The 63,113-nt window shown below is 32.2% G+C and overlaps 1 protein-coding gene across 1 annotated transcript; it reads right to left on the reverse strand.

Moving 5' to 3' along the window:
• Positions 1 to 3: 3 nt before the first annotated feature.
• LOC108564848 (microtubule-associated protein futsch-like) lies at positions 4 to 48,888 on the reverse strand (the record flags this gene model as incomplete). The annotated part of the gene is made up of 6 exons (XM_017924018.1): positions 48,664 to 48,888; positions 48,403 to 48,599; positions 11,228 to 11,326; positions 5,517 to 5,689; positions 4,883 to 5,446; positions 4 to 4,815 (listed from the first exon to the last, which is right to left on the reverse strand). Coding segments are annotated over exons 2-6 (5,784 nt in total), but the record flags the coding sequence as incomplete, so codon positions are not given.
• Positions 48,889 to 63,113: the final 14,225 nt, after the last annotated feature.

Below are 63,113 nucleotides of genomic sequence, written 5' to 3' on the forward strand. Positions count from 1 at the left end.
CAATTCTGGCTTAGAATCTTTCTTCTCTACGACTTCTTCTTTAGTTTCCATTTCTGGCTTAGTGTCTTTCTTTTCTACGACTTCTTCTTTAGCTTTCAATTCTGGTTTAGTATCTTTCTTCTCTGTGACTTCTTCTTTAGTTTCCAATTCTGGTTTAGTATCTTTCTTCTCTACGACTTCTTTAGTTTCCAATTCTGGTTTAATTTCTTTCTTCTCAACGATTTCTTCTTTAGTTTCCAATTCTGGTTTAGTGTCTTTCTTCTCCATAACTTCTTCTGTACTTTCCAATTCTGGTTTTACATCTTTCTCTTCCATTATTTCTTTTTTAGTTTCTAATTCTTCTTTAATTTGTTTTTCGCCAATGTCTTCTGCTTTTGTTTCCAATTCTGGTTTAGTATCTTTCTTCTCCATGACATCTACTTTGATTTCCATTTCTGGTTTCTCTTCTTTCTTTTCCATTACTTCTTCTTTAGTTTCCAATTCTTGTTTCATATCTTTCAACTCGCAGACTTTTTCTTTTGTTTCCAATTCTGCTTTAATTTCTTCCTTTTCCGGAAGATACTCTTTAGTATCAACATCAGATTTTTTACCTTCAGAAATATCTTTAGTTTCTAGTTGTGGCTTAGTTTCTTCCTTCTCTGAAGTAACTTCTTTAGATTTCAATAATATCTTAGTGTCTTGCTCATCGTCTTTCAATCCTTTAACATCTAATTCCGATGTCTTTGATTCAACTACTGATTCAGCTTTTACTTCGACAACTTCTTTTGTCACTTTCTTTTCTGGAATATCTTCTTCTATTTCCATTTCTGGTTTTACTTCTTTAGTTTCCAATTCTGATTTTAAATCTTTAGTTTCAACGACTTGTTCTTTAGTTTCCAATTTACAAATGGAAATGTCCTCTTTAACATCTTTCTCTTTCATGTCGGGTTTAGTCTCAACTTCTTTGGTTTCTGGTTCAGCCAATTCTGGTTTAGTTTCTTTAGATTCTAAAACATCTTCCTTGACTTCCATCTGTTTCATATCTGCTTTATCATCGACAACTACAGATGGTTTTAAATCCTGGATATCTTCGGGTTTAGTTTTTTCATCTTTAACTTCTGATTCAACTTGTTTGATTTCATCTTCTTTCATTTTATCTTCAATTTTCGAATCGACTTTGGCAAATACATATTCTTTAATATCAGGTTTGTCTTCATCTTTAGTTTCTTCAACTACATATTCCTTAGGCTTGGAAATATCCATTTTTTCTGGAAGATCTTTCTCTTTAACTATTTCACATACGACTTTTTCTGTTTCAGCAGGTTTAACAATTTCTTCTTGTTTTTCTGATTCCTTTTCAAGACCTTCAGAAGCATCTTTAGCTGGTTGAATATCAGCTTTTTTCATTTCTTCCTTGTCTTCTTTGTGTTCAGGAACAACATCAACTTTTTCAAGTTGTTCTAATTGAGTTTCAATTTGCTTTTCATCATCATGAATAACAGCACTCTTAACATCAGACTCATCTTTCAGATCTTTAATATCTGATGCAGCTTCTTTTTCTAAAGATTCCTCAACTTCTTCTTTAGTTTTCTTTACTTCCACTGTCATGGTGCTGTCTTTAAGCAGAACACCTTCGATCTCTTTTGGTTCAACTTTAATTGGTTTGATTTCCAATTCACATACAGTTTCAGAAACTAAATCTTCTGATTTAGTTTCTTTAATGTCAGTATCCTTAGATTCTTGTAATTCTGCTGGCTTTTCTTGATCTTTTACTTCATGCAGATCTTTGTCTTTAGTCTCTTTCACATCCGAGTCATCTTTCTCCTCTTTGTCTTGTTGTACAGAAACTGCCTTTTCTATATCTTTGGATTCTTGCAGTTGAAACTCCTTATCTTTGGTATCCTCAATATCTTTAGCATCTTCAATTGATTTTGTATCCTTTACCTCAGAGGGTAGTTCTTCGTCTTTGGATTCTTTATCATCCAGTTCTTTTTCTTCCTTTTGTAATTTCTTCTCAGATGTAAACTCTTTGTCTGTTGTAACCGAAGAAACAATTTCTTGATCTTTCTGGTCTTCTCCTTTAATCTCTTCCACCACTTCCTTGTCCTTAATATCGGAAACAGGTTCTTTATCTAAGTCTTGTTTTTCTTTCTCTTCATCGTCTTTCTCAGGTTTTGTGATTTCCTCTTTAACTTCTTCAATTTTATCAGTATCTACGACTTTTAAGTCTGCAGATTCCTTTGTTATTTCATGTTCATCTTGTTTCTCAGCTTCTGTTGTATCTACTGAATCTTCATCTGGTTGTGTGTCTTCAGCTTTTTCTTTAATTTCTATATCTTTAGATTCTTTTTCAACTTCATGTTTGTCAGTTTCTTTAATGTCAACTTCTTCTTTCTCTTCTGTAGAAGCTTTGACTGTATCATCTATTTTTGGTTTAATTTCTTCAGCAATGTCTTTCACCTCTACTTTACTAATAATCTCATCGACTTCTTTGATGTCGTCCTGAGTTTTTAGTTCATCTTTGGCTTCTTCAATTTCTGGTTTTGTTTCAGTTTTTGACTCTGCTGGTTCATCCTTCATCTTTAATGCATCCTTTTCTAATTCCAATTTTGCAGCGTTAGTCTCATCAATTAACTGTTGCACGTTTTCCTTGGATTCTTCAATAATTTCGTCGACAATTCCCTTGATTTCCTCCTTAGTTTCTTCGACGGTTTTCACTATGTCTTTTTGGAATGGTTCAGTAGCAGTCTTTTCTTCAGTCTTCTTTAATGTTTCAGCAAGTTCCTTCGTAGTTTCGGTAACGACTTCATGCAGCGCTTCCTTAACTACGGCTGTCGTTTGCGCTTGAATATCGTCCAATTTCTTTTGCGAATCTTTGGGAGATTTCATATCATCTTGATGATAATCATAGTGGTCAGCAACTTCATGCATCGGCAAATCAGCTACTTCGTCCGGGGTCTTGACAATGTCTCGAATGTGAGTCTGCTTATCTAGACGAATGCCGACGACCGGAGTTAACTTGGGGATAGGTTCGAAGGTTTTCGCTGGCAATTGAATGATAGGAACTTCCTTTTCTTTGGTTTCCTCTTTAACGTATTTCTCCTCAATTACGTGCTCGACTTCCTTGATCTCGTCCAGTGGAATCCTTTCGTCTTCGGGAAGAGTGGGTGCAGTTGTCGCTCCAGATTCAACGGTCGCCGAGAATTTTTCATCGGGTTGCGATTCAAGCACTTCCGCTTTCTTGTCGCTATCAAATTTATCATCGGGGCTGGTGATCTGCGCTTCCTTGATTGCTTCAATCTTCTCTTCAGGTTTCGCGATTTCAGCGCTCAACTTCCTCTGCTTTTCTGATTCTTCGCTGTCTCTCGCGTGTTTCTGCATTTCGTCTTCTTTGATTTCCGCTTCTACTGGAGCTGGTTCAGGTTCGGTAACTTCTTTTTCAACGATGAGATATTCTTCTGGATCGGTTTTCTCCTCGATGGAAATGTTCTTGATTTTCCTGAGTTCGGTATCATCGGTGTCGCGTTCCTCGCCTTTACGGAAAACGGCTTCGATTTCCTGCACCACTTCCTGTTCCTCCTTAAGATCGGCCAATTCCTGAGCCTTGAGTTGCTCAATATCCTCCGGACTGAGTTTTGATATGTCTTTCTTATTTTCTTGATCGGCTGAAGGGGTACTTACAGTACTAGAGTCAGTTGTGCCTTCTTTGTCGAGTTTAGTCTTTTTGGCGATGCTATCTGGTTTCTGGACGCGCTTGATCGGGCTTCCGGTCGAAGCTTTGGTAGCTGGTGGAGCGGGCTTTGGTCTCCGCGAAATTGGCTTCCTCTCAGGTTTAGCTTCTTTCTTCTCCGGTGCCGGTTTCGGCGGAGTTTCCTTCTTAAGTTTCTTGGATTCCAAGACCTTGCGGTTGTTTGCTTCTTTGGCGCTCTTAGCGGGAGTAGAGCTTGGGGATATTTTCGGTTTTTGCTTGAGCGGTTCTTTGGCGTCACCGTTTAAAGTTTTCTTGGGTGTAGTTGGCGATGGTTTCTTATCAGCAAGCGGTTTAGCTTTGCGTTCCGCCATTTTATTAGCGTCCAACTTCTTGATAGGTTTGGATTCTTTCACTTTCGGCTTAGGTTTGTCTTCGGACTTTCCGTTGATCACTTTGTCTTCGGTCTTATGCTGCACACTCCTTTCGCTGTCCGTGGAGTCAGTCTTCTTCACGATTCTCTCGGAGATCTCGATCTTGTTATCCAGTTTCGGTTTGTTCTCTTGGACCTTGGCGGGTCGCTCTTTCTTGTCGGGGATTATCTTTTGTTGCATGGGAATAATCTTATCTAAAATATTATCTTTGCTTTTCTTAATGGTGGGCGGCTGTAAGGACTTTTCAGTGCAGACGGGATATTTAATGCAGTCTAATTGGCGTAGGCGGTCTAGACCCTCGAAGATTTTGGCCTGTGGAGTGCTTCCAGGGAATAGGATTCTGGTTATGTTGTCATCCGGATTGGACGGTTGCCAGACGAGTAAAGCGCATATTGACACAAGATTTGGAAGCGGGAATGTGAACTCTTTGCCGCTCTTCACATTCGAGAAAAGTTTCTGATCGTTGCTGTTCCATTTCTGGAGGAACTCTCGCACCTCTTTGCTCTCTTTAGCAGGACTCAGCACGTACATGTCGAGGGTGCCGTGGCCGACCTTGTGATACAAGTTGATCGGCTCCGAGTCACGGTAGCAAGCTTGCGGAGACAGATTCAGGTGCTTCAAGTTGGAGACGATGTCGTGACCTTCATCCAGAAGATTGATCAGCAGCGGATCCTTGTCCTTGTCGCCGTCCGGGCTAAGAATCGCTTTACGTTCCTGAAAATTAATAATATTAATATTCTGGCCGTAATTGGAAATTAATTCGTAGTTGTGATGTAATTACTTGAATGTTGGAAAAGAAGTGGCCAACTTGCGGATAGACGGCGTTCTGACGTTTCCGTTTGAGGACGGAGCTGATGCCGCAAACGTTGCTGTTGTTGAATCTGGTTAGCAGCACGGCGTCCAATCGATCCAAGTGCCGCACGAAGTCCCAGAAGCAGGCTTTCCTCGAGAATCCGCCATCTAACAGCATATTGAAGCCGTTGATGCCGAAAAGCGCCGCGTCTCCTTGACCTCCCGGGAAAACGTAGAGCGTGGGGTGCGAGAATCTGATATTGCCAACGACCTCGGAACTCTCGAGCGCCGTTTCAATATCCATTGGGATTAGGAAAGGAGAAATATAATTTAGGAAGTTCCCGATGGATGGGCTGCCCGAGGCAAGCACATCGACGGGATTCAGGCGCACCTTGCAGTTCTTCGCGAAACTCTCCTTCGGCAACCTGGACCAATCCCCCTCGGGGGCGCAATGCAGATCGACGGTGATGCTGTTCTCGTACGCTCTGATGACGCGCTGTACCTCGAGCTCTTGGAAAGCCTCTGAGAAGTCGGCGAGCGAGAACGTTCCATCCTGCAAATCGATTTCACATTACAAATTATTACAAATCTATTTGAAGCGCTGTTCTCTTGAGATAGGATACCTGCAATGCCCACGAGCCATTCGCTCCAAACGTGTATCCGGTATGAATGATGTGCCTGTGGCGAGTGAAGCTGCTCAGCAAATTCCTCACGCACTGCGACAACGTGCTCACTGCAGGATGGATCAGGATCTCAGTCACCAAATTTTCCGATGCATACTGTATCAATCTTTCACCTAAAAAAAAGACAGAAAATAAATACAGAATTATTTATACAATACAATTAATCGTTTATAAATTGTACTTTTTCTACGTATTCACTACTTTTTTTAGTTTCAATAAAATAGATACATTTAATTCGTTTGATTGTTCTTTATGAAGACATTCATGTCTCTGGTAAATAAACCGTTCGCTCGGAACTGCGAATTCGATCCAATAGTTTCTCTTTATGCCGAAATCACGTTCGAATTAAATCCAATTAGTCAATCGTATACCAGAGACGTACTCGCAATACAGAACCATAATATTTCACCCTTCCAGACGCCACCTAAATCCGGCACTGGTTGTTCTGTAGTGCCGTATAATAAAAGTGGTCTCTCACGAGAGGCCCCGCCATCTCTGCAAGATTTAAGAGGATCCCCTCGAACCACCACACACAATACATTTTCGCTGACACGCTGCAAAATCTTAACGGAGAAATATAGGTGGTGCTACTACTACAACTACTTTTTTTTTCTTCATCACCCTCATTTTTTTTTTGTTCCCTTTCATCGTGGTTTTATTGTTTCACCCTCGTACGCCTATAACAAGATTAGGTTCTCTAAGCCTATCCCAATGCCGCGCAAATATTGATTCGATGGACGATCGACGTGGAACGAGACGGATTCATTAATTTAGATGACCCCTGACCTAAGCGATTATAATTCCTCGGGATTACGAACGTGAATGGATGAATTGACCGTGCGAATTCGAATCTATTTTTCTCCCCTACGGCTTTTGTATGTGGATATATCAGAGTGTGTGTATGCACGTGAGCACCAGACCGTGCTGTTATTAAATATGCATAAGACTCGTAATGAATACCTCACTACAAACCTATATATAGCCGTACCACAAAAACGCAAACTGTACACGACATTCGCAATTATCTGTCAGCCGGATAACGCGATGACTAAGAGTTTTCGGGTCCAACCTGAAACTCCATGCTGAGGCATTGAATTGACGTCGAACAACGTGCCGAGTTGATACCATAATCTTGCCTATGCAAGTTTGGACCCAAATTTAATGGCATCACATTATCACATCCCCTTCCTAAGTTACGTATTCCAATTAGATTTCAACGTATTAGAAAAATAGAAATTTACTGCTTTGTTCAATATGCACACATAAATAGAATTAATTTCATAATCCTATTGAAAGGAAACTTTTAACAGTGAGGTAATAATTATAACTTTTGTATTGAAATTAGTTCATTATCTAAAGTGTTTTGCAATTTATATACTTTACGTAATATAATAATAATAATCTATAACAAACAATTATATTTATGAAATTATGTAAATTTAATGAAAGAAATGAATAAATTTATAAATTTGTGGTTGAATTTGTTGTTTATTATATAATAATTGACCTCAGAAATATTAATTCAATTAAAGTGAACGTTGATGGTTTTAATGGGAAGACGGACGCCGTTCGTGGTAATATAAATGAAGAGGGAAACGTGCAATATTTCGCACTTTAAGTATCCGCAGGAGCAGAAAGGAACAACAGGAACAACGGTAAATTTAAAGCAATGCAAAGCGGCTGACATTTACAAGCAATTTCGAGTCAAAAGGCTGAAAGGCTTTCCAGTTTTACGGCTGGGCAATTTCGGGAAGAGCGACTACATTTCTGCATTCAAATCTCGGAGACACTGATGCAAAAACGACTCGGAATCCTTGAATGCAACCTCATCAATGCTTTGAACTGTCTTGTCTTCAGAAACAGGATCACTTCTACGTTGACTCGAGCCTCATAAATATCATTCTATTCTATTCGAACAATCTCAAAGACAATTTCCATTTATTTCACACAAAGATTTTGAACTATCAAATTTAAACTAAATCTTAACTGAGGTATCAGCGTTATGTCTTTTTATAAATTTATTAATTACTTGATTTAACTTCTAACATAGTCTAACATGGTCTTCATCTTATTATATAAATTCGGATTTGTTAATCTTAATCTTATTAACATATTGAATTGCAGCATATTGTTCTTATAATCTAGAACAGATTATGTTGTTGGTAATGAAGATTATTTTTCGAGATATTCAAATACGTTCGTACAGCATGCAATTAATGTTAATGGGTTCCAGTTTATAGCCATAAAGTACAAATGCGGATGCGTTACAGATGCCGCTAGAACATTAAATGCATTCTCGTTGGAAGCTGCAGATGTTTTAAAACTATTACTTTCTGGACAGTAACTATCTCCTAAATTTTGGCTAAAAGCTCCATTTGATCAGAGGAGGAATGCGGTGAATTGAAATATACATTTGGCTCTAGTCTACGTGCACGAAAGTTCAACATACACAGAATAAAAAAAAACGTAGAAGAAGAAACAAAATAATGTATTATCTCATGTGGCAAAGATCCAGACGAATTGAAACGAGTTTAGCGAAGAAAGTATAAAAAAAGGTGAAGAGGATGAGAAGACGTGGAGTGAGAAAAGTGGACGCGCCAGTATAAAATGCAAATATCTCTTCCCTGTTGAGCATAATGGAATATGTACATCGTATGGGAGGATAGTGATCTTAATGGCAAGTGTCCAATTTTAGTAGCCGTAAAAGTAATAAAGTTCTTTGACATTACGGAATTAGAAATGCACTTGGGACATTGGCATTTGAAAGAACGCGAGCCGCAATATCTCGTCGTTTTCACTTGATTTATTTTCGTGGATGATGAAGATATACCTACGAAGGATCCGGTTGCAGCGTCGAAATTCGAGTTGTATTACAACGTGGTATTATTTGCGTCTGCAACGTCTCATCTGCACTCATTTAAAACATTAATCCGAGAGCTGCAAAGCGTGAATAATAATAATAATACGTTGCTCGTTTTCACTTCTTGCAGTTATTGTTATGTTGTAGAGGTTTTTTTTATTGCCGCCCCGGAATGCATTACTCATACCGTTGATGGAACAATGGGATGTTAAGCGCATGCAAATTGCACCACGTCCACACCCATGGGTCTTCCCTTTGCGAAGTATAATTAAATCTTACGTTCTCTGTCCCTTTCTCCTTCTGCTCTGCAGTTTGGGAAGAGCATCGATCTTCACCTCCGAAACTTCTTGTTTTTCTTTCTTTATTTTTGTTCAATTTTATTTTCTGTGGGCGCATGAAAAGTTTGCGCTGAATAACTGAGCTGCAAAGCGATTTGGGAAAACTTCTTCGAGCGGAGTTTAAATAATAAACGAGCGGAGAGCTTCTGCTGTTGCATCCATGCATTATCCACGGAATTTTCGACTCGGGCTATATCTCGTCGATAATTCTTGTTAACGTGCGGAGCTCCGCTCTCAATTGGATAACTACTGTTTAACCAATTAGTTTTCACTCGCAATCCCATCGATTTATTTATACTAAACCAACTTTAAACGTTATTTTTCCATCCACGCTTCGTTTCATTATGCTTTAATGGAATTACGCAGCTGCAATCAATTAAGCCTCTCCAGCTGATTTCTTCCACTGACTTTGGTTTCATTAGCAACTTGCGGTACTGATTCTTTATGTTTTTCTTTTCAATTACCTTTATTCCATTTTACTCAGTAATTATACTTTTTTTTCTCATTTACATTTTATATTTTTTCATAAATGCAAAAATAAATTAGTATAGTTTTTATTTCAATTCCTATAAGTAATTATGATGAATTGATTTATAAATTTAAAAAAAAATCTTTATTTTAAAATTTTGATCGAATGATCAACTAAAAACTGGAATTGTGATGGATTTCAAATGTTTAATTCCAAAAACTTAAATCCCTTTTGATTGTTAAGTTTGGTTGAGATACATGTCAACTAAAGCTTATCCGTATACATCAACATATAAACTACGATGAAACATGAAAGACAAAGTTGCAATCTTCGAAGTTAGCGAGATTAATCCGAGAGAAGCCTTAAAGTGATGCAGGGATTATTTCTCGAAGATTGCGGTGAAAGCGCGGAAAAAGCTTTATCCGAATCAATACTCAATCAGATGTTGTTGTCTTCTTGTTTCGTTAGAAGATTAATTCTGATTTGCCTCTTTCATCATTTTTTTTTAATTATTATTTTCTCTCATTTAATATCCAATTTTCCACAATACAACAAGAAATACCAATTTGTGTCGTAATTATTCCAACTTTACTACTTTTGGTTATTTTCCACTATAAAGATTATAATTTTTCATTTTCAGATTGCAATTTTGATTATTAAATTATGTAGTTATGAAAATCATAAATTTGTGTTTGAGAAATCCATTAATTTCAGTAAAATAATAGACGGTTTATGATAATTACATGTGTGCCTATTTTGAGAACTATGCTGGTGTACATCAAGGTTAAAAACAGAAATAGGTTCAGTTTTTAAGCATGTTATTGATTAGTGGCATGAAGCAATGAATACAGAAGTATATACATACTATAAAACAATAAATTCATTCATCATAAATTAAGTATTATGAAATATTTACAGTCAAGTCTTATAAAATACAATAGTATATATACAGCTTGGTTTGAACTGTGGTATAAAAAATGTAGGGCAACTCATAAAGTAGTTTTCGCTTAAATTTGTAAACGTTCTTGCCGCAGTCTCTTCCTCGGCACAAGGCTCTCAAAATATATGAGCTCCTTTGAGGATTTGTGTTGTCTCAGACCAAGAGCATTTATTGTACAACTTATAAAGAAGCAAGTAACAATTCCTACAATAAAATTTACTTTGTTTCAAATTTGATATTTTGTCAGTTTTTTAATACAATTTGAATATGTTGAATATTACGTTTAAATTAGAATGCTATATCAATAAAATGTTGAAGTTGGGATCAATGTGGGTTATTCGTAGGCATTGAAGGATCTATTGTATTCCCTTTTGCTAGATGCAAAACACGCTTTTCTGCCATTGGATTATAGCGCCATTAGATTTTTATCGTTTTGGTATGAGGCAAAGAATGGGAGTAGCAGGCTGTAATCGAGGAAGATAAAAGTAGGAAAAACGCTAGTTGCTTTGAGGAGGAATATTTTCGTGCAGAAAGTAGAAAGAAAGAGCAGGAAGCACAAAGGAACTGCGAGGTATGCAGGAAATAGGCGACGGCGACGCGAATTCGTACATAAAATGGAAGAGATAGGCACATACACACATATATATGTGTACAGAGACAGAGAAATACAAGGGATGAAACAAACATTTCAACTGAAACATTTATTCACCCTCGAGGCACATCGCCGGGATCGATCCCAATAATTTAAATTTTGTACGAAATAATTGAAAACCCATCCGCAGGGGATGAAATGATGTACGCGCAGTTCGGATATTTAAATATTTCATGGATGTTCGCACCGTGAATAGCGAATAAATAAATAAAAAAAAAGAAGAGAAGAAGAGGAACCGTGACATCCCTTTAAAGGCTGATATATATATATATTCCAGCTTTCAGCGCGTCTTTCATCCCTTATTCGGGGGCGTCAAAAGAGCAGCAAATAAAAAAAAACGTTGGGTAAAAAGGAGCAGCTTAATCAAGGCTGGAATGAATGGAGCGACTTACCATATCTCGCCTCCTCTCCATCGAGCGCTAAATCTGTGATAATCTTCAACTCCTTCTCCAGATCGACCAAGCAACTGTTCACATCCCAGGACAATAATCCTGAAAAAAAAAGAAACAAATTTATGAAAACATGAACAAATTATTTCTGAAAATCTCAAAGCAGATTTGAAATGCAGATTCAGTTATGCGATTAATTATGCGACGGACGCTATTGACAAATTGCGACGTGAGTTTGAAGGAAACAATTGCATTGAAATTTTCCTATTAGAATTTCGGACGTATTTGTTGTTACAATTCCCCGAGTTTAATTGGAAAAGTTTTCGATGTGTTGCGTGGAGAAATCAAAGGGGAAAAACGAAATTAATTTTGCGAATTTCATTTTTATTCCATACGTTGTAAATCACGTTGGAAGTGTTGTCTGCACCCAGGATTAAAAGATACTTTGTCCTGTAAATATTTCCCAGTAAATGATTTACTGGATGAGTTTAGCGGCGTGAGTTTAACGTGATCTATGCATCCCCTAGGAGAGCGGTAATATTATAAATAGAATACGCAGACGCTTGGGGTGGATCATAGTGTGAGGAGTTACGAGCTCCGCTGAACGTTATTCACACCCTTATTTACGGCACACCCAAAAATAACACTTATTTTCTTTTTTTCACAGAAAATAATCGCTCATTACGGATGAGTTTAAGGGTCTTCAAGGTTTTGCGAAACGCGAATAATCCGACATTGTAAATTCCCTTGTTTCGCGTAGCCAACGTTCATTATGTATTCTGGTCTTGTGCCATGTTGCTCTTCCAAGCAAAGTCGCTTATATCGTATGCACAGAGAGTGGAAGAGCCCCGAGATTAAACCGGTCCGTTCTTTTTTTTTTTGTTTATTAAGTTTTAATTAAGCAACTGACAAAAGAAAATCTAAATAATGCACGCGCTTTAATCCCACATCCCAATGGAAGATTCCTCCATACGCGCCTCATTACGTTTAGTTTTCCTAATGGAAATTCTCATAATGCAGCGGGTCGGGGATTACTCTGCAACCCGAGTTATGGCCTGGATTAGTACGATACACGGCGTTCATTATTTTTAGACTTTTTTCAAATTACTTTTCGTTCCAAGTGCATAACCATTTTTATACTACACGTTAAATTCAATTATACTCCACAACAATGTAATTGTTTCTAAAACATTTTTAATTTCATCCAATATTTCAGCAAATATCATCACAATTTTGAAATCGATTAGATTATGTTAAATTTGTTAGGTTAGATAAACTATAAAGTGAGGTTATGTAACGTATTAAGTAAGGATAGGTAATTTATTAAGTTGGGTTTGATAAGGTTGTAGTCAATCAGAGTTTTATATTTATAATTTCAGCAAATATCATCACAATTTTGAAATCGATTAGATTATGTTATATTTGTTAGGTTAGATAAGGTGTAAAGTGAGGTTATGTAACGTATTAAGTTAGGTTAAGTCATTTATTAAGTTGGGTTAGATAAGGTTGTAGTCAATCAGATTAGAACTCAAATTTGTATACAGGTTTATATTTATAATTTCAGCAAATATCATCACAATTTTGAAATCGATTAGATTATGTTGTATTTGTTAGGTTAGATAATTTATTAAGTTGGGTTAAATAAAGTTGTAGTCAATTAGATTAGAACTCAAATGTGCATACAGTTTTACATTTATAATTTCAGCAAATATCACACAATTTTGAAATCAATTAGATTATGTTGTATTTTTTAGGTTAGATAAACTATAAAGTGAGGTTATATAACGTATAAAGTTAGGTTAGGTAAGTTATTAAGTTGGGTTTGGTTCAATTAGATTAGAACTCAAATTTGCATACAGTTTTATATTAATAATTTCAGCAAATATCATCACAATTTTGAAATCGATTGGATTATGTTATATTTGTTAGGTTAGATAATCTATAAAGTGAGGTTATGCAACGTATTAAGTTAGGTTAGGTAATTTATTAAGTTGGGTTAGATAAGGTTGTAGTCAATCAGATTAGAACTCAAATTTGCATACAGTTTTATATTTATTATTTCAGCAAATATCTTCACAATTTTGAAATCGATTAGGTTATGTTGTATTTGTTAGGTTAGATAAACTATAAAGTGAGGTTATGCAACGTATTAAGTTAGGTTAGGTAATTTATTAAGTTGGGTTAGATAAGGTTGTAATCAATCAGATTAGAACTCAAATTTGCATACAGTTTTATATTTATAATTTCAGGAAATATCATCACAATTTTGAAATCTATTAGATTATGTTGTATTTGTTAGGTTAGATAAAGTATAAAGTGAGGTTATGTAACGTATTAAGTTAGGTTAGGTAATTTATTATGTTGGGTTAGATAAAGTCGTAGTCAATTAGATTAGAACCCAAATTTGGATACAGTTTTATATTTATAATTTCAGCAAATATCATCACAATTTTGAAATCGATTAGATTATGTTCCATTTGTTAGGTTAGATAAACTATAAAGTGAGGTTATGTAACCTATTAAGTTAGGTTAGGTAATTTATTAAATTGGGTTAGATAAGTTTGTAGTCAATTAGATTAGAACTTAAATTTGCATACAGTTTTATATTTATAATTTCAGCATATATCATCACAATTTAGAAATCGATTAGATTATGTTATATTTGTTAGGTTAGATAAACTATAAAGTAAGGTTATGTAACGTATTAAGTTAGGTTAGGTAATTTATTAAGTTGGGTTAGATAAGGTCGTAGTCAATTAGATTAGAACTTAAATTTGCATACAGTTTTGTATTTATATTTTCAGCAAATATCATCACAATTTTCAAATCAATTTGGTTATGTAATATTTGTTAGGGTAGATAAACTATAAAGTAAGGTTATGTAACGTATTAAGTTACGTTAGGTAATTTATTAAGTTGTAGTCAATTATATTAGAACTCAAATTTGGATACAGTTTTATATTTATAATTTCGCAAATATCATCACAATTTTGAAATCGATTAGGTTATGTTGTATTTGTTAGGTTAGATAAACTATAAAGTGAGGTTATGTAAAGTATTAAGTTAGGTTAGGTAATTTATTAAGTTGTAGTCAATTAGATTAGAACTCAAATTTGGATACAGTGTTATATTTATAATTTCAGCAAATATCATCACAATTTTGAAATCGATTAGATTATGTTATATTTGTTAGGTTACATAAATTATAAAGTGAGGTTATGTAACGTATTAAGTTAGGTTAGGTAATTTATTAAGTTGGGTTAGATAAGATTGTAGTCAATCAGATTAGAACTCAAATTTGCATAAAGTTTTATATTTAAAATTTCAGCAAATATCATCACAATTTTAAAATCGATTAGTTAAACTATAAAGTGAGGTTATATAACGTATAAAGTTAGGTTAGGTTGGATTTGTTAAGGTTGTAGTCAATTAGATTAGAACTCAAATTTGCATACAGTTTTATATTTATAATTTGTGAAATTTCATGATGAAATTGAAACTGAAAAACTATTTTACAGATTAATTTGTTCGAATAAACTTATTTTTATTGGTTCATAGCTGAAAATGCATTCGAATCACATAAAAATTAACGGATTCAATAAATTAAAGAGCGTTGTTACCGTAAACGAGTTTTTAAAAATGTTAATGATAAGTGCATTTTCCTGCTGCATAGAAGTAAATTGGTACATTAGGAGCGGTTCGTTAAATATTTACTTGGAACTCGCATTTCGAGGAACAGCATTATTAATAGAATAGTTTCACATTAGTGAAGTAAATATGCAACGTAAGTGAACAACTGCGAACGAAGTAATATATTCGTGTTGTTTAACTTGTAACATTTGGGATTAATTAGATGAATTTATACCAAGAAGATTGGTAAATAATATAATAGTGTAGTTAACAGTAAGAGGTCTAATAGTGATGAAACGTACAATAGTTTCACACTAGTGAATTATGCAACTACTAACTAAGTAGTTTATGCAAGTTGTATAAAGTACTAAAGTTCATATTAGTTTATCATTAGTATTGGGTTCAATTTGCAAATAATAAAAGTAAGAATTTGTTATTTGATCTTACAAATAAATGTGAATAAACTATGTTTGTTTCTGTATTAAGTTCTTAAAATTTGTTGGGATAAATTGTATAAATTGATGTTTACTAGCTGCACAAAAGTAGTATTAAGTATAAAAACGTTTCTAAGATACATGAAAAGATCCGATGGATTAAATTCGTAAATAATCTAATAGTATGATTAAAAAGGAAGATGTGAGAGCTCTAACAATAAATTGTACGTTGTGCAAGTCTTAGGGACAAGTTGGGAAATGCCAAGGGGAATTCGCAGTAGTTGGGAAGCAGTACATTAGGGTGGTACAGGTTTAATTATTAATGGATTTGTAATGTAGAATATCCCATTCGCATTGTGGAATAGGGGCGTTCTTCCCCTCTGAGGAAGCAAAAAATATATATATAAAATTTTATGACCTGAATGGCTGGAGGGCGTACATAAAGATAAGAGCGTCGGAAAATTTCTTCTCTTCTCTCCCTCCTTTCTAATTCCAGGCGTTTTGCACTCGACCCAATCGTAGTTATATAAATAAATTATGCACAGGGAAGAGTTATAGCTTCGTTCATCTTGATCCGGGCTTCGGTAAGAGAACAATGCAGGTGCATTGTTTGTTTCTTGGGAGTTTAAAGTTAGAAAGTTGAAAGAAATTGAAGAAAATTATATAAACGAATCAAATTTTATAGTTATAAAATCGCAGCTTTTATCAATTTGGTTTATGTTAAGAAATATAAATAGGGAAATAATTAGATCAAATTTTGAAATTTTTTAACTTTTTGTTCAGGAAAATGAACTAAATCAGAATTTAACATTGCATTGTTTGTTTATTGGGAGTTTAAAGTTAGAAAGTTGAAAGAAATTGAAGGAAAGTATATAAGCGAATCAAAGTTTGATTTTTTTTTAACTTTTTGTTCAGAAAAATGAATTAAATCAGATTTTAACATTGCATTGTTTGTTTCTTGGGAGTTTAAAGTTAGAAAGTTGAAAGAAATTAAAGAAAAGTATACAAACGAATTAAATTTGATTGTTATAAAACCGCAGCTTTTATCAATTTGTGTTTATGTTAAGAAATGTAATCAATGTAAATAAGGAAATAGTTAGATCAAATTTTGATTTTTTTTAACTTTTTGTTCAGGAAAATGAACTAAATCAGATTTTAACATAGCATTGTTTGTTTCTTGGGAGTTTAAAGTTAGAAAGTTGAAAGAATCTCAAGAAAAGTATATAAGCGAATTAAATTTGATAGTTATAAAACCGCAGCTTTTATCAATTTGTATTTATGTTAAGAAATATAGTCAAAGTAAATAGGAAAATAATTAGATCAAATTTTTAAATTTTTTAACTTTTTGTTCAGGAAAATGAATTAAATCAGATTTTAACATTGCATTGTTTGTTTCTTGGGAGTTTAAAGTTAGAAAGTTGAAAGAAACTCAATCAAATTTGATAGTTATAAAACCGCAGCTTTTATCAATTTGGTTTATGTTAAGAAATATAAATAGGGAAATAATTAGATCAAATTTTGAAATTTTTTAACTTTTTGTTCAAGAAAATGAAGTAAATCGGATTTTAAAATAAAATGTAAATATGAATATGATTTTGTTCGAAAAATTAACGAAATCAGATTTAGAAATGTACAAAACACTTATGCTTCTTCAGAAAAATGATGTAATCTAATTTGAAAGTATAAATGTGGATCTTTTTTTTTGTTATGTAAAAATAATGAAATCATATTTGAAAAAATTGTTCTTAATTAATTAATTATGCAGACGGTAAAACGTGCTTTTGATTCCATTCTCATTTTTTTTGTTTCTTTGCAAAATTAATGACGTTCGCAAAGAGTAAACGTGACCCAATTTACGTTACGTATATATACGAAGAAGCCATAAACTGCGAGCGAAGACTTTAATCCATGCGATTATGGCACAATTTGCATCAACAAGATGTCTCCTCTACCTCCTTCATAAACACACTCTGATTCCCATTTGCAAAAGCGAGCGGAGGAGTTCCGCTCGGTGAAATCAACTGATTGATGGATGGAAAGCTTTGAAAGCAGTTGTTGCAGAAGTTGGATGCGATTTCGGAATGGTACAGCGTCGGCGACAGAAACCGTCTAGACTTGGAAATCCAAATTTAACTTTGCGCAAGCTCTTGGTTCAAACAACTCGTATCCACAATCCAAAATTTAAGCTTCTGTTGAAAAGTCTATGTGACATCCACAACGACCTAGATTGGATTCCTAGACTCGACGTACTGTATAGAGTACATCTGATCGATCTGTCGCAGCACCGACGTCGTATTGATTCCATTCAGATGCGTGTAATTTGAATACGATTTCCTTTTAAAAAAAAAAGTTCGCTAAACGCCGGATGGAATCCAGCGCTACTTGCATTTCCATATTCGAATCTGCATACTCCAATCAGCCAAATGCACCTGGTCCAACCGCACACATTTTCCAAACAACCTTTTCAAGATATTACAGAAAAATAAACTCCATTACATAATTGAAGCATTTTTGCTACAGTATTTCACGTGTAAAAAGTGTCTCATACTTTATCTAATTTCCGATAGATGTATATGACTATAGTTTATACGATAATAGAGTGGTGTCTGGAGATCTTATGCTTGAAGGAATCATCGGAACTAGCGGATAAACTTCGTTGCGCTGAAAGCTCTTAAGCTCTGCTGCCAGGAGAATACTTTCGCAAGCGGTATAGACGATATAAATGGAGCCTCGGGTTTCCATTGACAATCCCATTTTAAAGCCACCTCGAAAGTAGTAAAAATAAACCGTTGTTTGCACAAGCTTACACAATTTTTTTTTTCATTCATTCATCATCTCCGAACATGTGCTGAAACGAGCTATTATTGTGTGTGTATATAATAACGCAGACAGTTTTAAAAGTTAATAAGTAATAGCTTATTTAATAATACAAGGAAAGTAAAGAGAAAAGATATGAAACTTGAAGAGCGTTTGTTAACCTTTTAGGAAAGTATGGATCAATATTGAACTTTCGGAACTTTGCAGCGCGAGACACGAAATGTAATTACATTTCCAAAAAGTGTTAAGTTTAGAACAAGAATCTTAGAAATCTATAGTATTTAATTCGTTTTGAGTATTAAGAAATAATTTTCTTTGTTAATATTTACCATTATTTTTAAGAACTTTTTAGAAAGTTTAAGTTTCTTTAAATATAGTAGTTAAGTGATTATTTTATGATGTTCTAAAGACAGATTCAAGTCTTTGCAGAAATGGAAAATGTTAAATAATAAAAGATTTTTTTTTCTATAGTGTCTAAATTGTAAGAAGTTTAATGAAGTGGAAGAAATGCATGCGAAGTGATAAAAAGTAATAAGAAAAATAAAATGTTTATATCTGAAGATGGGATCAGAGGAATTGCTGTAGTTTCAGCGCTTTAAGGTGGGTCAGGGGTCGATCGAAGAAGGACCTAGATGCACATGTGAACGACCTGCCGGCATTTAAGGGTCGCTGAAGAAAAAAAAAATATGGCACAGGCGTACGATTTTTATCGTCGCAGCAATATAAAGAATTTTTTTTTTCCACTCCTCTACATAAATCTCGAGCAAAGCAAATTGACCCTTAAAGACGTTGCAGAGAAACCCTTGTTGGGTTTGCAACCACTTAATAAACATGCTGCGGCGCTCCGATTAATTGCGAAATGGAAATGGATTTTACAACAAAAATTGGGAAACCCTTATACTTTCAGTCACTCGAATTTTCGTGGAAACTCGACGTGCATGCTCCGCTAGTTCAAAGGGCAGCTGGATTTTAGTTGCCTAGCGATCGCATCGATTATTTCCACCCGCAGACCCATTTTCATTACATTTCTACTCTCCCATTTTATTTCACTCATTCGCCACAGCTTTGTTCTTCTCTCTCTTTCCTCTACGTTTTTTTTTGTTGTTTGTTGTTCTCGATCGGCAGAACGTAATTGAAACGAAGTTTTGTTAAAACGAAATTGCGAAAAATTAAATTTAAACAAACAATATAAAAAAATGCGGAGAGGAGAAGGAATAAACAAAGCAGCAGTAATAATTCGTTGCAAATTGGAGCGAACGTGATCCAATTAGTTTTTACAGTATGAAAACTGCGATTGTCGGGGAAAAAGGGTTGTCGGCATTGATGGAACTTTGTCGCGAAGTACTAATTAATTCCCCGGACGGCGGAATTGTTTACTGTTTGGTCAATAGGGGCTGGATGTTATGTGTGTTTGTGTGTATATACGAGTGAGGGTGGGGTCTGGTATTGTCCCGTTTCCGGGAGCTGATGTAACTTTATTATTGCGATGGCGTGCGTCGCAGACGAGAAGGAGCCTTTCGGGAATATTTGATGGGCTCCCCCAGACTGTTTACTCTTCGGAGACGTTCCCTCGACGATGCTGGGGAGGAGGAGGAGGAGGAGAAGGAGGAATATGGGGGAAACCAATAAAAGAGGGATTTTATGAAATTCTGTTTTTCCGGAGGCCGATTCCCATTGATTTAGGCCGTCCGATGACGCAATCCGAATATAGGGGAAGGCTTTACGTGACAGATATATGCAGTGAACGAACGTACAAACATCATTGCATTATTGTTGTTATGTCGGCAAACACTCGTGCATGGGAATTAAGTTATTAAGCCACCATTAAACTATTCTCTAAACTGTTACTGCTTCGACCACAGTTGACGAGGGCTTAAACCAGGTATTTAACAGTTTCCAATTCTAAACTATATCCATCTAAAATTTTGCATTCCGTTAAGTGATTGCGTACACAAAATAATTACTATCCTGAATTATGCAACAAAAGGATGAATTTATTATAAGAAGTTTCAAACACATCCACATTATATCTAATAAGAAAACTTTCAGAACGTGTCCAAAAGGTGCAGTTTAGAACTAAAATTTTAGAAATCTATAGTCTATAATTATGCAACAAAACGATGAAATGAACGAATGAAACATATTCTTTATTATAAGAAGTTTCAAATAAATCCACATTATACCTAATAAGAGTACTTTTCAGCAAGATACGAAAATTACATTTCCAAAAAGTGTAGTTTAGAACAAGAATCTTAGAAATCTATAGTATCTATACTATTCTGAATTATGCAACAAAACAATGAAATGAATGAATTAAACATATTCTTTATTATAAGAAGAATCAAATACATCCACATTATATCTAATAAGAGAACTTTCAGAACTTTCAAAGGAAACACGAAAATTACATTTCCAAAAAGTGTAGTTTAGAACTAGAACCTTAGAAATCTATAGTATCTATACTATTCTGAATTATGCAACAAAATGATAAAGTGAATGATTAAAACATATTCTTTATTATAAGAAAATTCAAATACTTCCACATTATACCTAATAAGAGAACTTTCAGAACTTTCCAGCGAGATACAAAAATTACATTTCCAAAAAATGTAGTTTAGAACTAGAATCTTAGAAATCTATAGTATTTATACTATTCTGAATTATGCAACAAAACAATGAAATGAATGAATGAAACATATTCATTATTATAAGAAGTTTTATATACATCCACATTATTCCTAATAAGAAAACTTTCAGAACTTTCCAGCAAGACACGAAAATTACTTTTCCAAAAAGTTTAGTTTAGAACTAGAATCTTAGAAATCTATAGTATCTATACTATTCTGATTTATGCAACAAAATGATGAAATGCATGAATGAAACATATTCTTTATTATAAGAAGATTCAAATACATCCACATTATTCGTAATAAGAGAACTTTCAGAACTTTTCAGCAAGACACGAAAATTACATTTCCAAAAAGTGTAGTTTAGAACAAGAACCTTAGAAATCTATAGTATCTATACTATTCTGAATTATGCAACAAAACGATGAAATGAATGATTGAAACATATTCTTTATTATAAGAAGTTTCATATAATCCACATTATATCTAATAAGAGAACTTTCAGAACTTTCCAAGAAAACACGAAAATTACATTTCCAAAAAGTGTAGTTTAGAACTAGAATCTTAGAAATGTATAGTATCTATATTATCCTGAATTATGCAACAAAAGGATGAAATGAGTGAATGAATGAAACATATTTTTTATTATAAGAAGTTTCATATACATCCACATTATACCTAATAAGAGAACTTTCCAGGGAAACAGGAAAATTACATTTCCAAAAAGTGTAGCTTAGAAAAAGAATCTTAGAAATCTATAGTATCTATACTATTTTGTATTATGTAACAAAACGATGAAATGAATGAATTAAATATATTCTTTATTATAAGAAGATTCAAATACATCTACATTATACCTAATAAGAGAACTTTCAGAACTGTTCAGCAAGATACGAAAATTATATTTCCAAAAAGTGTAGTTTAGAACTAGAATCTTAGAAATCTATAGTATTTATACTATTTTGAATTATGCAACAAAACGATGAAATGAATGAATGAAAAATACTCTTATAAGAGAACTTTCAGAACTTTCCAGCGAGACACGAAAATTACATTTCTAAAAAGTGTAGTTTAGAACTATAATATTAGAAATCTATAGTATCTATACTATTCTGAATTATACAACAAAGCGATGATGTGAATGAATGTAAAATACTCTTATAAGAGAACTTTCAGAACTTTCCAGCGAGACACGAAAATTACATTTCCAAAAAGTGTACTTTAGAACTATAATCTTAGAAATCTATAGTATCTATACTATTCTGAATTATACAACAAAGCGATGAAGTGAATGAATGAAACATACTCTTATAAGAGAACTTTCAGAACTTTTCAGCAAGACACGAAAATTACGTTTCCAAAAAGTGTAGTTTAGAACTAGAATCTATACTATTCTGAATTATGCAACAAAACGATGAAATGAATGAATGAAACACATTCTTTTTTATAAGAAGTTAATTAATGATATTAATTATTAATCAACAAAATTGTTCCACTTTAATTTCTACTTCCATTTTAAGTATGTAAAGAAAAACCCATTAGAAAAATGAATCTCGACATTTCCGCAGCAGCAATTGATGTGGCTCCGCAAAGAGTTGTTTTTATTTTCCCTGCGCCCTTTCCGCACAGCGTTAGAATGGATGAGGAGGCGGAGGAGAGGCGTACAAAGCAATCGATGTAGTTTCTCATTGTACCGGGTGGATGCGCCGGGTCACAAGCGGAATACCCTATTGTGCGCGGTTACACTTTACACCCTCGCACAATGCGACACAGACAAATCCATCCGACATATGCCCTTTTTTTTTCTTGTCCATCGAAACTCCATTCATCTACGCCACCCTTTACCATCGACCCGCAGTTTTGTTCTACTCCGCAAAGACAGCAGCCACCACGATCAATCAATTTCGCTCAACTGATTGATGGCATTTCATTACAAAAAAAAAATATGAATTTTATCCAAAAAGGTTGTAATTTTAATTAATTAATTAAACGCATCCTGAATTCATGCGTCAACAGTAATTGGATGAGCAGCATCAATTATGTAGCGTATTTTTTTTTTCGGACATGCGAAAGTTTCCTGACCTAATTGCGTGAGTGGAAGTATTGCACAGTGGAAAAGGGCGCTCGACTCGCTTGGAGATTTTAATCATATCCGAATTATTTAGGAAACTCGTTTAAAGTCTAAATGAAAATGGGGTAGAAGCGTTTTGTTCCAATTTTCTAGCATAAAGAATTTATAATATAATCAAAAAAAAACTTTCAATTTTAAAACTATACTAATAATTATTATTTGTTTATTAAAAAAAAATAATTAAAAACTGAAAACTTCTGTACATTTTGTACTGTGAATTATTTAGTTGTGTATAAAATAATAAAAAAAACATACAGATCCAAATGCATGACTGTCAAATATATCAATGTACAAAAAGCATTAAACAGTTATTTTCAATTGCGTTTCCATTTTCAGGTGCATTAATAAAAGATGAAAGCACGGAAAAAGCGTTTACTGCTAGAATATTCAGCACTCTCTACATAATTTATACACTCCCCTCCCCTACATTTAAAAGTAATTTGATGAACTTTGGAAATAGTTATCTGGGGGAAAAACACATTCATGAAAATCGACCAAACACATTTTATACGCAAAGTCGTTCCGTTACGCGCCTAATTTTATATACTTTTTTTTATTATTACTATTATATCACGCATAAAATTTGTTTTTACGTCATCTCAACATCCGTTTTATTCTTTATTTCGCGATACGAATGTGGATGCGTTACGGTTTTACGTTGATTGAAGTGGAAATTGAGGAGGTGCAAAATCGGGGCGAACGGCTGAGTTATTTCCCAACATAAAGATTACATCCGTCAATGCTTCCAGACTGCCACCATTGTGCTGCGAATAATGCGACCCCAGTTTATTTTAATATACGCATTATTATGTGTACAATCACGCACACATTGTGTGGGACAAGCGAATATCAATGTCAATGCGTGAACGCCCAAAATTGTATACAGCGCGACCTGCCAAATCCATCTTCCCTGGAGATGTCACCCAGGTAATAAGCGACTTTGTTACCACTACATGTATTATGAAATAATGACATGTCAAAGTAATAGAAGTTTTAATATTATATAATAGCGTTTCTTGACTTGTAAATGAAAAAAATCTTTGACAGAAGGTGACAGCTGTCACAACCCATATGTTGAACTTATACAACAAGATTCACGCTACCCGTCAAATAACTTGCAAAGTACTTTTGATCAACATAGACGATATAATTATATATCAATGTCTTATTTCGCAAGTATTTGTCCAAGATGCGCAACAACAAAAGTGAGAAGTAATTTTTCAATTAACTGTATGAAAATGTTATTATGAATTCATCATTATATTTATTATTATTAAATTAAATTGAAGTTTAGAATTTATTTTCTTTTTTTTGGGACAGTGTCCATATGTTACAATTTTACGAATTTCTCCGACATCTGGACTATATGAAATATTGTTTCCTTGACACAGAACATACAACGCGACCTGCCAAATCCATCTTCCCTGGTGAAGTCACCCAGGTAATAATCAACTTTGTAATATTGTTACATCTATATGTATTATGTAATAATGACATTTCAAAGTGATTTTTTTGTAATAGAAGTTTTAATATTATATAATAGTGCTTCTTTACCTTTCTGCCTTTTATAATGTAAATGAAAAAAATCTTTGACAGAAGGTGACAGCTGTCACAACCCATATGTTGAACTTATACAACAAGATTCACGCTACTCGTCAAATAACTTGTCAAGTACTTTTAATCAACGTAGGTGAAATAATTATATATCAATGACCTGCCAAATCCATCTTCCCTTGAGAAGTCACCCAGGTAATAATCAACTTTGTAATATTGTTACATCTACATGTATTATGTAATAATGACATGTCAAAGTGATTTTTTTTGTAATAGAAGTTTTAATATTATATAATAGTGCTTCTTTACCTTTCTGCCTTTTATAATGTAAATGAAAAAAATCTTTGACAGAAGGTGACAGCTGTCACAACCCATATGTTGAACTTATACAACAAGATTCACGCTACTCGTCAAATAACTTGTCAAGTACTTTTGATCAACGTAGGTGAAATAATTATATATCAATGACCTGCCAAATCCATCTTCCCTGGAGATGTCACCCAGGTAATAATCGGCTTTGTAACACTGTTACCTTTACATGTAATAAAGACGTGTCAAAGTGATTTTTTTTTGTAATAGAAGTTGTAATATTATATAATAGCGTTTCTCGACCTTAAAAATCTTTGACAGAAGGTGACAGCTGTCAAAACCCATATGTTAAACTTATACAACAAGATTCACGCTACTTGTCAAGTACTTTTGATCAACGCAGGTGATATAATTGTATATCAATTGTATATCAATGTCTTATTTGGCAAGTATTTGTCCAAGTTACGCAACATCAAAAGTGAGAAGTAATATTCCAATTTAAATTAACTGTATGAAAATGTAATTCATCATCGATAACAATTATTAATACGACGAAACTTTCGAATTTATTTTCTTTTTTTTGGGACAGTGTCCTTCTGTTACAATTTTACGAATTTCTCCGACATCTGGACTATATGAAATATTATTTTCTTGCCACATTGCAAAGACGAATAAATCACGTTTTATTTTAAACATTTATTACTAGCATTTACTTTTTTTTATTTACTGTTTTCTCTTCATTTAAACCACATAAAAATATAAAAACATTGCCAAAAATACTAGCATTTACTGCTTATAAAATGAAGTCTAAATAAAAAATTGAAATAATTTCTTAAATCCTCATAAAGTAAATAATATTGGCGTAAATCGTGATGATGAAAAAATTACTAAAAAAAATGTATTGAATGCGAACAAACAGGGTCTGAAAATAGCATTGCAACGTGATGCGCAACATAAAAAACAGTATTTGCACGTTTCCAATTACGATGAATTATATCAGAGAGAAATGATCGGACGGTTGTGACAATTTATAGAATGTTTTGTGGAAAGTGGACTGCGCTGTATAAATGGATTTTGTTCGTTTAATTGAAATTTCCAAAACTGCGAGAGTAGTATAATAATGGGCTTCTCTTTTTTTGTGGGTTAAAAGGGCTTTGCCCTCAGCCGAGAGACCTAATGCGCCTTTAGGCGCCAATCGCGTGTCCAGTAAATTCGTGCCGTGTAAAACTTAAAAAAAAAAACAACTTAATGGATTAACTATTTTGTACGAAAATTTCAATACACTTTTTCTAATTTTTTGTATCTTTACAGAATTTTTTTACTATAATTGTAGTAATTCTTATTATATAATGTCGAAAGAAGAAAGAAAGTAAATTGTATATTTAAGTTAAATTTGATTGAAATAACCATATACTTGAAAATTGGCAAGTAACAAATATTAAATTATTATAACAAATTATAAATTAAACTGAAGTAACTAAATTTTCATCAAAATTAGAAAAAATATTTCAATTGAAATATTGTCAATGTAGATTGAGAGTTGTATAATACTTATTTATTGAAATTCTGATTGAAAAATATGTAAGTAAATACGTTATGTAATGAAAAATTGAAATCTAATCTAATAACGTGGAGATCTCGTTTCAGATTACAAAATCATAATAATAAATTTTCATTTCGTATTAAATAATAATGGAAAATGCAAATCAAATCGTCGTGAAGGAAAATTGAGGTAATATAAGTTGGGTATTTCAATAAGGTTTATAAGTATACATGGGAATATGGGGAGTTTTCATCAAATGTCAGGCTAAGAAATATTGGAGTTCGGATATATGGAACTAACTGCAGTTGCTTGTAATGTAATATTTATACGTGGATTCTGATTGAATTTGTATTGAATAAGAAGGAAAATTTGAAATGAAGTAGTAATAAAATATGATATTGTAATATGATTTTTTTTGATGAAATTTTAGTAGTTTTAATTGACTGTTGAAATATAGTATTTTGTGATGTAACAAAGTATTGGATTTCGCTTGGATTTCAATTGTAACAAAGCATTTCACAGAGGTTAATTGAAATCGGTCAGTGAAGAGCTGCAGAGACCTGCAAAACCATTGAATTGAATGTCGTCGAACGTAGGAATATATTGGACTGTTGCCAGGGGCATTTTGGTCGATGCATATTATCAAGTCCACGGATGATCGGTAATTGGTAAGGAAAAAGGACACAAAAAAAATGGAAACGGAACAATGCGGAAATAGAAAAGCAAATAAAAATCAAACCCATTGAATTCATCCCCCCAAAAGCTACGCCAGAAAATTGCACATCTCCCCCACATAATTCATTCAAAAAAAAAAGAAGAAAAAACCGGCGCCTGGAATTTCCCCAAGAACCGTTTCAGTGGGCCTAAAGTTCACTGACACTCCTCCCCCGAGCTATTGATTTTCCGGATGCCCGGAAAAACGGCGGATAACATCAGGACACCCTTGATTTCATGAAATCCCACAAACAAATCGATTCGACAAAAAACCCTTCACGTAATTAAGCAAAACCCGGTGGTACATTTATCAGTCGTATAATCACGCGCATTGTTTAATTGTCCACCTGTAATTAAGCTGTTACCTCGTAAAGCTCATTCATAAAGTTACTGCTGCTGTTGTTGTTCCAACAATTAATCCCCGAGTCCGGGCGTTAAAAAGTAATTCTCCGATTGTTCCTGCCACTTTTCTAGATCACTTTGGCAATTAGTGACGAATCGTTTTTCCAGAAACTTATCCACTTAAACTAGTTTTCCGTGAAGTGAGAGAGAGCGATTCGTTCCATTTTTAAACTTTTGGACAGTTATTATATTACTTTTTATACTAATAAATTAATTACATTTTGATTGAAAACTATGATTGTATCATACAAGCATTTACATACACGCTTCCTCTGAACTGTACCTTATTAACTGGCGGGACAGGACAAAGGACCAATTAATTTAGTTTCGGAGACTTCAGCAGATTTCTGATTACATTGTCTGAAAGTAATTAACTATCCTGGACGGTTTTCATTTATGATGCGTTATAAAACCTTGTTATGCATTGTAATCGTTTCGAGTGTCTCCGGATTCGGGAGATGCCTCGCTGTCATCTGCTCCCTTTTGTCATCATCAACTCGAGATTCTCACTCGCTCCCCAAACCGCAATACAAGCAAATTCCCCAACCACTCCTTTTCTTACACTTTCTTCACCATTCCCATCGCAATTCTCGCAAATACGTATACATGTTTCCACTTTTAGCTAAAACCATTTTCGTTGCCACGTCATTTGCAGAAAAATTGATAATTGAATGATTTCATCACATATCAAGGATTTTCATTCATATCCCTTTTCATTACAGCTTGTATGCTTTTTTTTCTGCAATATCCTATTAATTTATTTTTTAATAACAAAAAAAAATCAGTTTAAAAGTAATCATGAGAGAAATAAAATTGACGAGAAGAAAACTCTATCAAAGTTGTTCGAAAATATAAAGTGAGAATCTTGATGGTCTTGATCTTATCCGAAGATTGCATTGAAACTAATTTAACTTCAACAAAACGCCGAGCCCAAAAAAAAAGGATATTAAACATAGAAAATTTGAAATGAGTTTTAATATTTATCTTGTATCTATATGAAATAGTTCATTTTCGTCTAATTCATATTCATCTAATAAAACTTATATGTTGTAATATATAAAGTATATGAAAATATTAATAAAAATGCAGTAATATTTTATAAAACAAAGAGTGTAAAGGAAACCTCGAGGATGCGATGAAAATGAATCGGCTGCGAGGATGAATATTTAAGCAGGAAAATCCATTTTTCCCGACAGGATTTTTCCTCGCCCCCAACATCATCCGAGCTGTGATTAATGGCATCCACACCGCATCTTCGGAATTCGGTTGTGATCGGCAACGTTTTGCTATTATGTGCATCCAGATATTTAACGAGTCGCGAATGCATTCACGCGATATTTCGGTACGATGATTTCGCGTAACAAGATCTCGCCCGATAATTGTCTGCATGTTCATCCTCATTTCTCTCTCACACACACTCCAACTGATCGATTTTAATATGGAAACACTCGACACTAATGTAACACTCGATGGGATGGTAATGAGTTTAGAGCCTTGCATATTTCACTGAACCGGGCGATTTAAACCTGAATGCACAACATTCTATATAGATTATTATCAACGATGTTATTATTTGCATCTTCTGGATGCGATGCAAACGCGAACGCTTGGTTAATTGAAATACATCATCTGCACACATGGACGTTTCTGCTACAATATTATGTATACTAGATGTCAACCAAAAGTTATCTACAACAGATACAAGCTTCAGCATTACATAATTCAACCTTCATTTAATTACTCTTATATATTACACATAAATATTAAATCAACTTCAATATTATGTAATTTGCAAAAAAAAGTTGATTAAAATCATAATTAGTATAGAAGCCTTCAATTTAATGTAATTACTAGAAGTTTTCTAAAATGTTATATAAAAATATTTTTTATATTGAATTCTACTTAAAAATCTTCATCAAATCATATTTTGTACATAAAATGTAATAAAATTTAGGAAGATTGAACGAGAAAGAAGTAGAACAAAGCAATATTGATTTTTTTCTATCTATTTAGCGCATCTTTGGAATAAACGACTTGATAAGATTCTGAAGAAATATAGCAATAATTTAGATAAAACTTTCAGGAAATACAGTAAAGATTGAGGAAGGACATTATTTAGATTACGTCTTAATCTTAATCTTTAGCTACAAATAAATATGAGAAGTTTCTTTAGAGTTATTATTCATTTATACACGTTTTTAACAGTGTAATTTTATGACCGATTAATGAAATTTATTATATAAAGAGTACTGTAATGATTTCGTTAGTATTATTGAGTTATCTCTTTCTTCATTAACAATTAGTAAATCTAAGTGTAAAAGCGCTACTTCACAAACATAAACTTTATTCCCTGTGTCTGTACGACGATAATCTTAGCTTTGAAATCGACTGCCAATTTTCATTCTGAATTCCCTTTGATGATAGACATCAAGTTTTCCATCTACACACATCCCCTTTGTAACTAGAGCTTTCGTATAACTTGGCTCTGAATATTATATAACAAAGACGTCCCAAAATTAATAATATAAGTAAAGCTATTACTACTATTGTAATAGGATGCAATATTGAAAATAATTACGTTTTTCAATTTGTAATTTGAACTACTTTTGCAAATCTGTTACATAATGTAGATGTAACTTGACAGATCTCTGATTGGAGAACGTGGATTGTTGTGTTTCAATGACGTGGCGCAGTTATGAATACGTTTAGGAAGCGGAGCTTGGATAATGGACCGTGCAGAAATGGAACGCATATTGGATTACAGAAGCGAATCTTGGATTCAAACCTTCCGGCGTAAATGTATTAAGTACAAAACATTTTAAGCTTATTTAATTAAAAAAATAACGTATACTAAGAACAGACAAATTATATAATTGTTTTAGACAGTATAGAATGAAATGTATCTAAGTTCTGTTAAAAGTATAATTAATTGAATTCGATGATTAAAAAAGTATTATTATGTTGTTTTTGAATAAACCGAATAAATTTGTGTTGAATTCATAAAGTGAATTAATCTTACAAACTTTAATATCTAAGTTTTATTTGTAGTTGTATATATGAAAGTTTTCAGTTCAAGTTTTGAAACTAGCAGATTTCTTGTTTTTCCTATGAAACTTTTCATAATATTTTATAGCCAAATTTGAAAAGTTAAATAAATATTTATTTGAGACATTTAGTTTATGCGAAAGGTCATTGACTGAAAGGCTGAAGACATTTGTCCGTTACAAAATAGATGAGAGTTGCATGTGAAACAGAAATTGCGTGTACGTTTCAGTGCATTTCAGTGTTGGAGAAAGATTCTCTGTGAAATCGATTGAAGTATTTACGGTGATGCGACGATGTTTCATCTTTCTTGTTTCCCCGTGACGGAACTGATACGTGGAGGAACGGAGATGCGTTCCATCTGTCGTTGGTCGCATTTTATCTTCGGTGTTGGTAAACATTCCTCAATGTCTAAAGACGTCCGTCCCTTCTTGCGGCGCACCGCTATAAATACATTCGGCTATTCCTGGCCGCTCCACGGGTGTCAACCTGACCCAACGTATCTTCAGTTGGGTTCAAGTTAAATTTACCAACGGCTCAAGGCTGAACCGAAAAATTTCTATTTAATAACCGAGCAAAAAATAAACGGAGGGCTCGCACACGACTTGCAAAAGGGCTGCAGCACACGCGACCCGAACTCGGTGTCCGCAATGCAGCTTGACCTTTGCGAAATCCGAAGTGGCTTTCGAAAAGGATCAATGATATGAACGTCTCCGGATTTGTCCCGGCAATAAAATGCGTTGCAAAACTTCCATCATCCATAATCGACGCCTTATTAAACTTCACCCTCGCTGTTTAATATTAACAATCTACTCCGCACGATCAATCTTCCAGAGGAAACGAAGAAGTAGAGGAAGAAAAAAAACGCATTTTATATAACGTAGAGGAATTTTTCACCCTAACCGGTCGATATTCAATGCGGCGATCCAAAACACGAAAAAAAAACTTGTACAAAAACCTCCGTTCCGTGCATTATTACATCAGCATATATTTTTTTTACCTCGAGGTAAAAAAAAAACGATTCCTCAAGAACTAATGACGCAATTAAATCAATCGGAAGCTTTAATAAGCTCTAGGAGGAAATGCGATGACGGCCGTTTTATTGGAAGGTGTCCGGAAGTTCACATAACTCAACCCTGCTACGAAATTTATCGCACGGGAAGCCTTTTTGGCCATTAACGAGAAACCCTTTGCAAAAAGAGCATTTCCTTTCTTTCCGACCCGAAGAATTTGATATTGTTTTACGGTTCTAAAATCCATCCGATGCGGGATGATTGATTGCGCGCTGCTTTGCATTTCAATTCGCTTCACCTTGTTCTCACTTTGGAAATAATGCGTTTTTGTTTGGTGTTGATGGTAATTTATACTTTTTAAGACCTTCGCGCAAGATTTACGACCAAGGTTGTCGTTTCAACGCTAAGTGGTGTCTGGCTGATCAATAATATTCGCGAGACAAGAATAGAGGGAGAAAAAATAAAACGTAATGTTGAGCAAATAATGAGTGGAGGAAAAGCCTAGGAAACAATGCAATCCGAGAGTAACGATTCCATTGTCTCTGTCCATTGGAATTCTGGACAGAGACGTTGACTCACACCATTCAAAGGAAAGTCACGCTGCAAATTTGTTTTTTTTTTCGTATTTCATCTTGTCAAGTTTCATATCAATTCAAAAAATAATTAAAAAAAAATATTTTTGAATGTCAATCATAGAATAACTGAAACCAATGAAAAAGACTGAAAATGCAATAGAATTTCTATGAAACGTTACTATTTCTTTCATGACAATTTTGTCTTGAAGTTTACTTATTTAGTAACAATTATTCTTGATCTCTGTATTTTTTCTTATAATAATAACAGTAAATATACTTTAATTAACACAGAGTTATTAAAGAAGCATTTCTATTGAAAATTGACATAATTGCAAAAAAACACTTTTCTAATGATACATAGTAGTTTATCTTGAATTACAATGAAATTCGAACTTATAATTGTCCAAATAATTAATTTACCAAATAAAACAAATTACATAATCCTTGTATAATTCCAGTACAGATTGTTTCTATTAATTAAATGTTCTTTCTATCAAAGATGACTTGCGTTCATTCGTGGAATACACGTTTTATGATAGAGGAAATGATTTGATGGGATGTGCATTCAGTTAGCTGGAAAATACGTTTCCTCGCGAAGTTTTCTATACACACATATATAGGATGTTTTCCGACTCGCAAGAGCTAAAAATGAAATGGAACTCTAGGTTTCATACTCGTTTTTTTTTATTATTATCCTCCGCACACCCTATTGGGAGGAGACCGATCGATCGGTTAGGAACGTCCATTAACGCCGTTTGCACTTTGCAAAAAAAAGAAAAGAGTAGAAAGAGCGACAGAGAGGAAATCAACTGATGGCTGGAAGAAATGGCCTATAAACGGTGCTGCGAATGCGAGCTAATGAAGCCGATGAATTCTTTCTTTCCATACCTATTTCTTTTTTTTTTGTTATGTACAATTCAGATTGAAGGTCACGCAGAGCAGTTATAAATAAATTTCGCTCGAGACCAGACCCTTTAAATGCCCTTTTAATTTTAATGCTTTGTTAAATTATGAACGAAGCACTTATCTTTCGTCCGAATTACGGTTCACTTTCATTTTCAAATTAAATATTTATTTCTGTTCCAACTTTGTGACATTCCATAAATGTGTTTCATTTCAACATCATTCATTTTTTCTCAGAATTTTTTGTCGTGTTTTATCTCAAATTGAAGACATAATACCTCACTCAATAAGTTCGTAGGGTGAGTAATAAAACAACAACTTTTGATCAGTATTCAACTTTATACATTCTTCAATTTATCTTTGGCATCAAAATACGGCTTTCATCCATTGCTGTTTACTCAGCTGACGATTTGACTTTTGAGTGTAGTGGTGGATCCAGGTTTCCTTTTTATTTCGCTTGAACAGCTTCAAACAGCGGTCGGGATCATCATTGTTGTTTTTGGTCCACTTTGTACTTTAACGCCTCATTTCGAACAGAGCTTTCTCATGATCAAATGTTCATGCAAATTGGTGAATACACTGCCTTCTGTTATCTTCAGGATATCAGGATATCAATTTACTATTGGCCAAAACCATTTTGTGGACTTTTTTCAAATTACAAAAGAGTTGTCACTAAAACCACTATAACTTATGAACTAAACGTCAGATTGCCATGAAATTTTGACAGGCATCGTCTGAAGGTTGGTACTTCCTAAAAATCATATGGATTTATCAATATCATCTATATCTCTTCCTATGATCTTGAGAGAGGTGTTACATAATTTAATTGCAATTTTTAAATTTAATGAAAAATGTAACAAAAATAAAAAGTTACTATTTTGTTAATTATTTTCTCGTTTATTAAATCATAATTATTTCTTAATAATACTTAGGAAAAACTTCGATAGAAACGAAGGTAAAATTCAAAAATATTTCTGTAATTTAATTCTAAACATTGCAATTACATTTTTACTAAAATTTTTACAGAAATCTTACAAAAACTCAACAGTCAAAAATGCTAAATATTAATTTTAATCACATTTTTTAGAAAATTTTCATTAAAATCTAACATAAGAAAAAATAGTGAAACTTGTTTCATGAAAAATTAATCATTTCAATTCCGAACAAATATCATATACAATTTAAAAATTGTAAATGTAAGAATTTTATAAATATTCAAAATTATTGGTAAAAAAATCTAAATAAATTGCATATAAATATAAAAAATAAGTTTTATTGTTATTAAACTCTTAAATTTGTTTATAAAAGTACGTAATTCTTTGAACGTTAAGAAAAGTTGTACTTTCCAAATCATCATTAACGCCTCCAATTGTCGAACAAACATTGACAAAGTGTAGGACAAAATAGAATTACGGTTCGTTAATATTTAACATTGCGTGATTATGATGTACAGATACAAATCTCGATGTCATATGACAAAAATAATTACGTAACATAATAATAAAAGGTGTCCCAAAATTAACGCAAGATTTGAATTTGCCGCCTTTTGTGCAGTAAAGTGTTGGCAACCCCAAAAAAAAACACCCTTTATTTGGGACACTCTTTATTTGATAAACATAATTAATTTCAAAATGTACAAAAAAAAACATCTATTTCAATAAAGAGATTTAAACTTTGGATCTAACAAAATAGAAACAAATCTGATTGTAAATAAGAATTATTGTAGAAGTATTGTAGAAATGCAATTAAATTGATAATGTCAATTGATTATATTTGTTCTATATCTTCCAAACATAATTACAATGTTTAACTTGATACTGGGTGACTACTATGCAAATCTGTTTGACGTATGACACAGCTAATTGCGCAACAGAGAGGCACGGATTTCGGGCCGAATATCTGCATAATCTCGTCAAACAGTGGGAATTATATGCAGCAGAAGCGGATTCTAGCAATTGTAGCAGAGAAGTACTTAGGACGAGGCATCGATAATTGAAAGGGGGCGCAATATTTGTTCATGCGTTAATCGAAAATGGCGCAGCGCGAATCCAATTTGCATTCTTCCACCCTCAAATTTACATAGTAAATTATAACAAAACGAATGCGCGCGCGCTCAAACTTTATTCATCATCCCCCCCCCACCGTTCCAAACGGAATTAGTTATTTTCGACTGTACCATTCATTATTATGTTCGTTTTTTTTGTATCTTCCAACGGAATAATTCAATTTAATTAATGGACTTCCAATCAACCGAATTCAATTCGATTCTAATTGAATTATTGAATTCGCAAACGAACTGAAAACACGCAGCTCACATCCCTATAAATATTTGATTATAAATCCAACAATTAAATTTTTTTAATAGAAAATATTCATTAGTTATGAAACAACAAACAGACTTGTAAATGAATCATCTATTAAACTAATCAACATGAAGTGTTGGTTCATGTTTAAAAGTATTTAATACATAAATCATCAGCTTTCTAAAAGTCATCAACACTTCGTTTTGCCTTCTCTTTGAATTTATTCCGAACGGAAATCGCGCCATAATCTAATACAATTAATCTTATTAAGGTGTAATCTAACTCGTTATAACTGTCTTAAAGTCATAAATTATAAATTATTATAACTTATTCGATCTTGGTCAATATCCAGTTTAAAAGAAAACCTTCTAATTAATTTATAAACTATTTTATTAAATTACATTACAAAGTGTAAAATAATCTCTTTCAAATATTTTAATTAAAGTTAAAGAATGAAGAAACATCAGGTTTACTCATTAACAAAAAAAATATTAATTGCTTTTCCACACTTCTCAGTTGACATTTCAATTTTGACCCAGACGAAAGATATAATTTAGATTACAAACAAAATATTAAATTTCTAATTAGTTTTCACAATTAATTAATCTATACAATCAGAATCAATGATTAAACAGAAATTAATCCATAATTGCTAATCATTTCTGTTCAATTGCAGCTTTAGAAAGTAGGCGATTTCGTTGCAACAGTTACGAAACACTTCGCATCGCATCCCATTGCAACAGGAAATTGCCGTTCCGTAATCCGGAAATGGATTTTTACGTGCGGATTCTGCGCGGAATTTGTTGACCTACCCCAAAATGTGACGTTAGAAAAAGAATTTTTTTATTAAAAAAAAAATAGTATCGTGATTGCTTTATTTCGTGTACAATTCCGTTGAAGTTTAATTGAACCGAAGATCCCAATTACTCTCGCAAATTCGAATCTAATAGAAATCCGCGAACCATAAAGTTTTAATCAACTCAATTATACAGGCTGGAAACGTCGATACAACGTCTACTAATCGAGAACGCAATTACAAATTTGAACGAAGAGATTGTTGAAATTCACTCATTTTTTTTTCTTTCGTAATTGCAATTAATGGATTAAAAAAAAGGCTTTAAGGAAATAAATTAGCTTTATTTATTGCACTCAAGATAGGAAAACTCAGAAAATACTTATTTATTATTTACTTTCAAACTTGATTTTTGTTCTCAAATTTTCCAAAAATTAATCTAATTTTTTTATAATAATTAAATTTTTAAAATATTTGTTACTAGTTTTGTTTTTTTTATATTAGTTCTTGTGATACCCTACACAATAGGTCAAAGTACACTACCTTGAGGAATACCTTACAAATTATTTATTATATAATAAACTATTGTAAAAATATGTAATAAAAGTTTATATAATGAAGCTTAACCATGAGAAATTGCGATTTAGTTATAAAAGTAATCAGTTTATTAGATAAAATCCATAAAGTATGAAGTTTTAATCAATTTTATTATGGTCATGGGTATATCTAAAAGCTTGCGTCATGGACACATAAAGAGACACGATTCCCTCAAGATCTACAGAAAACTGTACAGTACAAAGAAGTTCAAAGCAAAGGAAGTTCATTAGACGATCCAATTAATTTTTCAGATGCAAAAGCGAGTGTACATCATTAATAAATTTTAAAGTAAACCACACAAAAAAAAAAATGTAAAAATCATTATTTTTGACTGTTATAAACGCGCCTCATTATACATTCATTTATTCCATCGCCTGTTTTATTTACAGCCATTAAGCATATCCAAAAATTGCGCAGATGCAATGTATTTCGTTTATTTTCTACTTTATGTGTGTTGTGTATAAGTTTGTTTTTTTTTTTGGTTTTTTGCGACACGGCTATTTGTTTCGGATGTCGCGGTTTGTTGACTTTGACAAAGAATAAGCTGATGTTTCGTTGTGGTCCTTACCGGTTCCTATGTAATTTATAGCGACTTTCCTTGGCAGCATTACAAACCGGTGCCAAAGGAGAGGAGCGTTTGCAAACTCGAACGTGCAACAGAAACGGAACGACTGATTGGCGCTAATTTATGGGTCGAGTTCGGAAAAAGTCAACAGTTCACTTTCACACATTACATTATTCAATTGGAGTCGGGAACGAAACGAAAAAAAAATAAATAACAATGTTGAACGAAAAGTACGTCGTCTATATAGATGCAAGTCGATTCCCACAATGTGGAAACATGGGAGAGTACGTTTGGTTCGGAGAAGAATCCAGTCGGAGGATAAAAGTAATAGTTCCCATTAATCTGCATGCAAATTGGGTCTGCAAAATGTAACAATTTAACGTTTTTTCTATTTTAATTTTGCCATTTGAATTTTTATGTGAATTTTACAAAGTCTTGTTACAAAAAGGTTTTTTTACTTCCTCTGTAAAATGCTCAATAAAATTTCATTAATCATAATAGTAAAAAGAAAACTTTAGCATTTTAATAAGATAATAAAGAAGTTCTTTTAATTGATATTTAATTTTATTAAACTTTTATTTCCCAAAAATTAATCTAAATTTTTATAATAATTAAATCTTTAAAATATTTTTTACTTCTTTTGCGTCTTTCAATATATTTTTTACTAGTTTTGTTTTTTTTTTTATATTAGTTCTTGTAATACCCTACACAATAGGTCAAAGTACACTACCTTGAGGAATACCTTACAAATTATTAATTGTATAATAAACTATTGTAAAAAAATATGTAATAAAACTTTATATAATGAAGCTTAACCATGCGAAATTGCGATTTAGTTCTAAAAGTAATCAGTTTATTAGGTAAAATCCATAAAGTATGAAGTTTTAATCAATTTTATTATGGTCATGGGTATCTAAAAGCTTGCGTCATGGACACATAAAGAGACACGATTCCCTCAAGATCTACAGAAAACTGTACAGTAAAAAGGAGTTAAAAGCAAAGGAAGTTCATTAGACGATCCAATTAATTTTTCAGATGCAAAAGCGAATGTACATCATTAATAAATTTTAAAGTAAACCACACAAAAAAAATGTAAAAATCATTATTTTAACGTATTTTATTAAACTTTTATTTAATTCGATTTTTCCTGATTCAGACAAGAATACTTATTTTTTTTGTAGTTTTCATCGCAATTAGTTTTAAATCCAGTGAAATACAAGAAAATTTTAAATTAGTTCAATATTTTCAATCTATACTTTAACGTCCAGTTAGAGCTAAAACTGAGATTAACTTGACTCGAGCATTTTGGAGGGCCGTTATCTACCCTCCAATTTAGAGGCAGAAAATCTGTGATGCGAAAGATCCCATCATCCTCTACTTAGTTAAATGATGGAAGGAAGTATGGCTTATGTTGTCCAAATGATAAAACCCCAAGTAGCTATAATCTTTGATTTAGTAATCACCTAATCTTCGAATTAAGTACGACGTTCTTTTGAAGATTATTTTGGTAATTATTTTTTTATCAAATTTAGTAAGTATTACACGATTATAAACTTGAATTGAGAACTTTCAACAGTTTTTCATTCATCTGTATTAGATTAAGTAGTTAAATTTTGTCGGTAAATCCAAATGTTTTTGTAAAAATTGTCTACTGTCTTATTCTTCTATTAACTTAATTAAAAATACTTGTAAGTTCCAAACTGATTCATTACTAATTTAGTACTATATTTTTTTTTAAATTTCTAGTTTACTAATCCATGAAGTTGTATTAAATACTGTAGTTGTTCTCATTTAGTAGTTGAAGTAATAATTGGTTGACAGTTTATCATTCATCTGTATTAGATTAAGTAGTTAAATTTTGTAGGTAAATCCAAATGTTTTTGTAAAAATTGTCCAGTGTCTTATTCTTCTATTAACTTAATAAAAAATACTTGTAAGTTCCAAACTGATTCATTGCTAATTTACTACTATATATTTTTTTTTAATTTCTAGTTTACTAATGCATGGAGTTGTATTAAATACTGTAGTTGTTCTCATTTAGTAGTTGAAGTAATAATTGGTTGACAGTTTTTCATTCATCTGTATTAGATTAAGTAGTTAAATTTTGTAGGTAAATCCAATGTTTTGTAAAGATTGTCCACTGTCTTATTCTTCTATTAACTTAATTAAAAATACTTATAAGTTCCAAACTGATTCATTGCTAATTTAGTACTATATATATTTTTTTTAATTTCTAGTTTACTAATGCATGGAGTTGTATTAAATACTGTGGTTGTTCTCATTTAGTAGTTGAAGTAATAATTGGTTGATTGAATTAGTGATTTTGAGCTTTGCTAAGCTACACGGCTACACCTTATTATTCAACTCAGCCCTACAATTGCATTGAGAAACCAAGTTTGATTGTGTAGAGGTCGGTCCCGAAGTTCGGCAAAACGTTGCGCAGATCAAATTATCCTGTCCCACCATTGATTAACACTATACATCCAATGAATTCACCCCATCCAATATTTGCTCTTGTACTGCTACTACTACTACTTCATCATCATCACCTCTCCCCAAACTAAAACAACCGCAACTCGAAACAAAAGCGAGAAGTGCGACAACAATTAAAAAAAAATATATAACGTGCCCTGATATTAACCCATATACAGCTTTTCATATTTGCAAAACGCTGTTTTATCAACACACATAATCGTCGTTTCCTTTTTCGGGGTGGAATTGTGCACGGCCAAACGGGGACGTTTAAGCCCCGTGAAAGGGTTCGCCCTTTATACGAAACAATACTCTGAATGTACCTTTTGTTTTGGCTGCGAAAATGTTCACGAGCGGATTCCGCATTGTACTAAGAGAGAGAGGACAAAAATTAAATATATAGTTGGATGTCTCAATCATGTCCCATTATATAAGCAATAATTTCCTTGAACGAAACCCACTGATGGATGAAACAAATTCCGTTGAATCCTTTAGCGGTCTCCGCCACGTTCGCGTTTAGATCTGCTCCAATTCCTTTCCGCACATACAGATGGTTAAAAAGAAGAGGTTACCATTGACGAGGACACTCCGTGCAGAGTTATTGTTTTTAATTTGAACCTGCTCATGCATTCGCCGTGTCTTTGTTAAATGAGAGAAGGTAAAAGAAGTTGAAAGGGACAAAGGGTGCAACCGGGGAGAAAAGAGCAAGTAATCTCTATTTACCGGAGGCATAAAACTTAATTTTCGGTTTCGATTCACGTCCTACTCTATTACAGACCAGACAGATACACCGCAAACACAGACACACACACACATTAAATTACTTCTTTATCCCCATCGGAATCGATCGTCTATCCTGGGCCGTGTCTCACTTTATGTCCTCCTGCAAAGCCTCCGCAATTTCTCAAAATCCCAGTACATTTATCTGGCAGCAGAGACGCCTCACGTTCACCTTCATTAAAACCTTTTTAGTGCACGTGCCAGTTAAAATCCTTTTTAAGGATTCTTTCGAACACCCTCAGGATCCGCTGCATTGCGCAATCCAAACCGACTACGTACACACACATATATTGACACTCCATTAAATATTGATCTCGGAACGTGACACGTGCCCATAAACATTCTCTCTCTTCGAGCCAAGTCAACAAAAAAAAAGAAAAGAAAAGGACGAAACGAAGATGTGTTTCGTAACTTTCGTATATGTAAATCCTTTGCAAACAAAAGTTTGAAGTCTCGAATGCGGAGATAGAATTTTACATAGCGCCGTGGATTCAGCAGTTAGTGACTCTCCTCGAATCTTCAATTCGTAGTTCATACTTCAAAAACCTTGGCTCTAATGAGATATTCAAACGTCTATTGATATTATACGAGAACCTTGGGGACTTAGCCCAATTGTGGCTCACATAATTAGGTTATTAGTATAATATTACACGATCGTTTACTCCGTGAGAATAAAAAATAAATTCAATAATATCTTATTACCGAATCGAATTTCTACTATTTCTTACAACTTTAGTATTACTTTCATTATGAAACCATTTAATATTTTTATCAAAATAACTAATAATCATTTCCTATCTCAAGTTTTGTCCATTACATTTTATGTATGAAGCTGAAATATGGTTTAATTTGAAGTAAACTTTTGGAAAAGAAAAACCTTTTGTACTTTCTTTTTTATGAAATCGTTTACTGCCGTGAGAATAAAAAATAAATTCAATAATATCTTATTACCGAATCGAATTTCTACTATTTCTTACAACTTTAGTATTACTTTCATTATGAAACCGATTTAATTAGTGTATTTTTATCAAAATAACTGATAATCATTTCCCATCTCAAGTTCTGTCCATTAATTTTATGTATGAAGCTGAAATATGGTTTAATTTGAAGTAAACTTTTGGAAAAGAAAAACCTTTTGTATTTTCTTTCTTATGTAATTTTATCATGAACCGATCTCTTTTGATAACAAGATGTAATTCGTCCTTTTATCACCATCTCGTCCTACCGCCTTGTTCCGCAATGTTAAGCATCGGACCAACTCCCAGCTTTATCCGCTTTTCGCCACTTCCTTCTCATCTTTATCACAATCTTCTCGCACATCACTTCACGCTCCTCCTCATAAAATCCACCAATCCTTTCAACCACATTTACTGATATCTTTAGACCGCATGCATTGACGCCTTTACATTAGTCTTGTACAATTACATTTCCCGATAAATTACCAACTTTACACCAGCTTATACAACCTTAGTGAAGCTAAATAACAATACTAAATAAAAATATATTACGTAAGAGCGACATTTTTTTCTTGCTCAAACAGTATAAAAGAAATTCTGTTTGATGTTTGTTGCATCATTATAAAATCAACTATATTGTATTCGCGTTTACACTATGCTTCGCAAATTGCCAATTAGTACATGGAACGCTGGAAATTCGTATACAAAGAGTTGGTGAAAATATGCTACAGCTTCAATATTGCTTTATTGTATCAAGTAGGAATTTATATAGGCTTCTCATGTTACTAACATATACTTAGTTTCGTACAATCAATAAATTAAATTTGTTTATTACTTTGATATTAGTTCACATATTGATCTATTAAGTTAGTAAAGTAATTTTTATTTAAAGTTTTAATGTTACATCACATCCACAAAAGTAGTTCCAACATGAAAACAAATGGGTTTTCAATAGAAATTATTAGTTTGTAAGAATAATAGAATCAATGGATATTTGCTGAAATCAAGTGGCAAAACTGTGATGGATGAAAACTACAGACGCAGAGATTCTGCACAATCTGTTATAATCAACATTGAACGTTGATGGATGAGAACAAGGATTCAATGCCCGGTGTTGGTCCTCCTGAGCGCGTTTTTCTCATTTGGCTAAAAGCCTTAGCGTTCGCGATTAGAAAAAATGATTGCGTGGAAAATTGCGGGGGATGTGAAGGCGAAAAAAAAAACGTTGCGGAGAAAAGGAAAACATCCACGGTTGAAAAATGGAATGCACGCAAAGTGAGGGAAACGGGAATTTGCTGAATAAGCGTATTATTATTTCCTGGAACTCGGATGAAATAGAGGTGGGTGGGGATGTTTTTTATGGTTTCATTGACCTTCGATTTTTTGGGGACCAGACGACGACGGATTGTCTGAGGGTGGTTTCGAAAGAAGAGACGACCAGGGTTTAGTTTAGGGTGACGAGAAGGCCGCTTCTCTTAGTTTTATTTTTATTATATTGCTTTAGATATTTCATGAGATGTAACCTTTCTTTTTTTTTGTTGTTGTTGGAGGAGGAGGAGGGTGTGCTGGGGGTGCAGAGAATCCGGCTTCGAAGAGGTGGATTCTCGGGGTGTTGCGCACCCCTGACCTGGCGCGCAGCCTCGACGCCGCCGCCACCGCCGACGTCGACGTTGCTCACGACCGATCAATACATCCACTTTACCCTCTGCCCGAATTCGCAATTTTCCCACTTTCCGATGATTACGACACCGAAACTCGCACGCGTTCATGTTACAATTTTTACAGGCCACTTTTCAACCGCTTTTACGGGCTTTATCTTTTCCACCCCGAAGCCAAACAGAGGAACGTTATTGAGGAGAAAAAACGCGTAACATCATCATTTCCACCCAAAGAAAAAAATAGCAACTGATAACACTGGAACTGCTTTATTCATCCAAAGACAACTCCTATTGATCGGATGTGCTTTTGAGACGAGACACCCGTCAATCCCATCTCCATCACACTTCCAAAAAAAAAAAGTGTACTTGCTCCAATTCCATCTTTGTCTTGCGACTGCTGTATCTAAAGTTATGATCTAATATCTCATCCAGCATCAGGAGAGTTATGATTCACCTTATTGGTAGTTTCCTGCAACTGGATCGGTGCAATTTTTCTAAAAGGACATGTTTACTTCCATTCGAAATGGAACAATATACTACATATATAATTCAGTTCTTCATGTTACATCCAATAATAAAAATACTTTATGAACTTAATATTTAATCGAAATTAAATAACATGAAAAGTTTACTTTATAATACTTACATTTTTTTAGTAATGAATCGATTAACACCAATTTAGGACTTTATAAAAATATATTACTCGAACATTGTGATAAATTACAGGAAATAACTTGGAAACAAAAGACATTTGTCACAGAGTAAAACAAGTTCATACAACGTCCATATTTTGTTTTTCCCAACTTGATTGATTCATCTGCCCTTATTGACTCAATAAGTTATCTTATACACTGGAGTTTCCTCCCATTAAGTATTAATATAAATCAATCAGAAAACACGAACTTCATCAAAAGTTATGTTTCCAACTCGATTATATAAAAGATAATAAGAAAAAATGTTTACACGTTTTCAACATTAAAAACTTTTGTATTAATTAATAACTTTACTTAATTAAAATATATCAATTACAGGTAAGTATAAGACTTAACTAATTGTATTTACAATAACTGTTTAAATTTTGTGAATTGAGAAGAATTTTGTATTCTTTTTTTATTCCAGCAGCAAAAGCTGTATCCTATTTCATTCGAAAACTTCAAAGTGACTAGAAAGTTTCGATAAACTCGGAGTTTTTAAGTTTTATAGATTTAAGTATTCTTCGCTGTTCGCTCCAAACAAGTTCACAATGAAAGTATATAATAAATCTATTAACATTTTCAATATTTTTAGCAAAAGTTAGCAATCATTTACTTTTAGAATATCCAGTTTATATTTTACTTAAAAAAAAGTAGTTATTTTACTTACTACTTGGCAAGTATCGCGTAGTGAAAATAACAGAAAATTGTAAGTTGCAAGCTATTTGTCCAGGAATGTTTCTCCTATTTGTCTGTGATATAAAAATGTTGAAAGTATAATAGATAGCTCCTTGTCAATCTTAACAATAACATGCAAATTGTCGAAATGTAAAGGCTTTTGACCATTGATAACTTGCATCTTGCTCTCTCAATTCAATACAGCATTACAATCTTTTCATCCACCATCGATTTCTTAAATGTAACTTCTGAAGATGACATGTCATTCTTGCAAAAGGTCTCTCGCTTCCTCTTCCGTCTTCCGATGAGAGGATGAAATTACAAGGCCTGACATCTCTGCCCCAATGCCCAAAATCCATCATCATATTGTATTTTCATCCATAATTCCTCTCTCCTCATACGGATGTAGCTCCAGCTATCAAAGTAGTCATTCCTTCTGGATAAACACACAGATCCGCGTCCCACATGCTGTGTTTCAATTAGCAGCATGGCGACGCAATTACACACATCCATTTCATTTCATACCATTCTTCTATTTATTTTTTTTTTACATTTTCCTACTCCCTCTGCCATCCTCATAACGCACACTCATTTTGGTCAAAGCCAGCTGTCACAGCGACATGAATAACCTTTTGTCCGGAACTGGACGTATATATGTGGGTTCCATAACAATATTGAACTAATAAATAATGCCGCTATAAATAGCCTTTAAACCGGCTCTCCGTTCCTAGGTTTCCGACTCGCTTTAACAAACACGAAAACATACAAGAAGAAACGCACGGAATTGATTAATTACATTCCACCAGAATACCTAACGTACGCAAAAAACACACCTTAATATCACATTGAAATTGAAAAAAAAAATGAAAACACCAAAATTCTACTACATACATTTATAAAACTCAACTTTCAAAGTTATTAATGAAATTTGTAATATTTCCAAATAACAATAACTGAAAACTATAGCTGTTAAAACAGCTTAGAAGTATTTGTTCAGTAATTTAACAAATTTATTAAATTGTTAAGATATGAAAGAAAACATTCAATTTTATCAATCAATAATCAATGAAGCTGTCAAATACAAACGGTGACGTAATAATTAGTAAGCTATTGATTATCCTGAACAATTCATCAAAAAACTTGCACCATAGAGTCATATTTTTTTTTGTGTCTCTACCTTACAATAGTTATATAACAGGTCAGAGTGTTGTTCTCTCGTAACAATAACATTTTTGGAAGAAATGGCCCGAGTTACGTCTGCATCAGCACATTTATTCTGCTCTCCCCTATTTTTTTTATTATTATTATTATTAAGCACAATAAGAATCGTAAAATAATGTTGGACGAAATGGAAGCAAATAAAATCAAGGCACGTAGTCAGAAATAAAACGAACAAGAGAACAGACCTGCTCTAGCTCTAGCTCAGGTTATTTATTTGTTAATAACGTGGGGTTTGCGTCTTGAATATGAATCACGTTTTTGATGATCGTGTGGAAGAACGCGCGTGCTGTAATTGCAGTTCATTGATTCAATAAACTATTGGCAACGTGAATAATAGAAATAGAAATCTGTTTTGATTCTAATAATAGATGAGATCTCTTTAATTACACGTTGTTCGCTAATGCAAAACTAATTGCGAGGAGTCAAGGTGAAAAAAAAAACCGCCCCAGAGACCAATCCGAGCGATTCTAATTAATTTATTTATGATGTTCAGGAAAAATCGATTGCAAATTATACTTTGTACAGTTGAAGTGTATTATAATTAATTTAGATAATTATAGCAATTTCATACATTCTTTTAAAACTAATTTATAATTAGTATTCAAATTAATTCTAAATACATTTCTGGCTTCAATTTTATTTTATAAAGCTAAAATCTAAGGTTTCCTCTTTTTCTTGTCTTCGTTATTATTATTATTAGACGCGATTACAAATAAGTAGAGTATGCAGTGCTCGTTTTTCGTCGCGAAATTAAATTCGCATTAGGTACGCTCTTCACTCTTACGTTTACTTATGCAATTTATGTTCTCCACATCCACAATTCCTCTAATGTAGTTATGAATTTATACATCTTCAATAACGACTCACATTTTCTTCCAAGCATGCACTCACTTTTTATACACAATTCAATTAGCAGTTAAAGCAAATACTCTTCCAGGTACTTCAGATTTGTACCACTACTATTATTATTATTATTACCATGTTCGAAACGGATATTTACGTATATTGATCATCTTTTATAGGTTTGTTTTCTTACCAATTTTTCTATTAACATTTATTGAAATTGTTATGAGACTTCACTTATTGATCGGCCAAAAACAGTTAAATGCAAGTACATTATTTATTCCGTAAGATTATTATATAATAAACGTTTATTGCGATTATTTACTTATAATTTTTAAATAATATTTCTTATACGTTTGTAATAATATACAATTAACTTTCGCAATTAAATTGGTAATTAAAAATAAATTAAAAGACAACAGAACAAAAGTTTAAAAACATGCATATTCTTCTGACCTATTAATTATTAATTGGAAATTAAAATCACCTATACAAATATTTTAGACTACATACGTTTCTTAACTTATTTCGTAATTTGTCATATATGAAGTATACAAAATAAGGATTTGTTAAATTTAAAAGATACAAAATACTTTAGTGAAATATTTTAAAATTTTGTTCATTATGTAATGTATAAGAAATTGATAAAAACTTATTCATGTAGACAAATTGATTAAGTAAATAAATAAGTGATAAGACCAATAGTGTCTTTGAAAGAATCATGTCTCAACCTTTGGAAAAGGTTATTGTGCCGGCAATTACGATTTCATTAATAATTCTATAGGAAAACGCATACAAAATGCCTGCCTGCTGGCATCTAATTGCGTTCGTGAACTTACACTTGGGGAATCCCCGTCGGAGCGAGTCGCGTCGTGGAAAAAATAGAAATTTTTGTGCGCTGAAGCGTCTCCCGAAATAAATCCAAATCATTCTTATATTAAAAGAATTAGATAAAAAAAACCGAAAGTGTGAGTAATTGCAACTATATCGATTCTAAGCTCAAAGTGGAAATAGTGGTTCGCATGTCCACACGTATCCACCCCCATTAGGGTTATTACCTATTTTCTATGCACGTTTCCCCCTGTTTGGGGGCCGCCGGTGCATTTTACATTTAATGTCGGTGAACTCCCCCAAAAATAAATAAATGAATGAAAATAATCACACTTTTTTTTTTCTTTGTCAGTGGGGTAAAATCGTGCTCGCAAATAGTGTGTGTGTATTGGGGGAGTGGGTGGTCGTCAGGCACGCGCCCCATGTTTGTACATTAACTTTCATGGCTCTATTCGTAATGTTTTTGATGTCATTTCTTTTCGGGTTACGAGAATTAATCCGATTCCCTAGAAGGCGCATCCGTTCGGATATACATTCATATATTTATATATATATATATTTTTGTAATGTTCCGTACGTTGCATATTAACGAGACTAATTAAAATTTCATAACAGTCGGTCGCGGCATTAAAACGCATATTACCGTGACCGACGGAGCGGAATCGACGTGTCTTCTTCGGGGCGTCGAGCCCGGCTATTGATCCACTTCGCAATCATCGAAAATCGATGCGAGGATTGATTGTCGATAATTGAATCCCCCAGTCCAAATGAACAGTACACGTTGGTAATTGAATCAACGGACGACAGAAATAATTAGAATTTCAGCAAGAGAAGAGAAGAAAAAACGGTTTGTGCATATATTGGATGAAGAGAAATCGCTTGCGTTGGCGCTGATAATAATTGGGTGCCGGTTTTTGATTGGAGTAGATATGCGAAACTGATCGAAATCAATACTTCTATATATATATGTATATATGTTGGTATATATATAGTTATGGTGGTTGGTGAGATTGTAATTGAAATTTGCGTAAAAATAATTGAATTTCAGTGATTCGCTTGCTTTAGATATTAGTTAGTGAATTGAGTTGTTGTTACCTTTGGCGACTCGTCTGAGGATGATGTCCTTGTGTTCCTGCGAGTGAGGTTCCCCGATGACGATGAGGAGATAGCATCCGGTCAGAGGACTCGGGGGCGGCGGACCGCCCTCCGAGACGCCGTTCACAGTCTCCATCCGACGAAACCCTGTACTCCCTCACAGCCCCCAATATTTTCGGACCTCGAAGCTCCTCTCTCTAATGAATGAATGTTAGTGTCTGAAGCGTTTCGATGGCACTACAAAAATGCAATAGGTATTACTTCCGATCCTCCTGTGTCTGGCCCGACTCCTCTCGTTTCGGTCTGCCTCTCTCTCTCTCTCTGTAACTCTTCCTCAGCGTACGACGCCTCTCTCCAATTCTCTCTCTGTCTCTCTCTCCTGTCTTGTATGTTGGATATCGTGTATGTGTGTGAACGCACCGGAGGTTCGTCAACTCGCGAATGCCGGCTCGAGGTGCGCTATTGCAGTAGCTGCCGGTTTTGAACCCCACCCCTAGAAAACGCCCCCACCAAGCGCACAGCTGACTAGGGTTGTCCTCCGATATAGGACAGACCCGTATCTGGGGGTGTATTACGCCAACGTTGCCCCTCCGTGAACCCCTCCAACTCACGAAACTGCCGGCTCCTCCACGGGGCCACCCTCCAATCCTCCAATTTTCGCTAATTTCCTCCTCGATAACAGCCTCTTCATCCTTCCGCAACAACCGAATTCTTCATCCTCATCAGCAACCTGGATGCAGCTGCGTGATGCACAAATCCCTGCACACGCCATTTGGATTCATGGATTTCCGGCAGCTTCCATTTGATCTGCATATGTATGAAATTATTCTAAATCACAGAGAATCACTCACTTCAGTCGCCGAATTCTTCCAATTTATTCACTCTTGTTACACATTACAATGAACTTGCACATTTTCATTTGCATTCATTACTGTCAAATAAAACCTAATAACAATATTCATTATTCGGTTGCCATGGCCTTTTGAAAAAAAAGATTGCTATGATCTCAATTATAAAAACAATTATATAACGTCAAGTTGCCATCTATATTTAGAAAAAGTTGGCGATGTTGAACTATAATAATGTTTTTTGTTTTTTTATTTCCCATTCAATTATAAAAAGGTAACTATGATCTTTGTTATAATACCAATTATATAACAAAGTAAATCTAACAAACTATTCTTTAATTATTATGTTTCAATAGATGATTTTTGTTACAATACTAATTATGTAACATGGAATATATTGGATTTAATGAAAAATCTCATGGACGATATAAATGTCAAAAGTTATATTAATAGTGAAGTATTTATTTATTAATAATATAAAGTTGTAAAACACATACAAAATTAATTTGGAATTTATCCAAAACTGTTAATTCTTAGATTTTAGTATAACTTTATAACAGTTTTTTGTATCCTTTCGATACGTGCTTGTTTACACAGCCTACAGAGTTTCCTAAACTTAATATTGAAGCTCGCTTGTTTGTAACATAGTCAGGTTCTAAAATACCGTACTGAATCATTTATTAAAAATAAATATTTTTATTTCATTTTCGAAACATTTCAACTTAAGAAAACTTCAATATAAGAACACTAATATTAGTTATAAATCGAGGAAGCATTGTACTAGGTCTTAATGCAGATATGGAACTACAATAATGTCAAATTTATCTGTTTTTATATACCATTCAATTATAAAAAGGTAACTATGATCTTTGTTATAATACCAATTATATAACAAAGTAAATGTAACAAACTATTTTTTAATTATTATGTTTCAATAGATGATTTTTGTTACAATACTGATAATGTAACATGGAGTATATTGGATTTAATGAAAAATCTCATGGAAGATATAAATGTCAAATGTCAAAAGTTATATTAATAGTGAAGTATTTATTTATTAATAATATAAAGTTCTAAAACACATACAAAATTAATTTGGAATTTATCCATTATTTAAAAATAAATATTTTTATTTCATTTTCGAAACATTTCACCTTATGAAAACTTCAATATAAGAACACTAATATTAGTTATAATAACAATTAATAGCAGATATGCACTAGATGGTTGCTGTATGCAAATAAACTAAAATGATTTATTATAGAGACCTAAATTGTTGAGGTTGTTTTTGGTTTGTTCGTGGAATACAAATTGAAAAAGAGAGTCTCAGTGAATAGGGTAGTTCTGTCATGTCCTACCCCAATACATACATCTTCCGTTGTCCTGTCCATTCAAGCTCTTCCCAACTGTCTAGCAAATACCAACAACTTGAACAAATACATTTAACAATTGTATTTTTAAATAAAAACTCTCATTTATTACATAAACACAAGAATATACCACGAATTTTGTAAATCCATATTTTTTAGGGAATTTTCTTACAATATTTCATAACATATTGTATTTCGTTGCGTAACTTTATTCAAAATATGAATTTTAACTAATATCATGATTTATTATTTCATTAATAAGTTTCAATGATTATTATGAAAAAAAAATATACAAAAAATCTTTCCACAATGCCAAAACATATTATATAAAAACTACATGTTGTTGCGATTGAATGAATATTATATAATATTTGAATGTGCGAAATATGATACGATCCGCAATCTCGAACCATTATCTCTCTGCGTTGCATAAACGAAATATGAAACGTTTTCCTTCCATATCGATCGTAAATATTTGATAATAATCCGGCAGAAAAGTTATCCGGCTAGGGTAATTACGGAAGTTTACGAGGGATTCGCTGAGGGCTTAGGACAAATGAAATTGGCAAAGTTTAAAATATCGATAAAGTCGACGTGCGAACCAAAAGAAAAAAAACATGAAATAGAATCACAAGTAATAATCATAAGATTTTTACACCAAAAGATATTTCAATTTTTTGATACAATTTGATACAAATATTAGCTATGAAGATTCGTTTTATTCTGTTTTTTTTTAAATTCATGAGATTTTTATATACAATATGTTTAAATGTTAAACTTTACAGATTGTTTTATACTGAAGATGTTATAAAATTGAATAGAGAAGAAATTTCAATATTTTGAAAAGATTAGAGTTGAAATATTTCAAAATTGATGTGAATTTTGGATTGAAGATGTTGAAAATATGAATGCTTATTTTACACTGAACATTTATTTATCTTTGACGAAATTTGTATCCTGAAATACTTTGAAATTTGAAGAGATTTATACATTGAATATGTATGTTAACGTTGAAGAAAATTGTACTCTAAAACTATATTTTAACTTTGAATATTTTAAACTATTTTAAAGTTCAAGAGAATTTTACATAGAATATGTTTAAATGTTGAAAATACTTTAACTTTTAAGATAATTTTATACTGAAGTAGTTATAAAGTTGAAGAGAGTTTTGCACGAAAGAAATTTCAATGTTTTGAAAAGATATTTAAAGTTGAAATAACTTGAAGAAATTTTTACATTGAAGATATTAACGCTGAACATAATTTATCTTTGACGAAATTTGTATCCTGAAAAACTTTGAAATTTGAAGAGATTTATACATTGAATATGTATTTTAACTTTGAATATTTTAAACTATTTTAAAGTTGAAGAGATTTTTACGTAGAATATATTTAACTTCTGAAAATACCTTAACTTTTAAGATTTAAGTTTTATATTGAAGATGTTATAAGGTTGAAGAGAGATTTGAACCAAAGAAATTTCAATGTTTTGAAAGGATATTTAAAGTTGAAATAACTTGAAGAAATTTTTACATTGAAGATATTAACGTTGAACATAATTTATCTTTGAAGAAATTTGTATCCTAAAAAACTATGAAATTTGAAGAGATTTATACATTCAATATGTATTTTAACTTTAAATATTTTAAAGTATTTTAAGTTTCAAGAGATTTTTACATAGAATATGTTTAAATGTTGAAAATTCTTTAACTTTTAAGATTTAAGTTTTAAAGAAATTTCAATGTTTTGAAAAGATATTTAAAGTTGAAATAACTTGAAGAAATTTATCATAAATTATCATAATTTATCTTTGATAAAATTTGTATCTTGAAAAACTTTGAAATTTGAAGAGATTTATACATTGAATATGTATTTTAACTTTGAATATTTTAAACTATTTTAAGGTTGAAGAGATTTTTACATAGAATATATTTAACTGCTGAAAATACCCTAACTTTTAAGATAGTTTTATACTGAAGAAGTTATAAAGTTGAAGAGAATTTTACAGTTATTTAAAAATTGATGAAGTTTTAATCAGTAGAATTTTGTGAAAAATGTTTGTGTGTAATTTATGCGAATAGAGGAGATCGGGCCAGGAGATCCTTCATCTCCTCCACAGAAAACCATCGAGATGGGAGATGTATTTTAAGCTCGAGCTGCAAACCATTTTGAACCGCGACCGTACATCACTTTGGTCTTGTTGGTGCGGACTTAAAATATACCCCCTCGACAACTCGCATTCGTTCCTTCGGCTTGTAGCAGTGTCGAGATATTTCGTTTTGTTCTGAAGACTCGGGATTGAAATAGGATACGGCGGCAGCAGCGATTAAAATTAAAAAGAACCCAACGGGTGTCAACGATCTTCGAGCTCATCTCCATACTACTTCTGCATGCAAACACCTCCACGCGATGAACCAAAGAACTCAATGTTTGGGAATGCATCGATGATCATCGAGGTCGTCGCATGATGCCCCAAGTAATTGCAATATCTTATATTTTTAAATATAATATATAAAGAAAATGTCGATGTATTGGAGAAGTCTTCCTCTTCTCTTTTGGTTTGCTTTAGTTTTGGTTCGACTCTTCCAGTCCCCGTCGGATGGGGCGGCGGAGCAAGAGGTGGAAGAGGGGGAGGCGGCGGCCAGGACCTACGCCAGTATTGAGCTGCCGCCGCCTCCCGCACATGCGCCAGGATCGCAAGGATATCCTTACATCCAGCCACCAAATCAGCTGACATTTTTCCCTGAAGCCTTTTCCCCTCCCGAAACCCAAAAAAAATATACATACATAGACACACACACACAGAAACATAGAAAAAATAAAACTCGGCGAGGACAGCTATGAGAAAACAAAACAACGCAGAAAAAAAAACACACACAGAAACCCCATAACTTGATGATTAAATAGGAGGAGGTCCTAGATTAAGCAGACGTAAGAAATGATCGATAACACGCCGCACCGCTGTAATTGTTAATTACCGAATTCTGTTTTAATTTCACCTGAAGCTTTATTAATTGCGTTCAAACGTCTCCTCCCTGCAATCGTTACGCACAGAAAATGTAATTATAAGAGAATAATCCGAGCGGTTTTTTCTTAATTAATTAATTAAAAGTTACAATTTTTAATAAATATGATATAATTTAATCTCAGTTATTTTAACAACAACCAACTGAAAAAAAATCAGAAATGCATTCAAACTTGTATTACATTTGACTCCAAAATATATGTTTTAGTAAAATTTTAATCAATCTGAAATAATTTCATCACAAAAATTTTGCAATTTTTCTATTAAATTGTTTTAGACGAAGAACTAAGTTATGCGGGTGAATGGAAGAAATCGTTGTGATTCTCATAGATGGCGTTTTATTTACTACATCTTACACTTCAATACTTAAACTATTCTTCTCGATGGTAAGTTAAGACTACTCCACTAATAATGCTCTTCTCCGTGCTTAACTCTACCTTTCACAACCATTGTTGAACTACTATCTAGAACTACTTTTGTCAGTGCTTCATTTCATTAGTGAAGCAATTCACTAATTTCTTTCAAATTGCAACAACCATAAAACAAACTTAACAACATTATCTAAGGAATATAAAACTGAATTTTTCACAAGAAACATACATTTATGTAAGAAAATAATAAATGTAAATTGTTTAGCATTTTATTTTAGTTCACTTATATAATATATTAGTACCACAACTTTATATACTGTCAAAATTTGACAGGAAACGTCAGGATGAAAGTTGTCAGTGTCAAAATTGACGTTCAAATTTAATAAGAAGAATGATGTCAATTTTGACAAGAAACGAAAATTTGTAATCTCAGCTATTTTAACAACAACCAATTGAAAAAAAAAATCAGAAATGCATTCAAACTTGTATTACATTAGACTCCAAAATATATGTTTTAGTAAAATTTTAATAAATCTGAAATAATTTCATCACAAAAAATTTGCAATTTTTGCGTTTTATTTACTACATCTTACACTTCAATACTTAAACTATTCTTCTCGATTGTAAGTTAAGACTACTCCACTAATAATGCTCTTCTCTGTGCTTAACTCTACCTTTCACAACCATTGTTGAACTACTATCTAGAACTACTTTTATCAGTGCTTCATTTCATTAGTCTAAAGCAATTCACTAATTTCTTTCAAATTGCAACAACCATAAAACAAACTTAACAACATTACATAAGGAAAATAAAACTGAATTGAATTGCAAAGGGATTTTCTAATTATTTTACATAATTTGTAATTACTTTTACAATATTTTTGTATATCTACTATACAGTGCCTTCCCCACTTATACTATACCATCTTTCAATCATACTTAACTTTCATGTGAAACACAATGACGAAATCACTACTCTACGACCGATCAGCTCTGGAGTTCCTCAGGGAAGCGTTTCAGGTCCCTTGCTGTATCTCCTTTTCACGGCAGACTTGCCTACATCTCAACAAGTCACTGTGGCCACATTCGTTGATGACACTGCAATCCAAGCATCGCATACTGACCCAACAACTGCTTCACAAATGCTACAAGCCACTCTTATTAACATCGAAAACTGGCTAAAAATGTGGAGAATTATAGCTAACGAGGCTAAGTCAGAACAGTTCTATTAAACGGATCCACTGTGCCTCATGCAATTGAGACCAAGTACCTTGGCATGCACCTAGATCGACGCCTTACTTGGAAAACTTGAAAATATCTCAATCTGAGAGCTAGGAAGTTGGACTGGCTAATAGGAAGACACTCTTGCATCTCAACAGAAAACAAAGTGCTCCTGTATAAAACTATTTTAAAACCTATATGGATTTACGGCATTCAGCTTTGGATATCTACCTGTAACACCAGTCTTGATATAATACATAGATTCCAATCAAAAACGCTGAGAAAAATTACAAATGCTCCATGGTTCTTCATAAACGATGACATCCACAAACAAGCTAACATCAGTTTCGTCAAGGAAGAAATAGCAAAGGCTAGCATAAGATACCATCATCGGATAGAGAATTACCCAAACCAACTGATGCATACTGCAGATCATCGTCGAAGACTGAAGAGGTTTAAACCTCAAGACTTACCCAACCGATTTTAATAATCAATAAATCAATGTTTGAAATTGCATAAATAATTAGTGTATATGTGAAGTGTAGTTGCTGGATCATCTCTTCATTAAGTATTTAAGTGTCCTTTTTTTATTTTCTTTTTACCGCATTTGTAAAGCTTGATATCTATGTCAAACTTTTATAATTCTGGTATTTTCCTATTAATTAATAAAAAAAGATAATTAAAATGAAGCCTACTAAAATTTTAATAAATCTGAAATAGTTGATAAACAAAATATATGAATATTTTAATAACGATTCATTTTATTAATTTAATTAATTAATAATTGTTTCGGAGCATTATTAATTGCATTGAAACGTGTCCATTCTACAATGATTACATTCAGAATTAATTCATATAATTTTAATTACTGCAATTTTATTAAATCTGTAATAAATGATAATCAAAATTTGGTAATAATTAAACTAAATTTAATGAATCAATATAGTTGAGTATTTTAACATTGTAATGATTATACAATGAAAATGTAATTATTCCCGTAATCCAGGTTTTTCTTAATTAATTAATTAATTAAAAAATGTTGCTTTGCAAAAAAGGCTAAAGGAGAGAAGAACTAACGCTTATAAAATGTAACCGTAATGGAGAACCCGGTGCATGGAGAACGGAATAAATGAGAATATGGAGCGGTTAGAAAGTTGCTCGAAACCGAATCCTTACGGGAAAAGTGCACGGAACGGTGTTGGATTCTAATTCGAAAGCGTTCTCCCGAGAATACGACTTTTAGAGCCGCCGTGGACAAGAGGTGGAGGAGTAAATGGTACAACAAGTATTTTTTTTGGTTCAATGTTAGGATCAATTAAACATATCTAATACATTACTCCAATTAAGTTGTTTCCTAATTGGATGAGAGAGGCTTTAAACAGGATGCTATTAGGAATTGTCACCACTAACATACATTCATGTAGGACGGGAGTGAAATCTTGGTAGTAAGTGGCAATAAAATGACAAGTATTACAATTTTATCGAAGGCATTACTCGAGCTATCATTATTTGTATTATGCATTACCTTAACGATAAGTTGTCACAGCGCATCGAATCTCTACAGAATTTTTGACAAGAAACATACATTTATATAAGACGGAACTGAAATACTTGAAAATAATAAATGTAAATTGTTTAGCATTTTATTTTAGTTCACTTATATGATATACTAGTATCACAACTTTATTTACTGTTTACTATTTACAAAATTTGACAGGAAACGTCAAGAGGAAAGTTGTCAGTGTCAAAATTGACGTTTAATTTTTTAGAACATAATTGAATTATTTGAATTTAACGTAAGAAAATACAATTAATATTATTTATATTATATATTACATTTTAATTACCTAAAATCAATTAAACTTACTTAATAATTTGAACACACGTTTTCTTTTTCAAATTTAATAAGAAGAATGATGTCAATTTTGACAAGAAACGTCAAACGGGAAGTTGTCAATGTCAAAATTGACGTTTACTTTTAAGAACATAATTGAATTCTTTGAATTTAACGTAAGAAAATACTATAAATCTTATCTATAATATATATTACATTTTTATTACCTAAATTTAATTAAACATACTTAATAATTTGAACACACAACGTTTTTTTTTTCAAATTTAATCAGAAGAATGATGTCAATTTTGACAAGAAACGTCAAACGGGAAGTTGTCAGTGTCAGAATTGACGATTAATTTTTTTGAACATGATTGAATTCTTTGAATTTAACGTAAGAAAATACAATAAATCTTATCTATATTACAAATTAATTACTTAAATCCAATTAAACTTACTTAATAATGTGAACACACAACGTTTTTGTTTCAAATTTAACAAGAAGAATGATGTCAATTTTGACAAGAAACGTCAAAAGGGAAGTTGTCAGTGTCAAAATTGACATTTATTTTTTATAACATAATTGAATTCTTTGAAATTAACGTAAGAAAATACAATTAATCTTATTTATATTATGTATTACATTTTAATTACCTAAAATCAATTAAACTTACTTAATAATTTGAACACACGTTTTCTTTTCCAAATTTAATAAGAAGAATGATGTCAATTTTGACAAGAAACGTCAAACGGGAAGTTGTCAATGTCAAAATTGACGTTTACTTTTAAGAACATGATTGAATTATTTGAAATTAACGTAAGAACATACAATAAATCTGATCTATGTTATATATTACATTTTAATTACCTAAAATCAATCAAACATATTTAATAATTTGAACACACGTTTTTTTTTCAAATTTAACAAGAACAATGATGTCAATTTTGACAAGAAACGTCAAAAGAGATGTGGTCAGTGTCAAAATTGACGTTTAATTTTTAGAACATAATTGAATTCTTTGAAATTAACGTAAGAAAATATAATAAATCTTATGTATGTTATATATTACATTTTAATTACCTAAAACCAATTAAACATATTTAATAACATGAACACACAATGATTTTTATTTTTCAAATTTGACAAGGAGAATGCTGTCAGTTTCAAGATCGACGTCTAATTTAAACTTATATAATACCAATTTACTGTCAAATGTTGACAAGAAACGTCAAAAGGGAAGTTGTCAATGTCAAAATTGACGTTCATTTTTTAAAACATGATTGAATTCATTAATTTTTTCAAATTTAACAAGAAGAATGTTGACAATTTTGACAAGAAACGTCAAAAGGAAAGTTGTCAACATTGACGTTTAATTTCGTAATTAAATTCTAGAGGCATAAATAAATGAACATACAAAAATATCTTTTTTTATTACAACCAAAGATTGTTTTTTTTTAATTTGACTAGGAATTTCAAAAGGAAAGCTGTCAATTTGAAGAAATTGAAACTGTTTGAAAAATAAATGTATATGAATATTATCCAAATTTTCCCATTTACGTTATAATTAAACATATTTACATATATTTTTTTAAATTGATCAAAAACATCAAGCTGTCATTTAGAAGATTGGCACATTTATACGTTTCGTAATTGAAATCTATGAAACTAACATGACATAACTAAAAAAAAGCAAAAAAAGCATACATTTTTTTCTTTACTTATCAATATGGAACCGAAAATCAATGAAACATGTATAGTACATTACTGAAACACGGAGCAAACGCACATATTTTTTTTTTGCAGGTCTGATGAGAGCCATCAAGGGGGATGCTGTCAGTTCGCATCACGCTGACGTGAAATTCACCACTAACACACATTCATGTAGGCAGGCCATGGATCTCTGAAACATCCCTAATTGCCATGGCAACTTCAAAAGTACCTTTCCGTAATAATTTATTCATTTAAATTAATTGAAAAGAAAATACAATTAACATTTATTACCGTATTTTTCTTTAAATTAATCATGAAATAAAGAAAATACAACTTTTTAAAACTTTAAAATTGCAAAAAGTAAATGTAATTTGTATTTTATCACAACACATATGTCATTTTCTTAGTCTAACTAATACAATTATGTAACAAATTAAGATATGAATACAAAACAACAATTAATTAATACAAATACATTATTTTAAAGCTATAATTTCACGTTAAAATATGTAATAAATTGAGATTAATAACAGTAAATAAAACAAGACATAAAATATAATAATTGATTATTACAGCAATTAGGCTTTACGATCATTAAGAATTCATTTACACGACTGTTTGTAAGACGTAAGTGGAAACAATAATTTATAACGTTTATTGGTCGTTAAAATGGAAAGAAGGGGGCAAGGGGTTGGTTGAAAATGGTGATAACCGTGGGTCCTTTGAAGCCGAATTTAATTACCTCTAACGTGCATTGTAATGTATCACATCTGCAGAACGCCGGAACGGAATTTCCAACAGAAAACTTTCAATCGATATTTCGTCGGTCCAAAATCATACCGCATCCACCAAAATACATGCATTTAACATAAACAATTAAGTTATTAATTATTCGTATCGCATTCATAATTACATCTGAAACTTAATTGCAGCGCTGATTTTCCAAAATTATTACACAAACTAATAACAATTTGATTAGTTTGATTAGTCATGCTCTTGGATTGTATTGATTAAATGTAAATTAATAATAAGGTTAATTAAATTATATTAAACAGAACAATTGTATTTCCAAATGAATTCACTTGCATTTAATAGAAATTTATAAAAATTGATACAAATTGAAATCAGTATAAAATAACTGTCTTCAGTCCAAATTTATTTTGAGACAAGTTTCAAGTTCTTACATTTAAATCTTAAGACTAAGTACACAAAAACCTAGCATAATGCTGCTTCGATTAGTCCGGTTTCGATATATATTTGTTAGAATAGAGCCACACTATGCGAGGAATTGTTTTATACTAGTTTTGTGTTAGTACAAATTTTCAATTTACAAAAATTGATACTAATTGAAATCAGTATAAAATAACTGTCTTCAGTCCAAATTTATTTTGAGACAAGTTTTTTTAGTCAACTATTTTTTGATGTTCTTATATTTAAATCTTAAGACCAAGTACACAAAAACCTAGCATAATTCTGCTTCAATTAGTCCGGTTTTGAATATATTTATTGGAATAGAACTGCACTAATTGAGGTATTGCTGTATACTAGTTTTGTGTTGTTATAAATGGTCAATTTACAAAAATTGATTTAAATTGAAATCAATATAAAAACTTTCTTCAGTCCAAATTTATTTTGAGACAAGTTTTTTTTAGTCAATTCTATTACAAATGGTCATATTTGTAAAAATTGAAATCAGTATAAAAACTGTCTTCAGTCCAAATTTATTTTGAGACAAGTTTTTTTTAAGTCAACTATTTTTTGATGTTTTTACATTTAAATCTTAAGACCAAGTACACAAAAACCTAGCATAATGCTACTTCGAATAGTCCGGTTTCGAATATATTTATTGGAATAGAACCGCACTATGCGAGGTATTGCTGTATACTAGTTTTGTGTTGGTACAAATGGTCCATTTATAAAAATTGATATAAATTGAAATCAGTATAAAATAACTGTCTTCAGTCCAAATTTATTTTGAGACAAGTTTTTTTCAGTCAACTATTTTTTGATGTTCTTACATTTAAATCTTAAGACTGAGTACACAAAAACCTAGCATAATGCTGCTTCGATTAGTCCGGTTTTGAATATGTTTATTGGAATAGAACTGCACTATGCAAGGTATTACTTTATATGGACTTTAAATTAGTATTAGTATAAATTTATATGACATGTTATATATTATAATATAAGATAATTTAAACGACAGAAGGAATATGAAAATACTTCGTAACATTATATTCTTAATTACTCAAGTATAAAACTAAACAGGCCGGCAGCATGATTGCAATTCAACTAAGTGCACTCCTCGCATTACAAAACGTATGTCGGATGCATTTTCATACAATTTCCGTTTCGTATAAATGAAATTTCTATATTTTCCGAGCGGATCGGAGAATTAAAAAGTACACACGATCTCCGTTCGTGCTGTGCGAACATAAAAGACGAATTAAATATTTATTTATTTATTATTTATATGTTTTTTTTTCATTAGAATTCATTTGGAGTTATTGTATGCTTCGGTTGGTGGAAAAAAGGAAAAAATACTAAGGTACATGCGAAATTCCGAAACTGAGACGGAAACGATTAATCAAGTAGGAATTAGTCGTTCACGGGGAATATCGTTATTAATTACACTTTTCTCGCTAATTACTTTCTGTCCATAATCGATTTTGGATACTGCTGAACCATATTTATATGTTGTGCAAAAGTTTGACTGAAATAGTTCAGTAATCAACTGGTGCGTTTGATGTTAAAAAATTACTTTATTTTTTGTATAGAAATAGTTAAAAAAAATACTGATTAATAGATAAAAATGTTAAATAATTTCGTATCACATAATTGATTATTATAATTCACTTAAATTTAATCATTTTGGTTCAAATTAGATTGTGATAAATGTTTTTCAAAGGTTTGCAATGAAGATATAAAAAGTTCGATTCTTATTGGAAATTTGCAACATTTCCATCAATCATCGTAGTAAATTGATTTTTTTGCAGCTTTAAATGCATAAAACATAGCTTTGATGCACACTGTATGTCATATATCATCTTGTTGGTAAAAAGACATTTTTCATTTCTTCAATCGATGTACTTTTCAAATCTCTTGCAGCATTAAATGTTGAATCCAAATGTTTCATAATTATTAATTTTTCCTCTTTCAGACTTTCAAAATGATCATAAATTAGAAATACCAAAATTATTTTTTTTACAATTATACAAAAGATGCTTCTTTTTAATAGATTTAAAATCTATTGAAGCTTCAAAAGTTGATTAAAAATATGTACGAAAATTGAAACAATTATTACACAAAAAAATCATTTTCTAGTTTTATTGGTATAAACTTCAAATTTTGCATAGAAATATTTACTAAAATTGGAACATTATACAATTATGTTTCCTCCTTCAGACTGTGAAATGATCAAGAAAAGTAATTACCAAAATTAGATATTTTTCAATTATACAAATCATGCTTTTTTGCAATTGACCTAAAATCTACTGAATCTTCAAAAGTTGATTAAAAATATGTACAAAAATTTTACAATTATTACACAAAAGATGATTTTCTGCAGCTGAAGCTTCTAATGTTGAATCCAAATGTTTCATAATTATTGATGTTTCCTCTTTCAGACTGTGAAAATTATCAAGAAGAGTAATTACTAAAATTAGATATTTTTACAATTATACAAAACATGCTTTTTCTTAATAGATTTAAAATCTGCTAAAGATTCAAAAGTTGATTAAAAATATGTACGAAAATTGGAAAATTTTACAATTATTACACAAAACATGATTTGTTAATTGTATTTGTATAAGCTTCAAATGTTGAGTAGAAATATTTACTAAAATTGGAACTTTTTACAATTATTATACAAAAGATGATTTGCTAATTACATTGATTTTTTATGAAGCTTCAAATGTTTCATAATTATTGATGTTTCCTCTTTCAAACTTTGAAAATTATCAAGAAGAATAATTACCAAAATTAGATATTTTTACAATTATACAAAAGATGTTTTTCTTAATTGATTTCAAATCTACCGAAGCTTTAAAAGTTGATTAAAAAGATGTACGAAAATTGGAAAATTTTACAATTATTACACAAAACATGATTTGTTAATTGTATTTGTATAAGCTTCAAATGTTGAATAGAAATATTTACTAAAATTGGAACATTTTACAATTATTATATAAAAAAAATGCTTTTCTAATTACATTGTTTTTTAAATCAGCTGAAGCTTCAAATGTTTCATAATTATTGATCTTTATTCTTTCAGACTGTGAAAATTATCAAGAAGAGTAATTACCAAAATTAGATATTTTTACAATTATACAA

Source organism: Nicrophorus vespilloides, unplaced genomic scaffold (genome assembly GCF_001412225.1).
Source record: "Nicrophorus vespilloides isolate i.1.1-1 unplaced genomic scaffold, Nicve_v1.0, whole genome shotgun sequence".
Taxonomy (NCBI): Eukaryota; Metazoa; Arthropoda; class Insecta; order Coleoptera; family Silphidae; genus Nicrophorus; species Nicrophorus vespilloides.